The sequence below is a fragment of the Pelodiscus sinensis genome, chromosome 17 (genome assembly GCF_052426305.1).
Source record: "Pelodiscus sinensis isolate ZL-2025 chromosome 17, ASM5242630v1, whole genome shotgun sequence".
In the NCBI taxonomy this organism is placed as follows: Eukaryota; Metazoa; Chordata; order Testudines; family Trionychidae; genus Pelodiscus; species Pelodiscus sinensis.
In genome coordinates this window covers 15,276,887-15,348,975 of record NC_143068.1, presented here as the reverse complement: position 1 = coordinate 15,348,975, position 72,089 = coordinate 15,276,887, and the positions used below count along the sequence as shown (strand labels likewise).

The following is a 72,089-nucleotide window of genomic DNA, read 5'->3' as shown; positions in this document are numbered from 1 at the left end:
CCAGTACCAGGCCGCAGGAAAAAAGTACCGGGCCTCAGCGTGGTTTCTGGGGTGTTCCGGGCTCCCGGAGTGCCTGTGTGGCACCAGGTCTCCCAAGCCCTTGGCCGGCCTGGGTGGGTCTGCAGCTGGATCTTCCAGCTCCTGGCAGATGCATAGCTCAGGGGGAGGGAGGGGAGAGCTGGCCATCAGAAGCAGCACTGGACGGGGGAATCGGGGCGGGCCAGGGAGATTGGGGGAAGGGCAGCCAGCGGAAGCAGAGCTGGGCAGGGGGCTGGCCAGGGGAGATTGGGAGGAGAAGTTGCGGAGAAGCGGCCACTGGAAGCAGGACTTGCCTGGGGCATCAGCACTGTCTGTGAGAGATTGGGGGGCTGGCGGAAGCGGGGCTACCTGGGGGGCGCGAGATTGGGGGTAGAGAGCTGGCCAGGGAAGATGGAGAGGGGGAGGAAGGAGCGAAGCAGTTGCCGGAAGCAGGGCTGTATGTGGGCAGTGGGACTGGCAAGGGAGATTGGGAGGAGAAACGGGGGAGAACTGGCTGTCCGGGAGGAGATTGGGGAAGTGGGGCTGGCCGGAGGTGCAGTGGGGAGAGCGAATCGGCCAGCGGGGAGTGGGACTGACCCGGCCATATGTGGATCTTGGGGCACTTCCATTCCCCCCCACACCCTGCAAAGCACAAGTGAGTCCGGCCCAGTGATTCTGTTGTGCCCCCCACATCCCCTCGAGTAGTTGCGAACTGGCTGGCTGGTAGACACACTCATGCAGTCTGAGCACATTTACCAGCCAGGCAGTTCGAAACTACAAACTGATACATTTAGTAATAATAAAACTTACCTAATGAGAAAATACCAGACATGTTATATGTCTGGTATTTTCTCAGTCTGTTTTTTATGTGTTTATATTTTTGGGCTGCAAAAAACAGTACAGGAAAAAAAAAAGGGTTCCAACTAAAGTAAAAAGTTTGGGAAACCCTGGTCTAACCAGCTTTCTGTCTTACACTCCATTTATCCAAACCATATTCCTTAACTTGCTGGCAAGAATATTGTGGGTGACCATATCAAAAGCTTTGCTAAAGCTGGCACTGGGGGCTTTGGGAGGGCCAGAAACAACTTATTTGAATATTTGTCATTTGATTAATGAATATTCAAATATGCAAATGAATGTTACCAGCCCTCCAAAAGTTGGTGAATGGATTTACTGGTCCCTGTGTCAAAAAGTTTGGGAACCCCTGATCTATGTTTTGTTAGTCTTTAAGGTGCTACTACACTATTTGTTGTTTGTTTTTCTTGATTAGAGATACTGAATGCAAATGTTTTGTTTGGCCATGGTCTTCAGAGCACTCTGACAGTTATCAAAGTAGAAGAGCCTCTCATGTGCAACTTTGAACATGAGCCAGTATTGCAGGGTAATGATGGAGGATACGCTTTAGTGTTGGTCTGTAGGAGGGGGGTGGAAGTGTTTTTGTGGGTTGAATTTTGTTGTTGCTGGTACCCTGAGCAACTGACATGCATGTTATCCATCAAAATTTATTTTGTTGGCACAGATCTTCTTCGAGTGATGTCCCTGAGGGTACTCCACTGTTGGTGTCGGGCTCATCCCAGCGCCGCAGATCGGAGATTTTTATAAACAGTATCTGAGAGGGTCGCGTGCTGATCATGTGTGTGAGACCCGACTCCCTTCACTTCTTTCGTTGCTTCCTGCAGCTGCAGACAGAGCTCTCACTTCTCATCTTCTCTTCGTTCTCTGTAGATAGAAATTGAGTTGTAGTTAGTTAAATACTAATGTTTTCATTCTAATAGTTCTTCGAGTGGTCCCTGTGGGTGCTCCACTCAAGGTGTCGGGTCCCGACCCGGTGCCGCTAGTCGGAGATATCCAGAGCCGTAGCCGGGCCGGACCGCGCATGCCCGAGAACAGCGCGCGGCGTTCGCGCCTTTGCAACGGTCCGCCCCCCCCTCGTCAGTTCCTCTTAACCGCCTGTGGTTGCTGGCAGAGCGTCGTTTATCTCCTCAGAGAAAAGCCGTTCTTAAAAAAAAAAAAAAAAAAAGAGAGAGAAAAACTTATTATATACAGTGATATTCTAGTATAGTTAGTAGTTCAATTGTTTAAAAAAAAAAAGTAGAAAATTATTAGTTTACTTGTATATAGTTAAGTGGTTAACATCATGCCTGGCTTACTGGGGTTTAAACGATGTGCGCAATGTAAGGAAGCGATGCCGGCATCTGACAAGCATGCGACCTGTGTCAGATGCCTAGGAGAGTCGCACATACCACAGAAATGCGCCCATTGCGCGAAATTGACACCTAGAGCACGCAGGGAGAGAGACATGAGATTGAAACTCCTGCTGTGCAATAAGGCTTTATAGCCCTCTAATGACCAGGTGTCAGAAACCCCCGCAGGGCAGAAAAGGAGATCGCAGTCGCCCGGGGTGATGGGGTCAAAGAGAAAGAGAGTGTCTCAGTCACGCTCTCTTCCAGGCACTTCATTGTCCCGGACCAGTCAGGGACACAAGCCGGGTACGTCTGGAGGCATAGGGCACCAAGAAGTGCCACACCGGGCACTGTCAGTGATGCCCGCACCTCGGAGCCGATCGTCATCGGCACGGGCTCTGAACACCTCCAAGCGTTCGGCTCACCGAGAGCAATCGGCACCGCCAGAGGTGCTTGAACAGAGACTGACTGCGCAGCCGCAATCTACAGCGGCACCGCAAGCGGCGCCGATAGATCATGACAAGCCAGCTCTGCAGTCGGCGCCGGAGGTGGCAATGAGTGACGGGCCCAAAGAGGTGCATGAGCGGGCCCAACAGCAGGGCGTCCCGCAGCGCACAGAGTCGGCACCGGGAAATCGCTCGCATTTAACAGCCTTGGCAGACAGGGAGCTGCCTGCGGCCCCGCGTGCAAGCCTGGCCCAACAGCATGATAGCACAGGGCACGGGACGGGGGGTCAATCCCCTCCCCTCTCCCCACAAGGGAGGGAGGATGCTCGGGTATCTAAGGTCCCTACAAAGGCTGCTAGAAAGTCAATGCCAAGACACTCCATTTCACCATCGCCAGAATTTTCACCTGAACCTTTGCCTTCACCGTGTCATTCAGCGAGGGTCAGGGATTACCCAACGTCCCATGATCACGCAATACGTTCTCCACGATGGAGATCAAGATCTCGTCACTCTGGCCATTGCGACAGATATCCCTATTATCATCGGGGATCATAATATCGGTCTCGCTCACCTAGCTACTCTCCTCCAAGGTTGTATCATAGGAGGTATGCTAGCAGATACTCCTCGCGACGATCGTCCCCGGAGCACATTAATTACAGGAGCCACCATTCATCCTATGATCACGATAGATCGCAGTCCCGTTCCCATCTGTGCTGTTGTCAAGCTCCTTGTGTATCACAACCATCTCCTCCAGTCCAGGAATGTCGGACTGCGAGACCTCTGACAGAGACCCCCTCGGCCCTAGCTCACCTATCGGAGCCTGAGGAAGGACAAATTTCCGATGCGGATGATCACCCGCAGACTGTATCTCCAGAAGATATTTCGTCATCCTCCCCAGACGATGCTGTGTTTGCGGGAGATTCTTCTCCTCCTGATGACACAAAGGAATTTCAAGATCTTTTCAGGAGAGTGGCCCAGTCTCAGGGCGTCCAGCTATCAGATGTCCAGACGAAACAATTCAAACTCTGGAGAAATTTACATCCTAAACAACAATCTAAGGTTGCTCTCCCTATGGATGAGGCAATACTCCAGTCAGCAGCGGAAATTTGGCATACCCCGGCTTCGACAGCTCCAACTTCGAAACTGGCAGAGAAACGTTATTTTGTGTTATCTAAAGACTCAGAATTCCTTTTTACCCACCCTCAGCCAAACTCCTTGGTTGTTGATGCAGCTCTCCAAAGGGCTAAGAACCCACAGCTGAAAAATGTGGGGGCAGATAAGGAGGCAAAAAAATTGGATATATTTGGCCGTAAAGTATATACATCGGCCACATTGCTCCTTCGCATAGCGAATTACACAGCCCTATTGGCGAACCATAGTTTCGATAGTATCGCGAAGCTTACAGAGCTGGCCCAAAGATCATCGGACGCTGATAAGGAGCTGTTACGGTCGATCCTCAAGGAAGGCTATGCGTGTTCAAAGGCTAATCTCCAGATAGCTATGGATATGGCGGACACAGCGGCTCGAGGAGTGGCAACAGCAGTGTCTATGAGACGCTCATCCTGGCTCGCCACAGCGGCGGTGCCCGAGGAGCTACACTCCAAGGTTGAAGACCTTCCATTTGACAGGGTAAAATTATTTGCAGAAAAGATAGATGAGGTACTTCATACTGGCAAAGATTCAAGAACAACACTCCGTACGCTGGGGATGTATGTACCACCATTCCGCCGTCGTCGTTATTTCCTGTATCAAAGACGGTATGATTACCAGCCTCGGAGACAACAAAATCGCCCGTTCGACCAGTCCCAACCTAGACAGCTTAGAGTCTGTCTGTCTTATGAAAACAGGCTCCTGCCCTTAAAGGGGAGATCCTCTAAAGTATACTGGACCTCAAGAAGTTGTAAGGCCTGAAGTCATGCAGATCGGCACATAGCCACTCCAGTTGAGTGTGTCTTTACTGCACAGTCTGCTGAGTGCAGAGCCGCTTGCAGATCTCCTGACTATATGGTGGCCCTCCTCTGACAGGGTGCCGAACTCTTGTTGGGCGTCATGGGACAACAGATCTTTCTATTTCGAGAGCACTTCCCACAATTTAGATATGCATGTTAACTGAGGATTGCCTGCTAGCTAGTGATTTTCATCTGTAGGGCCCCCTGCTGAATAGACTTTTCTGCCAAATGGGTTGGTCTTTTTATCCTCTTTGGCCTTGGGGATGGGGGCCTGTTGTCTCTCCTTTTTGTTGAATGGCGCTGAGCGATCATAAACCTCAACCTGGATCGGGAGATCAATCTCGGTGCCAAGCACCAGTCATCCGGCACTGCCCTAGGAATCAGGGCTGGTCCTTCTGTTGATGCTGGTGGAGGTGCACACTGCACCGGCAGGGGTAACCCAGCTGAGGATGACCTGTCCCAGTGCTGTTCTGCGGACAATGGTCTATTCAGCATCACCAGCTTCCCCTTTGGATGGTGCGGCCTCAGCAGTGCTGGTGGCTTATTATGCACCCTGGATGCTTCAGTCGCCGAGATCTCAATGAGATCTCGGGCCACCTCATTGGTGTCAGGTGTTGAGGGGGAGTTCTGGGCCTGCACCACACTTATGTCCTTCAGTGACAGACCATGTGCCGGTTCTAGGGCCGGAGTCGATGGCACGTTTTGGGCATCTCATGCTGGAGACTTCCGATGCGTTTGGCCCTTTCTCAGCCAAGACTTGTGAGGGGATTTACCCTCCTGCCATGTGCTGGTGAGGTGGATCTGTGTTGGCGCCGCGGTCTGTGGCGCTAGGAGTCTTTGGGCATGCTCTGTCTTGGCATGTTATCGTGCACTGAGGCCAGAGCACCCTACACTGATCTGGCTCCAGGTGCTGACTTCTCAGCCTGAGGGGTTTTTAGTGCTGTTTCCATAAGCAGCTGCTGCAGTCTGTATTCCCAGTCCTTTCTGGTGTGGGGGCTTAACTTCAACAAGTGTTGCACTGTTCAGTGCGGTGTTCTCCCCCCAAATGAGGAAGGCGCGTGTTTTGTGGGTCACTGTTGGACATAGGGCGCTTACAAACAGCACACAATTTAAAGTCTGAGGTGCTAGGCATCCCCCGGCACCCCAGAAGGGCTACAGTTCTTGGGCGCTTGCCTGTTGCTTCTGCTGATGTTGAAGACTCTGCTACACGTAACAAAGATGACAGTGAAGAGCTATAGCTAGGGACTAGACACTTGCCAAGGCAAGAGCTAGGATGTTCTGACACCATCACAGATGGTAAAAAGGAACTGAGGGAGGGCAGGCTCAGCTGTGGTATATATGCGCCGATATAGTGGTGCCACTCTAGGGCAGCTCTAGGGAAAGGTTTCGGACCCCAGCTGACCCCACGGGGAAAGGTTTCGGACACTCGTGCACCCAGCACACATACATATGATTGGAATTGACATTCTGAACATCCCGTTTGTTGTGGCTTCGTTAACAGCAATCCCATTTCACAGCAGCAGTATAGAATCATTGGGTTGGGGAGCTATTTTTCCATTCTAATTTAACAAAGGTTTGTATCTATTATGGAAAATTTCTAGGGACCAGTATGATAGTGAAGCGGTAAATAGTGTTAATTTCCAGGTAAAGTGAGTGAGGACTGCATCTCAGAAAACACGAAGAGGAGACTTTGGCATGTTCAACTGATACAAGTGCATAATTATGCAATAAAATAAGTGCACAGTGAGAAATGCATCTCAATTTGCCATCATGCTGTGTTAACTGGGTGACAGCAAATCCTTGATATTTTTTTAATTTTAAATTGGCCCTTTTTAAGATAGGAGCTTTTATTTTGTTGCAGAAGTATCATTATTAAGTGCCTCTATTATAATTTTGTGTAGGAGTCCAGCACTGAATTTGGAAGCTGTTGTAGCTGACTGTGCAAATAACATAATTATATGTGCTTCTCTAAAAATGTAATTTATTCATTAGAAAATGTTCATAGAAACCCATCAGTCACTTCATAAAACAAGCGACTTTCACAACATGCTATGATTGATTGTTCATAGAGCTTGAAACATAGCCATGCTAAAGATTGACTTGATTAAAAGGTGACAGTGGAATACAACACTAGCATAAATAATCTCCTGCTGCTAAAAAGGTGGCTTTAGTGTTAAAGCAGGAGACCTAGATCCTTTGACTGTGTGCAATTTAAGATTGCTTTGTATTATACCCAGATTGATGTATATTTAATGACTTGTTTTAAGGGATGTTGGTATGGAAGTGACACTGCTCAAAATACAGTTACTGACTTGTGTTTTGATTAGCTGTAAAGAACAAAATAATTGTGGGCTTCAGACACTCAGAGTAGCTGAATCATGAAATTTCCATTTTATGAAAAGGCTTATATTACTGGGTGAAGCTGGAGACTCTAGTAAAGTAACAGCCACCCAAGACACTGTCGATTACAAACCATTTCACTATTATTGAAGTCATTCGTTTGCCAACTAACAGCAATTATTGTGCATACAGGGCCAGATTAAGGGGGGGAGTGGGAGGCTAGCCGGGCAGCTGCCCAGGGTGCCAACCTATGGGGGGTGCCTGATGGCAGCTGAAAGGGGCGCCACACGGCATCCCTTAGAGCTGCCATCAGGCGCCGTGCACCCGATTGCAGCTGTAAGGTGCACAGCGCACCAGGGATGGGGCCACACACGCGCTGAGCGCCCAGGGGTAGAGCCACGCATGCGTCACATGCCCACTACCCAGGGCGCAGGAATGGCTCGAGCCGGCCCTGTGTGCATACATTAATAATGTGCATACTTTATTAACGCCAACATTTACTGTGACTTATTTCCTATTTAAACTATCTGCAAATGTTCATTTGACAAAGTAAGTTTTGATGTTAGATCTGTTGTACCCCCCTCGGCCTCCATCCTGACCAAAACTTACTTTTGATCTGAGGAAGTGGGTCTGGCCCATGAAAGCTCATCACCTAATAAATCATCTTGTTAGTCTTTAAAGTGCTACATAGTCCTGGTTTTTGTTTCAGCTACACCAGACTAACACGGCTACATTTCTATCACTATTCTGAATCCACTGTTTTGCGATAAACTTATCAAATGTAATCCTAGAAATGCAGACCGGCTGTTCTTTCCTTCAAACAAATCATACTTTTTCATCTTGTATCATCCATTGCCGTAAAACTCTCCCTAGCCCTCAGACAGGAAAGTGAAGGAAGTTAAAAGGAAATAATTTTTTTAAACAAATTACAGCTACATACCAGGAGCAGATATTGTGCATCTGGTGTCTCTGTTTACACTGTAAGTCACACAATATTCCGTTCTTCTTTGTGGAATTGAATTTTTTGGCTTTGTGGTCCTCTGACTTTGATCCTTGACTTTGAAAATTCGAGGAATGAACTACTTATTGTGTAGACTTCACTTTCAAATTGAAGGCTATCCAGAAAACTACACTAAAAGAGCATTGGAGTGACCGACTTTGCAAATTTAAATGTAGAAAATGCCAGAATTTTGATTCCCAGGCAAAATGAGAGCCACTCTGTGTAAAAACATTTTAATGAGAGAGAGAGTCGCTGGTCCGAAAAGCATGTAGCCTAAACAATCAACAGAGTGACAAGTAATGAGAAGAGTAACAGACAGAAGTGGTTGTACAGCATGAGGGAGTCAATAGTAAAAGCTGAAGTCAGAGTTGCAGAATCAATGTTTTTTCAACCCAGTTGTTTGTTTTTTTGTTTTCTGAATATGCATTTTGGGGGTGCAGAGCTATTTGTCAATACAGTTCAGATTGAACTACAAGTTGAACCTTTCTAGTCCAGCACTCTCTGGTCCAGCAACATCCATGGTCCAGCATGATTTTAATTAGCCAAATGTCCACTTATCGTGGGTGTGGCCAAGTTTCAAATGGTCCCATGAAGTTTGCTTACAGCCACCCGTCCTGCTCTGTGTTCTGTGCTGTTTAGTGCTAATTTGCCCCTAAATGTCTTCTAAAAACCCAGTAAGCAATGGAAGTGTTGGTAATGCTTTTAGACAATATTGACCTCCTATGGTCCGGCAAATTCTCTGGTTCAGCACTGGTCAGGTCCACGGGGTGCCAGACTAGAGAGGCTCAACCCATTATATGTTTCGTTTGGGGGTGGGGGAAGGGATGAAGGATGTTTAATTTTCACCAATTTGAGATTTTATTTTTATTTTAAATCTGGCCATTTTTAAACACACGTACAAAGGTGAAAAGCACCCAAAATGTTCAAATGAAAAATGATTGTGGATCACCTGAAACATTTTGGTCCACTCAAAAAAAATTCAAATGTGGGTCAACCCTGGTGTTTTGCCCAATTTGAAGTGAATTTTTGTTTTTCAGTTTGATGGAAAAAATTGTTTTGATTTCAAATTCAACTGGAATTTTTTATGAGCTCCTGAACTAATCTCCTCTAACCAAGCTGGTGTGTATTTTCCTTTCTGAAAACTAACTATTGAAAGCTGACGATGCTAAGTCAGGATGAGCTTTTCTTACACATTGTGGTTGAAATGCTGCCTCTGCTCATGTCAATGAGCTTCCCCATTGTCTTCACTGGAGTGAGAATGTCATTCTAGATTATCTAACAAACTGAGTAATTATCATATGACTACCTGAGTCGTTGTGAAGGTGAATATTAGTAAAATGTTTCAAAGATGCAAGACACAGAACCAATTTCCATTTGTAAAAAGAAACATGGGCATTTACGAATCTTTCTTATTGAAAGTCAATTGGATTGAGACCATTAAGAACCTGAGGCTCTCTTGAAAATGGGAATGAAGGTCATAGGTTACATAAGCACTTTTGAAAAATGTTCTTTGTAATCATCTCCACCTTGAGACATAATATACCCATTTTACAGTTTCATTCCAACAACTTGTTCTGTAATGTTCTAGGGAAAGCTGCACAAACTTTTGTATCTCTCACTATTTATAGCATGTCTATAGTCAATGTAAATTGTGTTTTAAAATAGAAGTGCCATGTGAATGGTAGTGAGATTTGTTCACTGTGATCCAAGTTTATCCTAGAATGCCCAGGTTTGTGTAATCTTTTATCTGGGGGAGAGGGCTGATTTTTATTTGGGAATTGTGGGGGAGTGCCAAAACTGTTTTTTTGTTTTTTTTAAGTGCATCCCAAAGCAACTTACAAATGGAAGGCATAAAGGTAGCTAGTTGACAGGAAATTATTTGTTTTCAGTTGGACTGGTGACGAAGAAACATGAATCCCAGTTTAAGAATTTGTCATCTGACTCTTTCCACCTAGGTTGAGTGTTTTCACATATGACTAGAGAAACAGGAATTTAGAAAAGCAACTTTAATAAATATCTGATTGTTACAATAAAAAAAAAGTCATTTTTATACTAACAGATGTTAATACAAAAAGCAGTAATGCAGGAGGAATAAAAATGCATTTATACTTTTAAAAAAAGCTGAGATGTACAAAATTTAAACACATGAAAAGATTTTAAAAGGAGCTGATTTTTCAATAACACAGGTGTCCACTGCTGTGGATTTTCATTCTGTGCCTAAATGCCCTTTGAATATCCTGACTCTCCCAAACAATTGCTTTTTTCTTCAATAACTGTTTTTTTTTAAACAAAAGAAAACAATTAAAAGCAGCTTTTTAAGAGGCAAGGAATCCAGTAGTCAGATGCCATTGTTCTTTTCTATGCAAGACTGCTTTTTCTAAAATTCACTGAAATTATTGTACTCAGTGTGGGGGAGTTCTGTTTTGGATTTCATTATGACAGCTAGAGGTACTGATTAGCAAGAGCTGAAAAAATTGTGTTCAAGAGTCCTAAATGTTGGTTTAAGGAGATAACTGGTTTGTTGGTTTTCAATACATTTTGGAATAGAAGGAATATTCCAAAAGTCTGGAAGGAGGGATATGGTTGGGCCAATATTCAAGAAAGGCAGGCAGGAGGACATAAGTAATTCTAGATGTGTTAGTCTGACGTCTGACTTGGGCAAAATAATGGGAAAGCTGATACAGGATTCTGTTAATAAGGAATTAAATGATAGGAATATAAATTAATGCCAGCCGACAATGGTTTACGGAAAATAAGTCTTATCAAACAGCAGATTTAGCTCTTTGATGAGGTTACAAACTTAATAGATAAATGTAGATGTAATACAAATAGATTTGTGTAAGGTGTTTGACTTAATACTGCACGATGTTCCGATTTTTAAAAAATAAGCATAAAGTATCAATAAAGCATCTGTTAAATAGCTAATTCAAAGAGCTCACGGTAGTAGTTGGCAATGGAGAATTCTCATGGGTGGGAGTTGAGTGGTGTTCAACAGGGATAAGTACTAGATCCAAAGCTAGTCAACATCTTCATCTTGACACAAAGTTTGGCAGATTGGTAAATGAGGATGAGGACAGGGAAGACATACTGGATTGCTTGGTAATCTGGGCCCATTCCAATAAAACATAATACCGCCATACCTACCACATGGGCAAATGTTTTCTGGAAGGCAGAAGCTCTGAAAAAGAGGTGGGGTTGTAGTGATCAAGATGCTGCATATAAGCTTCCAGTATAACGCAGTAGCACAAAGGTTTAACGCCATCCTTGGATGTAGAAACAAGGAAGTAGTGCATAGGAGTATGGAAATGATTTTACCTCGGTATAGAGCATTGGTGAGGTGGATGCTGAATTTTCGGGTACAGTTCTGTCCACATTTTAAAAGGGGATTTTGAAAAATGAGAGTGGGTGTAGAAGAGTCACAAATCTGAGGACTGGAGAAAATGCCTTCAAGTTAACAATTTAAAAAGCTCTCTCCATTTAGTTCATCTAAAAGAAGAGTGCATACAGTCAGGAGGAACTACTGGGGTGAGGGAAGGGGTAGAGGTCTCTGTTGACAATTAAAGGCATAAGAATCAATGGCTGAAAGCTGAAGCCAGACACATTCCAACTAGAATGTAAGTATGTCGTTTTACCAGTGTGGGTGATTAAGCCTTGCAACAAACTGCCAAAGGAAGTGGTGGGTTATCTCTTTGTCTTCAAATCAAGACCAGGTGTCTTTCTGAAGGGTTATACTCTAGTGACATACAACTCACTAGGCTCAGTGCAGTGTTGAAATTTAATTGGCCTGTGAATCTACAGGAGGTCACATGAGATAATCCATTACACTACTGTTTCATTCAAACTCGTGGTTGGATGCCGCAAGGCTCTCCTCAACAGTGGCTGTTGATTCCCAGACTCAGGATTGCAGAATAGTCTGAGACTGGCTTTCCAAAAACTCTCTTGTCCACAAGTGTTTTCCCTTGATGCAGAAATCGCTGTGGCTGTACTTCTCCTCCCTTCGTTGCAAGGTTCTTCAGGAAAAAAGAAAAATCTTGGTTTTTATAGGGAAATGCTTAAACAGCCAAAAAACCTCATCACTCCGGCAAGTATTGGCAGGTGGATCTGGATGTACTCTCCACAGGAATGCTGCTGAACTTTGGCAATGATTCTCTGGAGGGAGAGGTGGATAAGCCTGCGGGAACAGAGTTGTAAATCCTCCTAGCATAAATATCTCACTGATTTCTTTGTGTGCCAGACTCTCTTTATGCAATGGCAACATGTTTATTGTGTAGCTTTGTCATATAATTGCAGTCTTCCCACCATGCCTGAGACTGGGTGTCCAGTTTTTTATACCACACTCATTACTTAGGCTCTGAACACATGGTCAAATCTAATCAAAAGTGTACACAGCAGTATACAGAGCTGGAATTCACATGCAAACTTGACACCATTAGGCCACGTCTATACTCACGCACTTGAGATCAACCTTCTTGCATTTGATTTAGCAGGCCTAGTTAATAAGACCTGCTAAATTGAATTCTGAGGGTGACTCCAGTTGATGCTGGCAGTCACGAGGAGTAAGGGAAGCCAACAGGAGTGCTTGCTCCTATTGGCCTACTACTGTGAAGATGGCACCATGCTTGGCTTAAGGCAACTTCAGCTACATTATTTGCGTAGCTGGAGTTGCATACCTTAAACTGACCTTCTGGGTCTAGTGTAGACCTGGCCTTAGAATGGGTCTTAATAGACTGGGAGTGGAGAGCTCACTATAAAATAATTTTCCCTCTTTTTTTGGTATTCACCTCATGTCACTGCTGGGAATGAGCCACATCCACCTTGACTGAACTGACCTCATTAGTACTGGTCATCGGCATAGTAATGTAACACGCCCATCTATGCATGTGTATACATATCTGCCAATCTGAACTTTCCACTTCATGCATCTGGAAGTGGGTTCCAGCCCACAGAAGCTTCTGTCCAGATAAACTTGTTAGTCTTTAAGGTGGTAGAGGACTTCTAGTTCATAGCGATAGAATTAGTACAAGGTGCATTATGTAAATACTAGGGGACTGTGCCCCCTGCTTGTTAGGCTCACCAATCCCCCTTCATCCCTGGAGGGCTGGGATTGAGGAGTGGGGAGCTGGAGCCACTTCCTGTGGGGGTCCGGAGCACAGCCCCCTGACCCACCTGCAGAGCAGCCAAGGGGGCCACGTCTCCTTCTGATTCTGCCAAGGCTGGTGGGGAGGGCAGGGTGACACAGAGTGATGTGATGTCACTCTGTCATCCCCCAAGAAATTTTTTATATCTATAGAGATATGTGCCTGCAACTGGAGATAATTGCATTGATGACTCTGATGACTTGGGGCCTGAAATTAGAACTATTCTGAATAGCTCAGGTTATGACTCCATCAGATCTCACCAGCAAAGAAATCTCTGGTTGCTGCAGAAGTGTGGCAGTTGTGGTGAGGAAAGTAGCAGCCCTCTTTCCTTTAAGCCAGTGGTGGGCAACCTGTGACCCATCGGGGTTCTGTCTGTGGCCTGTGAGACATTTTGTTTACTGTTGCCCATGTGCAGGGTGCCAGATGACACTGGTTTCCATCCACCTAGTTTTTTACTACAGGTATTACTAAAGTGACATGCAGTTAAAGCAAGGGCACTCGAAGCAGAGTGTGTGCTGATTGCACACAACATTGCCTGAGAGAGCCCGTGCACTCCCTCTGTATCCAGTCAGTGTTGCTTTGGTTTAGTTGACACCCTACGCAAATTCTAGGTACACAAACGCAGTTAGCAAAACTACCCTATCCCAGGAGCCCATTGGGGTTACAACAATCTTGCAGCTCACCAAGATGGAGGGCCACTCTTGTGGCCCATGCACTAGTCTAGTTTGCCTATCGCTGCTCTAAGCCATCAATGCATGGGCATTATGCTAGCAGATGCTGTTCTGTTCAAGGTGCCAGCAAACAACTTGGCTACGTCTAGACTGGCATGATTTTCCGCAAATGCTTTTAACGGAAAAGTTTTCCATTAAAAACATTTGCAGAAAAGATCATCTAGATGGGCACAGACACTTTTCTGCAAAAGCACTTTTTGCGGAAAAGTGTCCGTGCCAATCTAGACGCGGTTTTGCACAAGAAAACCCCGATCGCCATTTTCACATTCAGGGCTTTTTTGTGCAAAACAATACCGCATTGCCTACACTGGCCCTCTTGCGCAAAAGCATTTTTGCAAGAGGGCTTTTGCCCAAACGGGAGCAGCATAGCATTTCTGCAAGAAGCACTGATTTCAGACAGTAGGAAGTCAGTGTTCTTATAAGAACGGCCGTACTGGGTCAGACCAAAGGTCCATCTAGCCCAGTATCTTGTCTACCGACAGTGGCCAGCACCAGGTGCCCCAGAGAGGGTGGACTGAAGACAGTGATCAAGCGATTTGTCTCCTGCCATCCCTCTCCAGCCTCTGACACAGAGGCCAAGGACACCATTTTATCCCCTGGCTAATAGCCTTTTATGGACCTAACCTCCATGAATTTATCCAGCTTCTCTTTAAACTCTATTATAGTCCTAGCCTTCACAGCCTCCTCTGGCAAGGAGTTCCACAGGTTGACAACATGCTGTGTGAAGAAGAACTTCCTTTTATTAGTTTTAAACCTGCTACCCATTAATTTCATTTGGTGTCCTCTAGTTCTTCTATTATGGGAACTAATAAATAACTTTTCTTTATCAGCCCTCTCCACACCACTCATGATTTTATAGACCTCTATCATATCCCCCCTCAGTCTCCTCTTTTCTAAACTGAAAAGTCCCAGTCTCTTTAGCCTCTCCTCATATGGGACCCGTTCCAAACCCCTAATCATTTTAGTTGCCCTTTTCTGAACCCTTTCCAAGGCCAAAATATCTTTTTTGAGGTGAGGAGACCACATCTGTACACAGTATTCAAGATGTGCCGTACCATAGTTTTATACAGGGGCAGTAAGAGATTCTGAGTCTTATTTTCTATCCCTTTCCTAATAATTCCTAGCATCCTATTTGCCTTTTTGACCGCTGCTGCACTCTGAGTGGAAGTTTTCAGAGAACTGTCCACGATAACGCCAAGATCTCTTTCCTGATTTGTCGTAGCCAAATTAGCCCCCATCATACTGTACGTATAGTTGGGGTTTTTTCCCAATGTGCATTACTTTACACTTATCCACATTGCATTTCATTTGCCATTTTGTTGCCCAATCACTCAGTTTGGTGAGATCTTCTTGGAGTCCCTCACAGTCTGCTTCTGTCTTGACTATCCTAAACAGTTTGGTATCATCTGCAAACTTTACTACCTCACTGCTTACCCCTTTCTCCAGATCATTTATGAATAAGTTGAAAAGGATTGGTCCCAGGATTGACCTTTGGGGTACACCACTAGTTACCCCTCTCCAATCTGAAAATTTACCATTTATTCCTACCCTTTGTTTCCTGTCTTTTAACCAGTTCTCAATCCAAGAAAGGACCTTCCCTCTTATCCCATGGCCATGTAATTTACACAAGAGCCTTTGGTGAGGGACCTTGTCAAAGGCTTTCTGAAAATCCAAGTATACTATATCTACTGGATCCCCCTTGTCCGCATGTTTGTTAACCCCTTCAAAGAACTCTAATAGATTAGTAAGACAGGATTTCCCTTTACAGAAGCCATGTTGACTTTTGTCCAACAAATTATGTTCTTCTACATGCTTCACAATTTTATTCTTTACTATTGTTTCGACTAATTTGCCTGGTACTGAAGTTAGACTTACCGGTCTGTAATTGCCAGGATCGCCTCTAGAGCCCTTTTTAAATATTGGTGTCACGTTGGCTATCTTCCAGTCATTAGGTACGGAAGCCGATTTAAAGGATAGGTTACAAACCACAGATAATAGCTCAGCAATTTCCCATTTAAGTTCTTTTAGAACCCTTGGATGAATGCCATCCGGTCCCGGAGATTTGTTAACATTAAGTTTTTCTATTTGTTCCAAAACCTCCTCTAATGACACTTCAATCCGGGACAGTTCCTCAGATTCATCACCCACAAAGGATGGTGCAGATTCGGGAATCTCCCCAACATCCTCAGCCATGAAGACTGAAGCAAAGAAATCATTTAGTTTCTCCGCAATGGCTTTATCGTCCTTGATTGCTCCTTTTATAGCTCGATCATCTAGGGGACCCCACAGGCTTTTTAGCAGGCTTCCTGCTTCTAATGTACTTAAAAAACATTTTGTTATTTCTTTTCGAGTTTTTGGCTAGCTGTTCCTCAAAATCTTTTTTTGCTTTTCTTATTACATTTTTACACTTGATTTGACAGTGTTTATGTTCCTTTCTATTTATCTCACTAGGATTGGACTTCCACTTCTTAAAAGATACCTTTTTGTCCCTCACTGCTTCTTTTACATGGTGGTTAAGCCACGGTGACTCTTTTTTAGGTCTCTTGCTATGTTTTTTAATTTGGGGTATACATTTAAGTTGGGCCTCTATTAAGGTGTCTTTAAAAAGTTTCCATGCAGCTTTCAGGGATTTGGCTCTAGTCACTGTGCCTTTTAATTTCTGTTTAACTAACCTCCTCATTTTTGCGTAATTCCCCTTTTTGAAATTAAATACCAGGGTACTGGACTGCTGAGGTGTTCTTCCCACCACAGGAATGTTGAATGTTATTATATTATGGTCACTATTCCCAAGCGGTCCTGTAACGGTTATATCCTGGACCTGATCCTGCACTCCACTCAGGACTAAATCGAGAATTGCCTCTCCCCTTGTGGGTTCCTGCACTAGCTGCTCCAAGAAGCAGTCATTTAAGCCATTGAGAAATTTTATCTCCACTTCTCTTCCTGAGGTGACATGTATCCAGTCAATATGGGGGTAATTAAAATCCCCCATTATTATAGAGTTCTCTATTTTGGTAGCCTCTCTAATCTCCCTCAGCATTTCTATGTCAGTATCGCTGTCCTGGTCAGGTGGTCGGTAATATATCCCTACTGCTAATTTCTTATTATTGGAGCATGGAATTACTATCCATCGCGATTCTATGGAACATGTTGATTCACTTAATGAGGAATCAAATGAAATAAAAATATTATCTTTCACATACAGTGCCACTCCGCCACCCACCCGGCCTGCTCTATCCTTTCTATATATTTTATATCCCGGTATGATTGTGTCCCACAGATTTTCCTCATTCCACCAGGTTTCAGTGATGCCTATTATGTCTATCTCCTCATTTAATATGAGGTACTCTAGTTCACCCATCTTATTAGTCAGACTCCTAGCATTTGTGTACAAGCACTTTAAAAATTTGCCACTGCTTATTTTCTGCCCTTCCCTGATGCATTGGATTCCTTTGTATGTGGTTGTTTGTCAGCTCTGGCCAATGGTTTGCCCTCTCCCCTCCTCTCTTTCCGACTACAGCTTAGAGAATCTCTATCAACGGATTCTCCTCTAAGAGAAGTCTCTCTCCGATTTACATGCATCTCCGCACCAATCGGCTTTCCCCCATCTCTTAGTTTAAAAACTGCTCTACGGCCTTTTTAATGTTTAGTGCCAGCAGTCTGGTTCCACCCTGGTTTAGGTGGAGCCCATCCTTCCTGTATAGGCTCCCCCTCTCCCAAAAGTGTCCCCAGTTCCTAATAAATCTAAACCCCTCTTCCCTACACCATAGTCTCATCCACGCATTGAGACTCTGAAGCTCTGCCTGCCTACCTGGCCCTGCGCGTGGAACTGGAAGCATTTCCGAGAATGCCACCATAGAGGTCCTGGATTTCAGTCTCTTTCCTAGCAGCCTAAATTTGGCCTCCAGGACATCTCTCCTACTCTTCCCTACGTCATTGGTACCTACATGTACCACGACCACCGGCTCCTCCCCAGCACTACACATAAGTCTATCTAGATGCCACGAGAGATCCGCAACCTTTGCACCAGGCAGGCAAGTTCTCCCGGTCATCACAAACCCAACTATCTGTTTCTAACGATTGAATCACCCACTACTAACACTTGCCTTTTCCTAGCTGGCATTCCCTCCCCATCAGAGGTATCCTCAGTGCAAGAGGATACCGCAACATCCTCTGGGAGGAGGGTCCCAACTACGGGATGGTTTCCCTCTGCTCCTGTTAAATGCTCTGTTCCCTTGAGACTTTCATCCTCCTTAAGAACACTGGGGCTCTCAGACTGGAGGTGGGACAGTACTACAGTGTCCCGGAAAGTCTCATCAACATAGCTCCCTAACTCCCTTAGCTCCTCCAGTTCAGCCACCCTGTCCTCCAAAGCCCAAACTCGGTCTCTGAGGGTCAGGAGCTCCTTGCAACGGGTGCACACATATGCCACCTGCCCACAGGGCAAGTAATCATACATGTTACACTCGACGCAATAAACAGGATAGCCCCCACTCTGCTGCTGGGCTTCTGTCTCCATGTTTGTAATGAATAAGTTTAAGTACAAACTGGGATTCTTTTTAAACTTCGGGAGTATAGATTATTCTAAGTTAGGTTTTAAAGAAGGACACAAGTCACTAGTGCCCTCTAAACTCCCTCTCCAAACTCTCCTGTTACCTGTTCCTGGTCGCGCTCTCCCTGGTCGCTGAGTCACAGGCTTATATAGCTCTGGTAGCCCCTCCCCCTGACTGAGGCTCAGCCAATTAACAGAGGCTTCTAGATTTCAAACCTTTTAGAAGCTCCTTCAAACCAACCAACCAGACAAACACAAGCTCAGCACACTGCAAATAACTCCCCCACACACAAACACACACTCCAGACAGCCACTTACCACACGGGTCCCATTTGTACTCCTTTTACCTGGAGAATTCCCTCTCCAAACTCTCCTGTTTTTTGTGGAAAAACTTGCCAGTCTAGACGCAGCCCTTATGTATCTAAGTGTTAGCTACATAGTCCTGGGCCTCCTGGATCAGTTTCTTGAGTTGAAAATTTAATAATGTTGCTGAAAAAAGGGATTCATATACTGAGACAAACCTAAAAAGTCTAATCCTTTAAACCACAAGAAAAAAAAGCGCACTCATTTTGGGGGGATATCAAAATGATCCTTTCTCTTTTGATATGCCAACAGCTTGAGCAAACCGCAAAGTTCCTGTTGCACCTATAAGAAAAGTACCGGAAATTTGATTTACGGTAATTGCACTATCACTCACCTGGGTCCTTTTTAAACGCATGCATTTGATCTTGGATACTTGTACATAGCAAGCATCAAAACACAACCATCCTTAAACAGAGAAAGCATTTTGGAAGATGTACAGCTATTTATGTAAAAGATTTTATGGGGTGGGCATGTAGTAACATGCTGAAAATCATTTGTACCACTATCAAATGAGAAGATTTAGATACATTTAAAAAGTAACTGTTAATATACACAGCCCCCAAAATGTTGTTGTAGACTTACAAACCCATAAATTGTCTCAGGGCTTGTCCACTAGAAGCCAGACAGAAAATATTTGAAGATGTTTAATTTTAAATGGATTAGTTCAGTGGTATTAAATTCTTGTATGGATGCTGTTGTTCAGAATTAAAGTGGCTTTACAATGTGGTATATCTTAATCCATTTTGAAACTGATTTAAATTAAACACTAAAGCCACTTTAATTCTGAATACGGATGTTCACAATCAGGTTTAACTAATCCACTTCATATACACCTTTAGTTAATTAAGATTAATCTTCCTATATGGTCTTTGTAAACAAGCCTTACATACAGTGGCAGTTTCGCATATGCAATATTAGAAATGTAGTATTGCATAATTGGTTAAAATCCTTTTTGGATAAAATATATAGGTAAGGTGGAAAGGATTTAGCTATCAAATGTCTTCAAGCTAGGTGTCCTCTTAGCTGCAGTAGGCTAGGAAACATAATTCCATACCTTGCTTTCCTTGTAGACAGAAATTAGCCAGGAGTTGACTCTGGTGTCTGATTATAGTCTCTCTTCTGCACCCCTAACATTAATTTACCTGAGCCATGTTTGTCAGCTGTTATCTTTGCACTTGTGTGGCATTTTTATGTTGAAGATCTAATCCAGGGTTGGATTTATGATTCTTCTTAAGGGGATGTGCCAGCAAATGCACAAGGGGTTGTACTAAAGTGGGAACAGAAGTAACACAGGATCTGTATAGTATGTGGATGCCTCACTAACACCCTGTGAGTGGTACGGTCATAAATCAGCTGGTCACATCTCAGAATATTTGGGCTATGTAAGCACACAGAGAGGTGGTACAGAGTGAACCTAACCCCTATGCGGTCTGTATAATGGGGCAGGGACAAGGTAGTAACAAAAAGGTGGGCCGAGGCAGGGTTCTTGTCTCTCACTGGTTCTTAGCTGTGGGACCATTGCAGCCCAGAGCCTAAGAGAACTACCATACATCCACCAATCACAGCTTGGGAATTATAGGTTGCAAGGATGGCATCAGTCTGCCACCGAGAGCCCTTCCTGAACTATTGACAGCTTGTATCTCTGAGCACAGGTAGGTAGTGTGTGTATGCACATGCTAGCTGACGTAGTTTAGATCACTGCAAACTGACAAGACATGCGTGTCTGTGGCTGATCCAGAACGCCTGCCAAAGCCAACTCCATGAGCTTACAGGAGCAGTAAGGCGGGGGAAAGCCAATTGCAGAGAGAATGAGTAGTCAGAACTTTAGAAATCTGACTTGTGTGTGAACCGAGACCTCAATTATACCCTAGCAATGCTGACAGCTGGACTCAGCAGTTACAATTCAACTTTCTAGTATTGCTAAATTACCTGACAATTTGCAACACACCCAAGAAGCTACATTAGGCTTATGCTCACAGATAGCTTAATCAGACATATTATATGGGGAAAACCTCTTGCTTTGTCCATTTTGTGTTTTTAATGTGCACAGCAACGAAGCAAAGCTGATTCCAGATGTGCTTATCTAAAGAGGATTGTCTTAGCACCCGGAGTGTCTGAATTCTGTGCTGCACCTGAGCAAGCAGCCGGCGGCATCTAGTCCCATTTTAAAAACTGCATGGCCACAAGTGACAATAAAAAGGCCACAGACAAAGATTTTAGTGTTTCGTTCCTATTATTAACCACTTTCCCCAGGTATCTTGGACTGCTGTGTTTAGAAAAGATCCCCGTAGCTCCGGCACACTGAATAAGAGGTGCCTGGTAGGAGGTGGGCCGCTTCTCAGGCCTGTCAGGGCTAGATCCATCCGTGGGCCTTTCGCCGATGAACAGCAAACTACGATCTTTTGTGTCTTGCTCCATTCTGAAGAGTTCGTACTCTGTGTGGGGCAACTTGAGGCCCAAAGCCAGACACCCACCGGTCAGCGTTATATCCTGCTCCATTCCGGCACTCCAGGAGCCACTCTCCCCGCAGGTCCCTGGCTCTGAGGAGTTTAGCATTGTCACGGTTACTTGATCCATTGCTGTAACCCGAGCATAGGTCACTTTAAAGGCCAGCTCTGTGCCCCCTCTCACTTTGGAGGATGGGACGCCCTTAGTGTAGTGCCCAGACGCGTAGATGGTGAAAGTAGGCTGTTTGCAGAGTGGGTCCGAGTAGTGATAATAGTACCCTTCCCAGGTGCGATTGGTGCCATGAAATATGAAATACCTGGTAAGGAAAAGCACAGCTGGTCGGACTTCACAATGGGCGCTCACCCACCTGCCACTCAACTGCATAGGTAGCTCGGCCTTAGCTGGTAATATAGGTGGATGGTGTTCATCAGATCTGAATACAATCCCACAAGCAGGGCAAGGATGCACGTGATGCTGTTGGAGGCAAACAAATAAAAAGTAAAGGAAAACTCTTGCATGCAAGCCCCCATTTGAAGCATTTAAACAACAGGCCAATCTCCATCCCTGGCGCAACTTCACTGAAGTCCAGGAGGCTGCATCAGGGATAAATTTGGCCCAATGTGTCCAACCAGTTAAGTAAGGCCCAGGTCACCTGCTATTCTAGGGAAAACCAGAAAGGTCCAAATTCTGTCTTTGGAGATGAGCACTGTGCTCATCTTGAAAAGAGCCGTGTGTGTGCACCATAGGATTGACACACAGATACCTTCCCACCAACAGCACAAGAAGAACTCCACATGGACTCCTTCTGAGGGCCGAAATGACAGTCTGGACCTCTACATAGAATGCTTCCGCTGACGTGCACAGGCAGAAATAGTGGAAAAACAGCTTCACTTGCCTGGTAAGCTCAGTCATGCAGAACGCAATGCCATCCACAGCCTCCCGAACAACTCTGACATTATAATCAAAGAGGCTGACAAAGGAGGTGCTGTTGTCATCATGAACAGGCCTGACTACCTAAAGGAGGCTGCCAGACAACTCTCTAATACCAAATTCTACAGGCCTCTTTCCTCAGATCCCACTAAGGGATACACTAAGAAACTGCACCATCTGCTCAGGACACTCCCTACACAAGCACAGGAACAAATCGACACATCCTTAGAGCCCCGACCAGGGTTGTTCTATCTATTACCCAAGATCCACAAACCTGGAAATCCCGGACGCCCCATCATCTCAGGCATTGGCACTCTCACTGAAGGACTGTCTGGCTATGTGGACTCTCTACTCAGACCCTACGCCACAAGCACTCCCAGTTACCTCCGTGACACTATGGATTTCCTGAGAAAACTACAATGCATTGGTGATCTTCCAGAAAACACCATCCTAGCCACCATAGATGTAGAGGCTCTCTACACAAACATCCCACATGCAGATGGAGTACAAGCTGTCAGGAACAGTATCCCTGATGATGCCACAGCACAACTGGTGGCTGAACTCTGAATTTATCCTCACACACAACTATTTCAGATTTGGTGACAACATATACCTCCAGACCAGTGGCACTGCTATGGGCACCCGCATGGCCCCAAAATATACCAACATTTTTATGGATGACCTGGAACAACGCTTCCTCAGCTCTCGTCCACTTACACCCCTTCTCTACCTATGCTATATCGATGACATCTTCATCATCTGGACCCATGGGAAGGAGACTCTGGAAGAATTTCATCACGATTTCAACAGCTTCCACCCCACCATCAACCTCAGCACGGACCAGTCTACACGGGAGGTCCATTTCCTGGACACCACGGTGCAAATAAGTGACGGTCACATCAACACCACCCTATACCGAAAACCTACCGACCGCTATACTTACCTGCATGCCTCCAGCTTCCATCCCAGACATACCACACGATCCATTGTTTACAGCCAAGCACTGAGGTACAACCGCATATGCTCCAATCCCTCAGACAGAGACCTACACCTACAAGATCTTCAACAAGCATTCTGTAAACTACGATACCCACACGAGGAAGTGAGGAGACAGATTGACAGAGCCAGACATGTACCCAAAAGCCTCCTGCTATGGGACAAGCCCAAGAAAGAAACCAACAGAACACCACTGGCCATCACCTACAGTCCTCAGCTAAAACCTCTCCAACGCATCATTAGTGATCTACAACCCATCCTGGACAATGATCCCTCGCTTTCACAGGCCTTGAGAGGCAGGCTAGTCCTTGCCCACAGACAACCCACCAACCTGAAGCAAATTCTCACCAGCAACTACACACCGCACCATAATAACTCTAACTCAGGAACCAATCCATGCAACAAACCTCAGTGCCAACTCTGCCCACATATATACACCAGCAACACCATCACAGGACCTAACCAGATCAGCCATACTGTCACTGGTTCATTCTCCTGCACATCTACTAATGTAATATATGCCATTATGTGCCAACAATGCCCCACTGCTATATACATCGGCCAAACTGGACAGTCCCTACGTAAAAGAATCAATGGACACAAATCAGATATTAGGAATAGCAACATACAAAAACCTGTAGGGGAACACTTCAATCTCCCTGGACAATTGCAGATTTAAAGGTCGCCATCCTGCAGCAAAAATACTTCAGGACCAGACTTCAAAGAGAAACTGCTGAGCTACAGTTCATCTTCAAGTTTGACACAATCAACTCAGGATTAAACAAGGATTGTGAATGGCTTGCTAACTACAAAAGCAGCTTCTCCTCTCTTGGAATTCACACCACCAGATCAGCTACTAGAAGTGGGCCTCATCCTCCTTGATTGGATCCACCTCGTCATCTCCAGCCTGATCCTGGCCTGCATATTTATACCTGCCTCTGGAAATTTCCACTACATGCAACTGACGAAGTGGGTCTTTGCCCATGAAAGCTTATGCTCCAACACTTCAGTTAGTCTATAAGGTGCCACCTCGCCAACGTAGGACAGTGGTTGGTCCAAGAGGACTGCTGCTAGCAGGACAAGAGCTGCACTTTTGGTAGCCTCTGTGAAAAGAAAGCAGAGCATATGTCTACGCTGCAGGCTTCTTGCGCAAGAGATCTTCTGTAAAAACTTCTTGCGCAAGAGAGCGTCCAGACTGCATGGACATGCTCTTGAAAGTAAGCTCTGATTGCTATGCAAAGAATGGCCACCAGGGCACCGGTTTCCTCTTTCCGTGCAAAAAAACCCCTCTTCCTCTTTTGCAAAAAGGCATTCTTCCTCGTAGAATGAGGAATACCTACACCGGAAAAACCCCTATGTTCTTTCGATATTTTTTTTTTTTTTGGCACAAAAACGCACTTGAGGTAAGGACACTCCATGCCGTTTTTCTGAAAAAGCTCTGTGGTGTAGACGTAGCCAGAGTTTTCACAGCAAGATTTCTGTGACTATTCGAGAGGCTAGGATTTGGGCACAAAGGTTGAGGCTTTGCTATCATAACTTTCCCCCTCCTTCCCATTACCATGTATCTGGCACAAAAGGCCTGAAGAAAATGCTGTCAATTAGGGTTATTCAGGCAGCCTCTGGTAATGCTGGGAACTGTCAAATAGACTGGCAGATTTTTATATCCAGTCACATATAGCCATAAAAACCAACCCACTGCTGAGCCTCTCAGGCAAAGGACTAAGAAACAGTGCTGCCCGCTCCTAGAAAAGTCCATGAAACCTAGTATAAAAACACCTTTTAGCACAAAACGCTATGAAAAACATGGACCCAGCCAGCAGGCATTTAATTTTTAAGGGGCCCCATGATGTCTGAGCATTGCCCAAAGCTCTCTGTCAAACCAATCCTATATCCAATCTAAGTCTGTAAGAGCTTTGGGCAAACTTGAAACCTTTCCCAAATGAAATATAGGGAAAGTGTCACCACATGGTGACTTTTCCAAGAGTTAAGTATTCTGACCTTTGATCATTTTCTAAAATTCTAGCTAATCTTTCCTGAACTGTTTGCATGGAACAACACTGAATAACTCAGTAGTTAACAGTAGGGTGGGTAATTTACATGCATGCTGATTGGAGTCTACTGCAATTTAGTCATTTTCAGCTTGCTTTACTGCTACTGTCACGCTAATGAGTGCTGACAGTACACAGTACGTTATTGCTAAATAATCCCAGAAGTTGGCAAATTATATATATATTCTCTGTAGACAGGAAATTCTTTGATAATGGGAGGTAATTTGGGAAGGGGGGGGGGGTTCTTTAAAACAGTTATAGATTTAAGGAAGTAAAAGTAGTATTTCCTCCAGCAGCTTAAAAAATGGCTCCTAGCTGTCAGGACCAGGAGGTAGGTAGCCATATCTACTCGTTAGTGTAAGCCAGGGTTCAGAACTAGGAGTTCAGATGATAAACCAAGAATCGGAGACCAGAAACCAGGAGTGCAGGTCAAGCCAAAGGTTTGGAATCTCGGCTTGACAAAGCCCTGGCCGGGTTGATTTAGTTGGGATTGGTCCTGCCTAGAGCAGGGGGCTGGACTTGACGACCTTCTGAGGTCTCTTCCAGTTCTGTGATTCTATGATTAATCCCAAGTCAGGAAACCAGGTGGTCAGGAACTGAAGCTAGGAGTAAAGTACCGAGTGAGCACTTCAAATCAAGCTCTACCCCACTTGTACAGATTTCCTGCTCCTTCCTCTGTCTTAAATAGCAGGGAACAAGCCAATCAGGTCACCAATCGGGGCTTAAGGAAGTGACTTCCAGCTGAATAAAGCTTTGAGGAGTCCTGATTCTAGTGGGTAGTAGTAAAGTGTCAGGTATAGGATTGGCACATGATGAGCACCCACCTAAGGCATCTCCTGGACCTGGTTTGACAGCTGTAGGTCGACATCAGTGAAGGTGAGTAAATTATTAGTGATGGCTAATGTTGCACATTAGTTCATTAGAAGAGAAGGCTGTGTCCAACAAAATTAATATTGCGAAACCAACACTTACTTGTTTCAGCCACATGAAGTTATTTCTAATGTATGGCAGCTTCTAATTATCCTCAAGTGATGATACCATCTGCTGGGGAGCTTTACAGGGCTGTTTGTTGATTAATTACAGCACTATATTTATAGAGTGAAAGTCAGTATCTTCGGGTTGGGTTTAAGTTAATGTTTAAAGATATTTGTTTACCAGCTGGTTTAGCTCATGTGCATGGCTTTGGCCCAAAATAATACCCAGCTTTAGACCAATGCAAGCATGTTACTTGGAGGTTTGCCATTTTGTGTTTTACTTTTTCTCTCTTACTACATCTACACTGTAGCATTCTTCCACAAAAGCTTATGCAAATGAAGTGTGGAGTGGAATATCACCATGCTTCATTTGCATAATTAATTATCAGCCGCTTTTGCGCAAGAGGCTTTTGCACAAAAAGGAGCTGTGTAGATGGCTCCTCTTTGCGCAAAAACCCCCTCTTGCGCAAGAGCCGTTCTTCCTCAAGGAGCCTTCTACACAGCTCCTTTTTGCATAAAAGCCTCTTGCGCAAAAGCAGGTACTAATTAATTATGCAAATGAAGCATGGTGATATTCTACTCCACGCTTCATTTGCATAAGCTACAGTGTAGACGTAGCCTTAAATTCCAGTTGTTGTAATATCACAAGGGTAGAAAACTTCCAGTAAATGAAGCATTTCATGAGTTAATCCTGTTCTAGCTTGTAATGTTCATAAGAGACTTTTCTGGCCTGCCTTGCTGCTCAATCACATTTTGGACTTGATTAGCTATGATTTAGATAAATAATACATTTTTTTTCTGGGAATAAACCAGCCTACTGGCAAAAAATAAAAATAAATCACATCTGCTGTATAATATTATTTATGTTGAAGTAAAGTGATTTCTGTAGGATAACACAATTGTATTCAGGGCAATTTCCCCTTCTAATGGCATTATATTGTGAATAATGATTTAATGGCACATGGTTGTTTCCTCATTCCTCTTTCAACCTGAAGGACAGGGCAGAGAAATAAGATGAGGGACTCAAGACAAATAACAGTGCAGCGTTTATAATGATGTGGGACTTAACCTCAGTACAGGATCTGAGTCTGCATTTCTAGTGAAAACACAGCAGCTAAAGAAAATCTATTAGCTCTGTGTCCCCTGCCAGTGAAGGACCATTCCCTATATTATGTTTCTTTTACTGCTTAGTCCAGGATAGCTTCAAGGCCACATGCTCAGTAAGGGGAAGAGCCAGATGCACGGAGCACCTAGATTTGTAGCTGGTTCTCCAACCAGCACCTTGCACAAGATGCAATTTTGCCCACCAACTCTATATTGTTACAATACTGAGGTGATTACAGTAGGTGGGATAAATAATTTAAGACCCTCTCTTTAGACAGGCTGCAGACAGAGGGGCATTGAAAAACAGGGGGCACAAGGGAGCTGGGTTTCCATTTTTAATGTGGCCCAGGAGTAAGTGATGTTCTTACCAGAGCATTCTGCAACGGGCGTTGATACCCTGTCGGTCGATAATGGAGCCTCTCCGACCACTTGGTGTGAATGTCTCCTAGATACAGCTCCTCCACTGCCCTACGGCCACTCGACTGAGTTTCCAGGAGGGGCTCATAATACGTCTCCACCCGCACCAGGCTGAGTTCATGCATAGCAAAGCCCAGGGCTGCAGTGCAATCTCGCCCCTCCTTGGCACTCAGCACCTCATAGAGGACTCCAGGAGCCCAGGACCGTCCAGGTGGAAAGAATCCACTGCAGCTCCCTCCTGATGACTGATTGATCCGGGCAGAGATCTCCTGCATGGCCCTCTGGCTGTGGAAAACAATGCCCACTTTGTGCAGGTGGTAGTCTGCCTCTGTGGCCCCTCGGGTGATCCAGGAGGCCTGGCGCAGTCTGAGCTTGCCTTTGATCACCAGGGAGTGGGAGGGATCGCGGCAGGAGGGGTCCCAGTAGTAGAACTGATAGGCCTTGAACAGGCGGTTGGAGTAAAACAGATAGGATCTGGTGAGGAACTCCGGTCCTGGGCGTACCTCACATCTAAGAGCCAAGAGGAGACAAGAAGAAGAGTCCTTAGTCACGTACTGAGTGGAAGAGCTGGGGATTGAATTCTAGCCTGAGTCTGTACAGAGAAATTAACGGGGCATTTGCCTCTTTTGTCCCCATGATGAGAGAGGCCTCACTGTTGCTCTGCTCCCTTCCCCATTGACAGCGAGGGCCTTCCCCCGTCTCACCTCACCAGGCCTGTCGACAGGGGGAGGCAAAAGTGACAGTTGCCTTGTGTCCCAGGGCTCTCAGCTAATCTGGCAGCAGCCCCAGGCCCTTTGAATCACCACTGAAGTGCCACGCTATGCGCTCCAGAGCCCCACATGGTGTGCTCCAGGCCGCTCACAGAGGGTGCCCCAGATCTGCCCCTTCTGCCTGAGGCTTCACCCCCAGCATTGCCCATGGGCCTAGCAATCCTGTCGGCCCCCCGGCATTCCAAGGACACAATTATTCCTGCAGTGGTGATTTCATTTCACTGCATCCGCAGCAAAGAGGCACCGTGTTAAAACAATACACCCACAAACCAACAGAGCAGAGTTTCTTTGCGCAGAAGAACCCCATAATCCCCTGGGCACAGCTGCCAAAAGACGAAAGGGTGGGGAGAATCTTAATTACCCTCACTCAAGTGGCATTGAACAAATGGCTTGTCAAACGATCAAGTTGCGTTTCCTCTGCTAGGTGGCACAGAGAAATGGGGCAATGGAGTATCATGGTGAATGGCAGAGACTTGCCAATGAGTGAACACAGTGGGTCTCCCTAACACCCATCACCATAAGGTCCTGTGAGGGAGCAGTCCACCACAGCAACAGTGGAGGTTCAGTGGGGAGATTTGTGAATAGGGTTGTCTATTCACATAGGCTGCCTGTATGAAAGTTCCTTTCTGAGTCCCATCTAAAGATAGGAACGTCCACTGGGGTCAGCCTTTCATGATGTTACCAGGACATCTGGGGTTATTCTTCCAGCCCCTGGCTCTCATCATCATGTGACTGCATAAGACCCGCCCCCCCCCTTTCAAGTGTCCAGCTGAGAGGCACCATTTCAGATTTTGGTTGAGGGGGGCAACCTGTGCATATCATGATGGAGGGGGAAAGTGAGACCATGGAGGGGGGAGGGCAGACAGCAGCTTCAGCAGTGTTACTGGGCAGACTCAGTACAAGTCAAGTAGCAAATAGGGGGGAGAGATCCCATTCCACCTCCCTCACACACACATACCACCTCTTTCTAGGGCTACTAAATAGGGTTGCCAGATGGTTTCAACAAAAATACTGGACACACTTGACATTACATCACAATCTACATTACATCTTATTTAGAAAATACTGGACATGTCTATTTTCTCATATTTTTGCAATTTGTTTCCAAAGAGAAAGCTCAAATACTGGACTGTCCAGTTCAAACTGGACACTTGGCAACCCTACTACTAAGGCACTAGAAAACACTAGTCTTTTGGCAGATAACTTAGCAGTTAGCTGACAAGAGCACTGTATCTAATTCCCATATGAAAGAAAATGAAATAAATATTAGAGCTGCTCAGCTCTAATATTAACACGTTCTGTTATCTTTTGGCAAGTCACTGAAGGGACACTAACCTTAAGGCTATGTCTATATTACGCATTCTTGTGCAAGAAGATATGCAAATGAGGTATGGCGATGAATATTGCTGTGCCTCATTTGCATAATTAATTATCAGCCGCTTTTGCGCAAGGGGCTTTTGCACAAGAAGGAGCAGTCTATACTGCTCCTTCTTGCGCAAAACCCCCCTCTTGTGCAAGAGCCGTTCTGCTGCTTATTTTCAGGCAGAATAGTTCTTGTGCAAAACGGTGGCTCATTAGGTATGCAAATGAGGCACGGCAATATTCATTGCCACATCTTATTTGCATATCTTCTTGCACAAGAATGCGCAATGTAGACGTAGCCTAACATTTTAATGTCTATTCTTACTTTGTTACTAACTTTGCAAGGGGAGAGATTGACACTATTAGGACTCTTGGGCTCTATCTCAGCTCTGGAAGTGGAGTGAGGTCTAGTAGGTTACAGCAGGGGCAGGTACATTTGGGCTCTATATAAGATCAGAATGGCCAGACTGGATCAGACCAGTGGTCTATCTAGCCCAGTATCCTGTCTTCCAACAGTGGCCAATGCCAGGTGCTTCAGAAGGCATGAAGCAAAGAGGCAATCATCAAATGATCCATCTCCTGTTGCCCATTCCCAGTTTCTGGCAAACTGAGGCTAGGGACACCATCCCTTCCCATTCTGGCTAGTAGCCATTGATATTGGACCTATCTTCCTTGAACTTTTTTTGATCATATTGGAACCCTGATATGATTAGGGCCTTTCCACCATCTCCTGGCAACGAGTTCCACAGGTAGACTGTGAAGAAATTATTTTTGTTTTAAATCTATTGCCCATAAATGTATTTGTGTGAACTTCTTGTGTTATGTTAATGAAGGCCTAAATAACATTTCCTTATTCTATTTTTCTACGCCAATTATTTTCCAAGCTAAAAAGTCCCAGTCTTGTTAACCTCTCCTCATGTGGAAGCTGTTCCTTACCCCTAATTATTCTGTTGCCCTTTCTGTACCTTTTCCAAATCCAATATATCTTTTTTTAGATGGGGTGACCAGACCTGCATGCAGTATTCAAAATGTGGGCATATAATGACTTTATATAAAGGCAATATGGTATCTTCTGTCTTATCTATTCCTTTCCTAATGATTCCCAATATTTTGTTAGCTTTTTAATTTTTAGACTGCTACTGCACATTGAACAGATGTTTTCAGGCAACTATCCACAAGGATTCCAAGACCTCTTTCTTGAGTGGTATCAGAGATTTTAGCCCCCATCATTTTTGTATGTATAGTTGGGATTACATTTTTCCATGTGCATTACTTTGCATTTATCAGTACCGAATCCCATCTGCCCTTGTGTTGCCCAATCACCCAGTTTTGTGAGATTCCTTTGTAACTCTCTGCAATCAGCTTTGGTTTTGGCTAATCGTCAGCCCACTCCACCTGTTCCCTGGTCTGAGTAATTTTGTAGTATCTTCAAATTTTGCTACCTCACTGTTTACCCCTTTCCAAGAACATTTATGAGACGTTTAACAGCAGTGGTCCAAATACAGATCTTTTATTCCTATCTTTTCAGTGGAGTGCCTGGCAATGTTTTCATGATGCTCTAAGAATTCTTGAATACTTGAATTCTTCGATTACTTGCATAACAAAGCCTTTTGTTCTTCTTAATCACCCGCCTTCCTCTTTTTATAACAATCTCTCTGCCCCAAAGGTAAAGCTGCAAGCAGTTCAAACTCTGTTACATTTAAAACCTGCCTCTGGAGCCAGGGCAGGCAGCTTTAAGCAGACCGCAAGTATGAAATCTAGAGGTTCAAACTTTAGTGGGGGCTGCTGGCCCTAGCTCCCCCTAAGTGGCACCCTTGGTCTATGGCTGCTGAGAAAAGGTTGAAAACACGACACTTAAAGGCTTAAATATCAAAAGGCATATAAAAGAAAGCCTTTGGTATGATTGAGACTCTTATGCTTGGTTGGAACGTGACTCCTGCTTTTTGAACACTTGGGCTACGTCTAGACTGGCATGATTTTCCGCAAATGCTTTTAACGGAAAACTTTTCCGTTAAAAGCATTTGCGGAAAAGAGTGTCTAGATTGGCACAGACGCTTTTCCACAAAAGCACCTTTTGCAGAAAAGCGTCCGTGCCAATCTAGACGCGCTTTTCCGCAAAAAAGCCCCAATCGCCATTTTTGCGATCGGGGCTTTTTTGTGCAAAACAAACGTGAGCTGTCTACACTGGCCCTTTTGTGCAAAAGCTTTGTGCAAAAGGACTTTTTCCCGAACGGGAGCAGCATAGTATTTCCACAAGAAGCACTGATTTCCACAAGAAGCACAGACAGTAGGAAGTCAGTGTTCTTGCGGAAATTCAAGCGGCCAGTGTAGACAGCTGGTAAGTTTTTCCTTGTGGAATAACTTGCCAGTCTAGACGCAGCCTTGGGGTTGGCGATACTGAGAACACTACAGCCAGCTGGAGGGACGGATGCTTCTCCTTTTCATTGCCCTTGTTAGAAAAACAGAGACATTTTGGCCTTTTGACTTTGGGGTAGTATGCAGGAAGAGGATGAGGATTACTGCTGCCTGTGAGACTCCGTTTAGGGACATATGGAGGGGACTGATTAGCCAAAACCAATCAGTGTGGGGCTAAAAGACTCTAGAGTTGGTGTCTCAGGCTATGACTCTTACTCCAATTTAGGAGCTCACTCCATTTACAAGCCTGTTCTAGGTGTAAGAAGTTTGGGTTGGGGTTATCATCTAGTTCAGTTACTTACTTTAGGCTGGATGTGGAAATTTGCTGCAGCTCACCTGCTTGTTCTGGCCTGGGAGATTAATTTAATTCATGAGTTTATGCTAATCCCCAGAACTCAGCCCTCAGACACTTAATTTAGAAATTTGGCATAGGCTAGGATTTAGGAGTGGTAATATCAGTTAGAAGTCCCTTTGCCCTGAAAGTGGGTGTTTATTTTTCATGAAGTGGTTGCTAGTGGAATTTTTGTGAGGTAAAACTAACATGCTTCCTGAGAGAACTTAAATTGAAAATCCCTTATTTTCCTTCCTTTTTACTCCCCCTGTGAGTTTATCAGTCATGAATTTCTCTGTTCATCTCCTGCTCATCATGAGAGGTATACTGGTGTCTGTTTCCTTGTGTACAATAGAAGGTGTCAATGAGCAATAGCTCCTCACAAGTAATCAGAGCCGTGACTTTGCCCAAGTCTGTTCACATAAAGAAATTGTAAAACGATGTGTAAGCAACAGGATGCTTTAAAGCAGTGCTTCAGTGTTTTCAAACCTAGTTCTGTGTAATGGTGTGTTCTCTCAGCCCTTAGGGCATTGAAAGGGGGCAACATCTGCAGCTGGGGTATGGCAGACATGGCAAACTATGAGAGGGAAGGAGGAAGTTCTAGAGAGAGTATTTGGATCTGGCTTTTAGAGCACACTCCAAACTGATCATAGTTTTGCTATCATGGATTTTGATTCAGCCCTTTGCCAAATTAAAGAGCCAGCTGCAAATGGTACATATTGAATCACCCCAAAATTAAAGGATTATTGCCTCTTTAATTTGGGGCGTTTTTCCAGCCACGAACAATACATGACCTTTTGCCCATAGGAAAACCACCCACAGCACCCGCACTCTACAGCTTAACACAGTGTGTGCCCATCTGTGCACCATCATGATGCTATTTAGTAAGGTGACCTTGCCCCATCAGCAGAGTCTAGCGAGGAGGCAAAACAAATCTGCAAACTCCTCTGAGTTTCAGGGTTCCTTACCCTGTAGAAGTCCAATGACCTTCCAGGCTGGGAGGCAGAAGAGCTGAAATTTGAGCGCTGTCCTGTAGGTGGCGCAGTTGGTACTGGCACTCTGATTCCCAGTGCAGTTTTCCAGGGCTGTGCTCTTGAGCTTCGGATCCAGGTACCTCCCATAGCTGTTTTCCAGACGCATAGGCTTAAAATAAGACAGATGCTTTCAGAACATGGATGCAGTCGCTCCTGCACTTTTCAGTTAAATGTATTCATTTGACTGAAGGGTTTTTTTAAGGCCAAATGGGACTTGCCTGTTTTAGGAATTTCTTGTCAATAAGCTTTTCTGGTTCACTATTTTAGTCCTTTTGCTAAGTTTCAGATCAGGGGACTTCAGTCTTGTCACTCTGCCAGAAAGGGATTGTTTCTCCTGTCCAAGAACTGCAGATAGAGCCACTTGTTTCAAGTGTAGTGATTCTCCTTACAGAGACTACTTGAGAAGCCCTGGGAGTATCCAGCTTTTCACGGCTATTTCATGATCCCCAACATTACCCGCGCATGCATTTATTATTCCCTTGTGAGTTCAGATGAAACAGTGAGAAAGCTGCTGTAGTAAAAAAAAAAAGCTCATTTCTTTATGGCTCTTGATCAGATAAATTCGGAGAACAAAGCAATCTCTGTACTCTGAAGTCTCAAAAGCCCAACAAGCAACAGTATTATTTTGAGATGGGAGCAACACAAGTTCTTTAAAAATGCCCACAAGTTGGCTCAGACTCTGCCCGTTGCATGACTGACTTTAGAGTTCATTAAAATGTACTTACCCATGCCGCTAATAATGACACAATATTCTCTCTCTAAGATACATAGCGCATTGCCAAAGAACTTTGCACAGCTGTGTTTAAACTGTGAAGTGTTATAAGGGACATTTTACTGCATGTTTTTGTTGTACTTTTGTATTTTTTTCTCAGTTTAGGACTAATTTTAACCTGCTCGTCCCAGGAAGCTAAATCCTTACATCTTTCTTGTGAATTTAATTCTTTCAGGATGGCACATTTTAGTTAAAGTAACAATATGGAGGAAATTACAAATACAGATGAATAACAGGAATGACAAATTTTAAGGCAGTGTCTTTCACTTCAAAGGATCCTAATGTGCCACTTAGGGAATGTCTAGACTGCAGAGTTTTTCCGGGATAGAGGTATCCCGAAAAAACTCTGCCGCGTCCAGGGAACAGTCTGCTTTTCTGGAACAGTTTCTGAAAAAATGGGCATGTTCTTTCGGAATCTCTGTATTCCTCATTTCATGAGGAATAAGGGATCTTACAAAAAAGGAGGTTTTTCCCACATTTGGCCCCGTGTAGATGGGCCAAATGTCAGAAAAGCCTCTTCCAAAAAAACAAGAGAAAAAAGGTACGCAAATTGTGGTTTGCAATTTGCCTATCTTTTTCTGGAAAAAAACCCCACAGTGTAGACATAGCCTCCTACAGCAATTGCTTTCATCACAACTGAAATGTAGCCAGTTCCGGGCCATTGCTTCCATTACGCAACAGATTTAGTCATTTTGCCTGACAGATGTTGGTGCACAACTTAAGTGTTCCCTGTACCCATCACTCATTCACTGCATCCTGATTAGGTTAGACAGCAGCAGGCTTGCTGAATGCATCAACAGCACAGAGAAGAGACGATTTACAAATCATGATCATCTTAAAAGCACATTGCATTGCTGCATCTTAGCGTGCCTTTGTGCACAATACTGTGGGTTGCTCCGGCGCTCAGTCCGGAAGCTGGCTTTAGGAGAGTGTGAAACCCGGTTGTTCCCACCCGTCTGGACGGAGCCTCTGTTCTGATCCAGGATGATCACTGCAGGCCCAATAAACTGGCATACCTCTCAGCTCAACTGCTGCATGTGCAGATCAGCTGGAGATCCCTCTCAACCCAGTCAGCTCCCAGATGAAATCTTCCACTCTGTCTGAGAGCTCTTTGTCCTCCCTGGTTTTAATCTATTGTTGGGGCAGCCGCTGGAGCAGGGAATTACAACATGGGAAAGTGAGCCTCTCCTGTCGCCTGCCATAAGGACAGTAACTCTGTCACTTACCTCATTTCCCATAACCACGGATGTTACTGGCTTAGGGAATGTGTGAACACTCAGCTAAATCCTAAAGACTTTCTCTGGATGTTTATTCACTCTTTACTCAGGCAAAACTCTGGCTGGAGCCCCTGGCAGTTTGCCTGAGTAAGACCTATGAATCGCCAGGATTTGGCCCACTATGAATAAACGATATGCCTTCTAATGAAAACACCTGAAACCCTAGCTTACATAGATCCATCTAACTGGCTAGGTGCTGGGCTGCATTCATTTTATAGGCCTCCTGCGGGGCTGGCTGACTCTTGCTCTGTTCTATAATTCACCTAGAGCCTGCTGGAAGATTTCATTCAACGACTGGGGCAGACAACAGAGGTTGCTCTTTAGTCTGGCTAGGGAAGAAGCTGAGGAGACAGTTTAATATATAGTTCTATCTGCTGCATCTACAGAACAAGAATTGCCAGAGTTTGGCCAGCACCAAAGCCTTTTTGAATGGGCTTTACTGCGATTTAAGCATCAGGCTTTTCCTTCCTAAAAGCTGTGAGGATTCTCTTCTGTAGATTACCTCATCACCACCTCACAGGAGCAGGGTTTGCTCCACTCCCATCTCCCATGGAAAAAAAGCAACCTCCTCCCCAAAGATCATAGAAGCCAGGGTCATCCTGGTAAGGAGTCTGTGCCCCTGCTCTGGAAGTGACCTTTGGTGGCTTACCCCATCTATCCCTTGCGGGGACTTAAGACGTCTGGGATAGGACTCTGAAAGGAGAAAATGTGAAACTGCAATCTTCCTGCTGTGTGGAGGAGGGACGTTATGCAGGAATAACACTCCAACCCAGAAGCAGAGCTACAGGGCAAAAAAACTGACCCACCGCATGTCTGTCTCACACAAAAAACAGTTGTTCCACTTTTTGGGCAACAAGATGTCACTGATTTGTATATATATATATAAATTATATTATAAATGTAGTGGTGCTTTGCTACCAAAAAGTGGAACAATCGTGTATTGTGTCCATATGTGTATAGGGTTGCCAGGTGTCTGGTTTTCACCCGGACTGTCCATTATTTGGGTCCCCCATCCAGTAAAAAAAACAGAAAATGCCAGACATGTGAACTGTCCGGTATTTCCTGTTTCCCTTGGATGGAAGCCTGGCAGGGACAATTTTCCCCTGCCGTGTTTGGCGGGGGTGGGGGAGTGAAGGGCCATTTAAAGGCACAGTGCCTTTCTTTTTTTTTTTTTTGCTCAACAACTCTGGTCTCCCCCCTTAGTTTTTCTCCTCAGATTTTTTTTGGGGGGTGGGGGGAGTGGAATGTTCAGTATTTTTTGTTAAACCATCTGGCAACCCTATACGTATGTATCAGTGGAGCCGACAGCTTCTCCAAGCCCCTGGGTAAGGTGGAGGTGGAGGAAGCGCTACACTCTGGGAAGGGGCAGGGCCTTGGTTGGAAGGGGCAGGGTTGGGCATTGCCTTGCCCAGCTGTAAGTGCTGCCTAGAGTGTGCCATGAGGTGCTCCAGCAGTGATTTCAAGGGTCGAGGCTCTGGGCCATTTTGAATTGTTGGGCCTCCAGGGCATAACCCCTTCTTCCCCGCCTGTCAGCGAGATTGGTATATATATTATAACTTTTTCTTTGTCAGCAAAGTGCTACAGATTTGTATATATAAAAATTTCTAGAACATGCAGAACTCCCCACTGACATCATTGGTGAGCTCTGCATAATTTTTTTTTGGGGGGGGGGGGGTGATACAACAGGGCCCTTAATTTGGGAAGAGAAACCAAATCCTCCACCCATATATCACTGACAGACCTACTCAAATGACTAGGGATCTGAGCCTAGCCTGTGGAATGGAATTCGGCTTTAAATCTTCTAATTTGCAAGGTGTTTTTGAACAAAGCCAGTACATGGGATGTTCTGCAAGATTATAAGAGACTGAGCTGTCAGGAAAATTCCACAGCACAGTCACTCGGTGTCAAAAACAAATGTGAACACCATGGGCCAGAGCCTTAGCTCCATTGATTTCAATAGAGCAATGCCAATTTACTCCAGCTGAGGATCTGGCTGTTGGCAGGGCATTAACAGACACCCCCTGCCCCCCCAAAAATGTTAGTCTAATCTAAGGTCTAAATCACTAATAAAACAGCTTCAGTGCTTATTCTTCAGCCCCAAGATTTGTCATTGCCCAATATATGAGCCCTAGATCAGGGCAGGTGGCAATGGGAGCAATTAAACTTGAGTTGAGCATTGCAAAGTCTTCTGAATCACCCCCACCTTCAGAAAGCAGAGAGAGGCTTCCCCTCCTGGGGTCTTTTATTCTGTCTACAAGTGCCAAGTTGTCTTTCTGTAAAACTGTCATTGGCTCTGGCTACGTCTACACTACTGGCTTCTTGCACAAGAAGCTTTTTGCGGAAGAGATCTTCCACAGAAACTTCTTGCACAAAAGAGCGTACACACTGCAAAGGCGCATCAAAAAAGCAATGTGCTTTTGTGCAAGAGAGCGTCCACACTGCATGGATGCTCTCTCGAAAGAAAGCGCTGATAGTTATCCCCAGAATGGCCATCAGGGCACCTGTGCTTTTTCCTTTTTCCTGTTTTTATGCAAAAAACCCCTGTTGCCCATCCACACACATCTTTTTGAGCAAGAACTCTCGAGCAAAAAGGAGTTATTTCTCATAGAAAGATGAATACCTACACTGGAAAAACCCCTCTGTTCTTTCATTTTACTTGTTGAAAAACGAGCTTGAGGTGTGGACGTTCTGTGAGTTTTTGTGCAAAAACTCTGTAGTGTAGGCCTAGCCTCTAGGAAAAGCCGCTCTGATCTTAAACGCCACTGTGATGGAGCCCTTGGAAATGTGCTTGGATGGCTTAGAGAGTGTGGGTGCTGAAAACACCATGAGGGGTCCAACGGGAATAGATTGCAGCTAAACAGGAAAGTCATCAGATTCAGACACCAGCTTGCCGAAAGGCAAGTGGAACAAGGCTGCGGGTTTTCTGTAATTGGTCTGAGTAGCCTCATACTGAGAATAGCTGGAAAGCCATTTAAGAGCACTTTCTTGCAGCAAACTCATATGCTGTTTTCCTAATTTTAAGCCCTTTTTGTTCAGCAAGGGGGTTGATACATCCCCACTCTGTGGCTTGCACTAGTAGCATTTCCTGTAGGGTTGCCAATTTTGGTTGGATTTATTCCTGCATCTTTCATCACATGACATAATCTTTAATTAGAGATTAATCTTTAATTCCTGGAAACTCCAGGACAATCCTCAAGGGTTGGCAACCCTAATTTCCTGTCTCTGATCTGGTACATGTACAATTTCTTTAACAAAACAGGGACAGGTTTGAACAGCAAAACTGGGCTGCGACAGTGTAACATGGGGCAGGCCAACAGCAGGGGTGGGGTCACAGCAGCCCAGAAGGGGAGCCGGAGCCAGCAGCAGGCAGCCTGGCTGGAACTGTCAGGAAGGAGGGTGACCAGCTGAGGCCAGCAGCAGTCTGGGGAGTAGCTGGCAGGGAACCTCCCGTGGTCCAGCAAATCCCTCATTTGTGACTGGTCAGGTCCCAAGGGTGCTGGACCAGGGAGGTCTAACCTATATCAACGAATGAAGGGGCATATCCTGAGTCTTTAGGCAAGCTAACTTCCAGTTAAAATTAAGAGGAAGTTTTCAGATTTGGACCTTCAAACTAGAACTCATCCCATAAGAGGTTATTCTGCACATATCCTTCCAGAATGACTGATCCACTACATAGGTTCAGATCCACTTCTCAGCTTTTAAATGAATACTAATAATGAAAAAACAGTAGAGAAATATCCTTTTTGGAGGCAAGTTTTGTTTGTGTTCTACCAAGCAAATTGATTTTGGAAGAAAACTTGAGTTCAGATACATATCTTTGTTTCTTTATCAATAAAGAGAGAAGAAATTGCCCACATTACAGACTGCAACAAAACTAGGCACTGTAGGTCAACTCTTCTCCAGGGCTAGATTACTACACGCTGTTGCTTCCTATGGCCAAAGTTGTTATTTCCATTTATAAGTGTAATGTTTCAGTAAGTCACTCTTTGCATGAATAAGATCAGAGCCTGCAGTCACGGGGAATTACATAGCTCTTTAAGAATGACCCTAAACCTTTGATATTTTGCAAGGAGTGTTCAGACTGGAACATAACTATGGATAAGAAACATACAAATGTATTTTGCATAAGTGAATTACACTTATCCACCCAGGCGTTATTAACAAAGCATTCCTCAGCATTCTTCTGCCCTGAGAAAGCATGCAAAATGGATTTGGGGTTAGCTGCTAAAAGAATGACCATTCTTCTAAATGTGAGGAAAATAGTCATAGTTTACTAACTCCATTTCTCTTGCATTTATGCTGAGATTAAATTAGTGGTCTTTTTAATATGCTCAAAATAATCTCTCAAGAACACAGTTTTGTGGGGGGAGACCTATATTATAAATTCTATTAACTTAGAACAATTAACTATAAGGCACTATTTTTCATTTTTCACATCTGCAGAGGTTACAGCCTCACCAAAAGCTTTAAGCAAAATAGGCAGAAAGTTAAGCAGGAAGGTCCAATCATGGATCAGTAATTGGTTAAATTATAGGAAACAAATAGTAGGAATAAATGGTCAATTTTCACAGTGGAGAGAGGTAGTGAGGTTCCAAAGGATCTGTACTGGAACCAGTGCTGTTCAACATATTCAGAAATGATCTAGAAAAAGGAGTAAACAGTGAAGTAGCAAACTTTGCAGCTGATACAAAATTACTGAAGCTAGAAGCATAGGGATCTGTGAAGAATTACAAAGAGATCTCACAGAACTGGGTGACTGGGCAAGAACATGGCAGATGGTGTTCAATGCTGATAAGTGCAAAATAATGGGTGCTGGAAAACATAACCTGAACTATAGATACCAAATAATGGGATCTAAACTAGCTGTTTCCACTCAAGAAAGAGATTTTCATCATCATGGATAGTTCTCTGAAAACAGCTGCTCAGTGTGTAGCAGTAATCAAAACAATTGAACAATATTAGGAATTAGGAAAGGGATAGAAAATATCATAATGCTACTTTATAGATCCTTGATTACTGTGTGCAGTCCTAGTTGCCCATCTTAAAAAATCAGAACTGGAAACAAGTACAGAGAAGGGTAACAAGAATGTTTAGGGATATGGAACAGCTTCCCCGTGAAGAGAGATTATAAAGACGGGTACAGCTAAATTTAGAAAAGAGACTACAGTTGGACCTACCTGGTCCGGCACCCTTGGGACCTGACTGGTCCCAGATGAGGGACTTTTCTTGAGCTGGGGAGGTCATTTCTGGCCCCCCAGCTGCCGTCCCCGCTGTCCCCACCATTGGCCTTCCTGGCTCCCCCCGCAGCCCAGCTGAGCTGTGTGCCAGCTCCTGGCCCTCCCACTCTGCAGCCCAGCTGAGTTGCACACTGCCTCCCCACACCCCTGCATAGTGCCAGGCTTCCAGTCTCCTTCTCCTACAGTGCACTAGACTCTCTGATCCTGGAACATCCGTGGTCCTTCCAGACCACAGATGTTGCCGGACCAGAGTTCCAATTTATAGAGGTATAACCTATACAAAGAGTGGATATGATACAGTTCTATGGAATCATAAAAGGTGTGAAGAAAGTAAATAAGGGAGTGTTATTTACGCCATCACATACCACAAGAAACAGGGGTGACCCAATGATATAAATGGCCAGACAACTTAAACCCAAGGAAGTATTTCTTCACATAACACACAATCAACCTGTGGAACTCCCTTTCTAGGAGATGAAAAGGCCAAAAGTATAATTGGGTTTCAAAAAATAATTAGATAGCTCAATCAATGGCTTTTAGCCAAGATGGTGAGGGAAGAAAGCTCATTCTCTGGGTGCCCCAAAATCTCTGAATGCCTAAAGCTGGAACTGGATGACAGGGGGTGGATCACTTGTTTTGCTCACTTTACGCTATGCAAATTGAGTATTTTATTTCGATTCTAATTTCTAATTTGGCGCATCTACACACTGCCAAATTGCAAAATAACGCAATATTTCAAGACATCCCTTAAATCTCGTGGAACGAGGGTTACAGAAATGCTTAAATAATGTGCCCATTATTTCAAAAAATATTTAGAAATAATGGGCAGCTTGTTAAGACATGGGGTAGCTATTTTGGCATACCTCCGGGCAGTGTAGATGTACCCTAAGTGATCAAACAAATGAAATATCCCTAAAGAGGAGATAAGGCCTGTTGTATTTGTAATATTTCAGTCAACAGTTTCTTCTATTTAAATACCAATCTTACATTAATTTATTTTGTCAAAAGTTTATAAAAAAAAGTTTGAATACAACAATGGGCCCAATTCTACCCTCCTTCTCTCCCTAGACACCATGTTGACTTCAATCTGGGTACAAGTGAAGACAGAGTTTGGTCTCAATTCTCTGGTAACTTTGTTTCCTTTAGATTAATACACTGATGAGCTGGCTCATTTCTGACTCCAGAGATGCTGGAGTTACCGCATGGCATTTCCTTCTAAAATATGCCAGCCCTTCCTGAGTCAAGATAAACCACCTAGAAGTCAGCCCATTCATAGACAGACCGTCTCATTTTCTATTCCGGTGTACCTCATTGCTCAGGTCAGACATGACAGGTGATATATGAATGAGAGAGGATGGAAGTGAAGGAGACACTCTCACCTGCTCCCAGCTCCTGTCTCAGCACCCCAGCCAGGCTCCTCCTCCAGCCTTCATCCTGCTTCCTGGGCAAAAGGTGTCACCTGGTTGCACCCCTTCCCAGGCTCAGATTACAAAGGGCATTGGCCATTGTGTACATGTAGGAGGTTGTTATACCGAAATTGCCATCTAGGTATTAATACAGTGCCCAGAGAAACTGAGGGACACACATGGTTACTGCAGGACAGTAGAAATCATAAACAACATAACAAGCTGGCTAAAATCCTCATTTCATCACAACTTGGCAAGTAACTTATTTTCCTAATTGGCCCATGTAGAATTGCTCTACTAATAGTTTTCTTAAACTATTACATGGAGCCAGAAACTGAAGACAATCTTCCGTAGCCAGCTGGTCAAAGGCAAAAAATCAACTCAAGGGAACCTGTGAGCAATACTATCTGGGAACCAGGTTTAGAAACTGTGGTTAGGTCAATGGTAACATGTATTTAGCTAACAGCGTTAGGCCCTAGCTGAGTTCACACTGGCTGGCATAGCTCAGGTGTGTCCAATAAGAGACAAGTGTGCTTGAAAGGGTTTGTCCTTCTGTGGGCTGAGAGCATGTATTCAGAACTCCCCTGGTGTTAATGCCTGATAATTACATGCACCTGCAAAACAGAATAGGGAGGGAGGGGGGTTAATTATGAGAGGTAAAAATACATGAGAGAACTGGTTTGCTCTCTGTGTTTAGTTTCAGCAAGCTCTGAAAAGCTATGTCCAACTCTGGCTTAGCTTGCTGTAAAAGTTTGGCACTGATAAATGAGAAACACCAAACACAAGGAAATAACTAGGAAACTCAGAGATTTTTTTCCATAGAACTGCAGTGATGGTGCAAATTTGCTTTTAGTTATGTAGGTTGCGTTAATAAAACTCCTCCAGTCTCCTGCATACATAGAGGGTGGAATTTAGGTAACAACATTCTACTTCACACTCACACACAGCCTAAGACAGGTGCTGCAATTGTGACTAGATAAAACAGACACTCTCATTGGAATCCGTATTTTTTTTAACCAAGGGAAAAATCACATCTCTCTTCCTTCACTCAGATGGAAACTCAAAAGAAAACAAAACACACATTTTTTAAATTAAAGGCACTCCATCACTTCAAGCTTATAGAATGCCTCTGCTGCTTTGGCAGATCCATATAACCTCTCCACGAGACACTTTATTAGTGGCCATCCTGGCCCTATTTAATAGTGATGCCTAAGCATATTTATTTGCCAGAAAGCTTTGAAGAGAGGAACTGGTAATCAGACGACAGCTTAGCCAACCTCATTTCAAATGTCTAAATCACTTATGCGGATCTTGAGCACAAAGGAGACCACCTACCTTAGAATATTAACATAAATATAGAATTTGCTCAGTGCAAAAGGGCACTGGCAGGAGCTGCGAGCAGAGCAACAAAAACAATTAGGCGATGGGAGGGATTGAGTTACGAGGAGGGTGAAGAGAACTCTGACCATGTAGCCTGGCTCAGTGACAGCTGTGAGAGATGGACATGATGACAGTCTATAAATATTCAGAGGCTGTAACCACCCAGGAAAGGATGAGTGAATAAAGAAGTTCTGCTGGGAGGACATTAAGAAAGGAAAAATGTAGCCTAAACATTGGAATAAACTTCCTGACATTGAAACCTATAAAGCTGTCACAGCCCATTCCCTTGGCATGTTTTAGCAAACTGCACAAAGCATTGCTGAGTTTACAGTAGAGAGTAACTCTCCCTTGACAGGGAGAAGGCTTGAGTCTAACAGACCTTTGCATCTTGGACTGCTATGGGCCTTGCTCCCAGGGGTTAACAATCTGAGTAACCCTGTTGTCTTCCAGGGAACTGCCTGTGTAAATAATGGCTCATTAGCAAGATCAAGCGACTCACAGCCTGGCTCTATGAAACCAGAATCATAGGAATTGGGGATCAGATTCTGAAAAGAATGTTGATGCCTAAAGATGTAGATGGGCACCTAATAGGGATCCAATGCTTAAATTGTTTAGGTGCTCTTGAAAATCCCATTTGCCACCTAAATACCTTGGAAAATCAGACAACAGGCACTTAGATTATGATTTCGGGGGGGCAGGGACCATTTTTTGGTTCTATGTGTGTACCACACCTATCTCAATGGGGCCCTAGCCCGTGACTGGAACTCCCAGGCATTACAATAATAGAGAGCGTAATAATAGGAACAAATAGAATTACAGTATACAGAAAGGCCATCGGCCTCTCCTTCTTGGCTCCATGAATGAGGCCTGCAGGGTGGAGAACAACGAAAAGCTGGAGACTGTTGCTAAAGAAAAATGTGAGCCACCCAGTTTCAGAACTTTAGCTGACATGATGATGGAAGTTGTCTCAAAAAAAATCCCACAGAAAGGTATTAAACTGATACATGCCTTCAGACCAGCAATGCATTCTGAAACAAAGTCATGAGGGAACATATTTGACTCAGTCACATGTAGCCTCAGAAAATGGTTGCCTGTTCAGTTAAAGCATAGAATTAGAGTTGTTTTAACATGTGTTTTTCAGGGGGCTGGGTGTGGTTTCTAGATAGCTTGAAATTTCAGTCTACTGTTGGGCCTGTCAACATCAGCCAACTTTTGATGCATTCCAGTTCTCTTAAATGCTGCCAGCAGATGCTGAAATTAAGGCTGACGTTCAACCTACATCACGTAAAATCTAATAATAGGACTTGCACTACTTGAAATTAAAATTAAATAAAAAAGTTTAGGACTCTCTTGCCATAAATTTCTGCTGTCACCTGTATTTTCATTGGCCTTTCCAGGTGGCCTAATTGAAAAATTATTTGACTAACACGGAAAACAAAGTATCGTGTTTTGTTTCAAAAGGGGAAAGAAAAACTCTTTTAAAGTCATAACCAGCCAGTAATCTGCACTTCAAATCTCATGGACTTCAGTGTGAGATCTGAGGTGAATTCCACTGACACCAGTGGGAGTTCTGGGTGTGAACTGACCCCAAGATACAGGATGAAATCCTGTACATTTTGCCTTTCACTTCAGTGAGGCCAAGAGTTCAGTGCTTAAAGCTATTTTTGTGGGAGTTGTGAGTGAATCTTCAGTGGCTGTTTGGGGAATTGACTGATGATAGAGTATGACTTCTACTGGCAGTGTGTAAAGTGACTTCACTGGATGTTTTGCATGTTTCCATGGCAGGATATGGCTTTATTACCAATACTAAAAGTGAGCAAAAATACACTAGAGCTAAGTCTCTGCAAATGTTTTCTAACAGAATCTGTATGACCTAGCATATCTGATAGCGTAAAACATTTTCATGCTGATAAAATCAAAAGGTTGGTCAAGTGCGTTAAAAATACATATGAAAGAAGTTAAAAGGAAAAGTTAATCAGGGAACCAACTGGACCTGTTCTGCAAAGCTTACTGTTCCAGAGCTCTGCAGTGTCCCTCAATTTACTGGTGTCACTTGAGTCAAAAAATCACCTATTCACTTTTACTCTTGAACACTGTTTACAGCAGAAATAAAGGATCATAAAGCTAGGCCTATGAAAAAAAGTTATTTTCATCAAAAGAATGAATTCAGCGGCATTTTAAGTTTTGTGCAAGAACACTTTTAGTGTCCCTCATTTAGAATCGTTGTGACATGTTGCATCCCACATTCGGGGCTTGTCAGGTTGAGATATGCCTTCTTCCTTAGTATACCCTTACTTCCCCCACTTCAGGCATTTTATTATGAATGCTGCTTGATTAAATCCTTGTACAATTTCTCATAGTTTACTCTAAATGAGGTTCCAATCTTGTTCCCATTGATATCAGTGACAAAACTTCTACTGACTTCTAAAAGAGCAGAAATAAACCCTTAAAATACACAGGCAGACAATTCAAGCCAGACCCTTAAACCAATTAAAGTCAGTGGAAGGTCTCCCATTGACTTCAATGGGGCCCAGAGCTGGCTCTCTCTTGTCTAATGGTGGAGGGAATGAGGGGACCCAGGAAATACTAAATGCTGTATTAACAGCAATCATTCTCCTTTCTTTGCGTTAAGTAACTCACTCCAATTTTGGATCCTCCTTCACCAAAGAGCCGCTCATTTCTGGAAACACAAGACCACAAGAGGCTTGCTCAATTTCTATCTAAACTTTCGTTGAAGGTTTTACATTCCAATACACCACACCAATATTTTCCATGGGCAGCTTCTCTTAGTTTAGAACCTAGTCAGCTTTTAAAATAAAAGGACTTCTTGACTTTCAGTGTTTATTTTTAAGTTTGGAAATTATGGGGTCAAGCCTAAGATAAGATCAACAGTTGAATTCAATTATATGATTAGAAAGCAAATCCCATATAAAGATAATACCAAGTTTATACATATTTTACTGACCAAGTAACAATACAGTATTCTGTTTATGTTTAATAGAGACCAAGCTTGCTTACTAATTTGTTGTCTGCTTGCTGGATTGTTTTGTTTTGTTTTTTATTCTATATTTCAAAGCTACCCAAAATATCAATGAATAATGGGCGATGATCCTATGATTTGACTCTCTTTGTTCTTTCCATAATGATAGCTTAGCCATATTGCGAAGTATATGGATACAGATAAAGACAAGGCTGAGATATAAAAAGAAAAAAAATCACAAGTGAAAAAATAGATTGTGGTTTCTATATTTTCCCCACAAGCACAAATTGTTGAGTAAGGACATTTTCAAAAGCCAGAAATTGCTATGGAGAAAACCAAAGTTGAAATCCAGTCCTAGAAGAGACTGCATCTGGCAGAACCAAATTTGGAAAGAGATTTTACTTTAAATGGGTTCCTATATTTGCCCACTACATAACACATGTTACTTATACAAACAAAGTTTTAATGGATGATAGACAACCCTTGTGAAAATCAACCTCAATATTAGAAAGCACCTAAGCAAGACTGTTCAAAAGTCTTTTGGTTTCCTTACCTCTCTGCCCAAAATAAAATATTAATTGTAAAAAAGCTCTAGCTTCCTAAGTCTAAGATGATATATTGCAAAAGTAATAACACTAAGAAATCAACAGCTAAACACTGCAGTATAACCTATTTTATCCAAGCAAACAGGGCAGTCAGACATTGCAAATATGATGAAGCATACAGCAGGTCCCTGCATACCAGTTTATATTCAGTGAGATATAGTTATGTACAATGGATCCTTTTTGGAGCATCATCTTTTAAAGATGCACCATTAACTGATGTTAGTTCCTATGCACTAGCGGCAAAATGCTGCCATCAATTTTAAACACTTGAAATACAGATTATAAACTGATAAGGAAGGAGCTCTGCGACCCTGAAGTTCAGCTGAGATGACACAGCTGGGTGGACAATTGATCAATCCAGGGTTAGCTTTAATCTTGTTTACATATTCAGATCTGATGATGCGTTCCTTTAAACATCACCACCAGAAGCTGAGACGGATGGGACACAAAACCAGATCGACTCACCGCTAAGTGTTTAAAAGCCTTAGCTGAGTCCTTGCTCACTGCATTTAGTGCTTTAAATGCTTTGAACTTACATACTGCCTTTTACCCACGGGTCTCAAACCGCTTTACGGGCGTTAATGAACAGAGCCACCAAACGCCCTTAAGAGGTAGGTCATATTTTTTCAGAGGAAAAAACTAAAGAGGAAGTCTGTGACAGGTCTCTAGATCTCCAGCCTAGCACCTTAACCTCAAGATCACCCCTTCTCCTTTCAATGCTCTATTTTACTTTTTTTTCTGTTCAGTTCACACAGGACATGGACGCTTTCAGCTCAGAGTCTCCTGGTGTTTTCTAGAGAAACATGCTGTCCAAGGAGAGGTTCCCTCCCACTGGCTCCCTCCTTTCTAACAGGGAATCAATTATGCCGCTGCTTTTCTTCCCCAGCACGGTTACCTAGCTTCTCTAGCACTGAGCATTCACAGAGATCTCTTGCTGCAGCTCCTTGACAGCTGTGGTCAGATGTCAACCTTGCCAGCTGTAAAGGTGGGGCGCAAGGATTCTGGGTGTCTGGAGCAATCCCTGGGGCTCAGTGGGGAACTCGACGTGTCTCCTGTTGGAGAGGTGAGATCCCTCTGATGTATTTCACCGCCGAGGAAGGTGCTACTTCCTGGGAAATGGTCCCAAGAAGAGCCTCCCAGCCCTTCCTAGAGTTACCCCGGGGCTCAATTCCCTATCTTGTGTCATTGACTGGCACAGAAAAGAAAGAGAATTAGAGGAAAGTTTGCAAAAGCTTCCAGGGAGGAGGTCGGCGGGGTACTGGTCAGCAGCAGGCAGGGAGCTTTGGGTGGGAGCCAGAGGCTGCCTCTCTTCTCTCTATGAGCCTAACGTGAGCTTTGATGAAAAACTCCTCTCAAAGTCAGCTCCCCCTGAACAGATCACTACCAGATCCCGGGCCGCCTAGGCACTTCCAGCCCCAACTGCCGAATTCACGCTGGAAACAGCTCTAGGGAGTATCGGAAGTCACTTCGAATCAAAGGGCAGAAACCCTCCAGTCCTGGGTCATTCCGTGAGACAAGCCTGACTATCAAGGGAGGGCCCGGGGAGCTCTGAGATCAGGGATCAGGGTGGGGGAGCCCCCCCCCCCAAAGCCACGAGTCTTCTCTCCCATCACCGGCTACTTCAGGGAGTGGGACGGTGCTTGGCTCTTCCTCGTTATTAACGCGGCTCTTTTGCGGACTGTCCCGTGGGCGGGAGCTGGCTTCTGGCCGGGGCAAGCCGCTGCCCGCCTGGGGACACGGGTCCGAGGCGCTGCGGGCGCCACTTTCCTTGTGCAGCCAAAGTCTCCGCGCTCTGCCTGGCGGATCCGGAGTCCGGGGAGCGCGCCCCGCGGGAGGCAAAAGTCCCCGCCCTGCAATGCGCGGAAACAAGGCAGAGGGATGCGCCGCGTCAGGGTGGCCCCTGCGGCCGGGGGTGCCAGGGTTGGGGGCCAACTCGCAGCTCAGGCGGCAGGAAAGAGAAACGCGCCTTCCCCGAGGTGCAGCCGGCCGCAGGGAGAGAGCCGGGGGGGGGTGTATTTTCAGCCCCCCCCCCCGGGCTGCTGGAAGACCCGGTCTGGAGCATCCCGAGCCATCTCTAAGAGGGGGGCAGGACACCCCAGCGCCACTCTGCATCCCCCACCCGCCAGTGCAAAGCGCTCCCGTGTCACCTACCTAGGAGCAGCCCAAAGAGGCACCAGCACCGGCCCATGGTATCCACGCGGCTTCCTTGCCACCTGCCCGCCGAGAAGGGACGGAGCCGCCGGGCCGTGCGGGGCAGAGTCTCAGAGCCGCTGCGGCGGCGCCATGTGGGGCGAGGAGGGGCCTCGAGACGCGCCTCGGCCCGGCCCTGGGTGTGTGTGGGGAGGGCGGGGGGGTGTCAGGCGGCTCCGGCGCTGCGCTGGGATTGCGCCTCGGGGCGGAGGGCGGGGCGAGTGTGGGGGCTCCCGAACCCCCTTGTGTCTCGCGGCGGGACTGGGCTCGGGCTCGGCCAGCGCTTTGCTGGGACCGCCTGCGCCCCCCCCCCCCCCCCCGCGCTGCGGGGAGCGTGAATGGGGCTTGGCAGCTACAGATTCCAGTTGCCAGAAGAGGTGGAGACTCCCTCGCCTTCCCCCCCACCCCCGCTCATTGCAATGTCCCCCCCCCCCCCGCTCATTGCAATGTCCCCCCCCCCCACCTCCGGCCACGCACCGAGCTCCGGCCAGCGGGCAGCAGCGGGGGCGGTCCCGTGCGTGGGCGCCGCTGGAAACAGGCCCCCAGCCAGTCCCCCCCCCCCCCCACACACACACACTTTCTGCAGCGCGCGGGGAGGCGCCGGGCAGAGACAGGTTTCTGTTTCCACCCGGAGGGGCAGCGGGTTTGCTCTGCTGCCTGGGCCCGGCCCGCGCCGTCTTTTTGCCCCGGGGCTGCAGCGGAGGCTCGCGCGGGAAGCGGGCGCCGCCGGAGGGGGGGTCACCATCACCAGAGGGGGCTCGAGAGGGAAGGAGAGCGGAGGAGCAGCAGCCGCCCGCGGTGGAAGGCGATGGGCTGTCAGTCCCCTGCCCCGCCCGCCCCCCTCCGGCTGGGAGCGGGGCACCCTGAGCTGGCCAGGCACAGCCAGGCTAACCAACTTCCCCCCTTCAGACTCTCCGGGTCGGTGCCGCTCTCAGTAGGGGAAGCGTCTTGGACTAGCGATCCGGCCCCTCCCTAGCTGGGCTGTGACCCGCTCTGCCTGGACATTAAACTGGGTTGCAGCGCGTCCTGGAGATACTTCCACTCCCAAAGGGCCAGGGACACCAAAGATTGAGGGACGGTGCAGGAAAGCTGCTTGGAGGCATTTTCTACCACGCTTCAGCGACCGTGCAACAAGTGGGCAGCGTGTCCCACGACTCTGATCGTGTAATAATCGTTTCAACGCCCCGCACCAAAGGCTGAGGTTTAGCCGTGCGCCTTTCCAGACGGAGACATAAGCAGACATAGGTGTTGGGAAACAGACACCCAAGCATGGTCCTTCAGGCTTAAAACAAACTACTCATCTGTCTGAGCAGGATCGTTTCAGCTGCAAACTCTGCTCTCCTTAAAGAAGTGGCTACCTCCTCCCCTCTGCTGGAAAAAGTTTAGGGCTAGATCCTGAGCTTCCCAGACTCACAATAGTTATCCCAGACTATTTGCCTGAGTAAGGAGAGCAAAACCTAGAGCCTAGTCCAGCCATCCCTTCCTTGCTCACCTGTGCCTGCTTCACTGACTTCAGGACTGTAGTGAGCTTTCATATTGCTAAAGGTTTCAGTACCTTGACAAAAAGTATCACACAGTTCCTTTACTATGAAGTACTATTCTGAAGTACAACCTTAAGTCATTAAAACTACATTACACTTGTCAAAATAAATTAACAAAGTCCATTCAGCAGTGCAGGCACTTTTTGTTTATTTTATTATATTTGTTTCACAAATGCACAAAATCCAGTAACTAATGCTTCTGCCAGTCATTAGTCCAAATCACCACACTCACAACAATGCTGTAATCTTTTATCTAACACATTGGCAGGAGGGAAAAACCCAAATCCAAAACAGTTAACCATGATGTTAAAGAAAATGGAACAATTTTGCAAGGAGCAGCTTTGAAATGAGGTACATGCCACTGTTGGGATCCATTCAACTAAAACCAAACATATCACTTTGAAAAATTATGGTACAAATAGCTTTATAACAGCTGTCTCACTTTTAAATTGTGCATCTGATCTCATATTTATAATATTTTCAATGTGTTCTCTAAGATAAGCTGATTCTAATATGGACTTACTACAGTCAGAGATCTTTTGGGATATTTTGGCAGTAATTCTTTTCAAAAACAAATCTATTAAAAAAAACACTTCTTTCACCAGTGTTTGAAAATCATCACCATCACGTGTAATAGCTATAAAACAGAGTTATAATAATAAAAGGTTCCATTTATGTGGCTCTTTTTATCCCCAATGCCCCTGAAGGACTTTGCAAACATAGCAAAATAATATAAACATGTAGTCTAAAAGGATCACTTCTGCAACCATTGATAAGCAGCCGTGACTGTCTAGAGCAGGGGTTGTCCACAGACGTTGGTAAGTAACCACAGGCTGCACATTTCTACTATATCAATAGAGGAGGTGCGGGGTCTGTGAGGGAGTCTGGGTGCAAAAGGGAGTTCTGACCTGGTGCAGAGAATTGGGATGTAGGAGGGGGTGTGAAGTGTAGGCTCTGGCCAGGAGTCGGGACACACTTACCACAGGCTGCTCCTGGCCTGCAGTGCAGCAGGGCACTCAGGCAGGCTGCCTGCTTGCTATGGCTGTCTGCCATGGCCCCACGCCACTCCCAGAAGCAGCCAGCTGCTGCTGGCATGTTTCTGCATGCCCTTTGGCAGGAGGGAGGCTGTTGCCCATGCTCATAAGCACCACAATGGAAGCTATGAGGACGGTGTGGGGTGGGGGGGGGGAGGACAGGGGCAGCACACAGAGACACACTGCCCCACCCCAGCCAGGGGCGCACAGAGACATGGCGGCAGCAGCCGGAAGCTTCTGGGAGCAGCATGGAGCCACGGCTGTTTCCTCTGCACCCCACTCCACTTCCAGCTGGACAAAAATGTTAGATGGGCTGGATCCGGCCTGCAAGCCATATTTTGCCCACTCCAGGGCTAGAGTATGGTGACTATTCCACAGCACACAATAACATTAGGATGAGAAGGACACTATATCCAAATAAAACTGCCAGGACATCAAGCTGAAGAATATTTATTTACTGCAGATGGCCAGGACTTCAGTTTCATTTCTTATCTGACAGACATAAATGTGGCTATTTTTTGATGCTCATATAAGTCTGGACCATGTGTGCTGTTGTTCTAGATTTATAAAGCCAGAAGAGACCACTGCGATCATCTAGTCTGACCTGATGTATCATAGTCCATAAGCTTTTCCTCAGCTAATTCCTGTTTGAACTAGCAACACATGCCAAGAGAAGCAAATTATTGCAATGACCCCATAGTCCCAATGGGACCCTGGAGTCAGATTCTGCATTGTCCCTTACTCCAGTGTAACATTGGTGCAAGCCATCACCATTCTGATTTAGTAGCATTTTACACACTCGCTGTACCAATGTCAATGTCAATACAAGGTGCAGGGCATTGGAGAATCAAGCCTTCAGTCTTAGTTTGGTCTGGCCTACACTTAAAATAGCTCTGTCGCTCAAGGGTGTTAACAGTCCACTCCTCTGAATGATATAGCTAAGCTATGCTGACCTAACCCCTAGTGTAGATGCAGCTAGGTCAATGGAGGAATGCTTCTGGAGGACAGGGGCTTGGGGGCAGTGGTGTTCTTACACTACTGCCTCCTACCCTGTGCCATCATGAACATCAGTGCAAAGTGTCTGCATAGAACTGCCATTTTGATTTAGTAACATTTTACACTGTGGTGTAAATGGCAGCCCCAGGTGAATGTCCATGGAGCATCTGGTGTGAGAAGTCCAAGTGTTCTCACCTCTCCCTCCAGATCAGAAAGGTTGTAGTGTGGGTGAGGGCCCTGAGCTAAGGAGGCCTCACAGAAAGATCTTCACTTTTGGCAGCCCAGAGATTTTGTTGCAGGGTTCCCTTAGCCCAGAGTCATGGACTTCAGCCCCTAATGCCCCTTTCTTAATCCAGCCGTGGATGGGTACAAGGGCTAGCATAGAAAAGTAGAAGAAATCCAGGCATCTGGAGATATCCAGGCCTTCAGCTTGAAAAATTCTGCTCAGCTGAATGGAAGAACTCCTTCACCACGCACTTTTCATGCCCAGACAGCCCTGACAATGAGCAGCAGCAACTCTGTCCTTGACATTTGGGCCCCAAAGAAATAACAATTCACTATAGCAAAACAATATTGAACGTGCACAGTTAAAATAATCTTCCTTGCCTCTTCCTTCATGCCAGTAAAGTTGACTTCTGTGGATGGGTCACTTGTGAAATGTCCTCCTTGTGGCTGGAGAAGGAGCTTAAAGACAACACTGTGATCTTTCCCAATGACTGTAAAATGGCCAGCCCCAGTCTGAGACTTCCTCTATCTAGGTTCAATCAATAATACATGTTTGTAACTGACATAAACTCCATATAAGTAGGTATCTGTGGTAACAACATTAGGAAACCCTTATGACTGCAATTGCAGTGAATCTCATTGAGAAACTTTGGAAGCTGTGTACATTCAGCACTCCTTGGCTGGTGATTTGCCATGATGCAGGGTGGGGAGTTGGGGACAAAAAAGGAGATGAAAAATAAAGAGAAAACGGGGGTAAGGGGAATTCTTGGGTACCAGAGATTCACTGTGCAGAAAGCAAATAGAAGATGCAGATTCTATTTCTTTCAATCTGTGATAAAAATGCTTAGCATGTACAGAGCCCCTTTTATCTTCAAAACAAAGCAGAGCACATTTGCTGGTGAGTTCTCATAACTTCTTTAAGGCAGTTCATGTTTTCTCCATTCGGCCGTTAGAGTAGAGATGACTCAGCATCACTCCCAACTGGAACACAAGGTTATAAGTGCCTCAGTTTTATTAAGTTTCACCACAAGATAACACCCATTCCTCCTGCCCCTTCTCCTGTATGGTGCTGTAAAAGTACATGACACTATGCAGTGGACTAGTGATGACGTAAGATTCTCTTTGATGATCCCACATCCAGCAGGTGAATTTCTCATGGCTTCCTCCTGAGTGGAGAGAGAATATTTTGATCTCTGGAGAGAGAATAACTGTCTAGGCAGCTCATGGTGAAGTGGAGAACTCCCTAAAAGAAGTGGCACAATACTTCATTCTGTTAGTCTGAGCTTTTCAATAAGAAGTAGCTTTTAAAAAATAATACCCACTAAAGTCCCACTGTACATAGTTCATACACTTTATAAGATAACAATAGAGAAATGTGAATAGGCCTTTTAGGGCAGCTCAGTGTATGTGTTTATATGATAGAAAGCACCAGAGTATTATTTATATGCTTAGCTGGGGTTTATCCTTTTTAGACAAGTCTGGACTGCTACCTGTTATACTTGGCTCATGATGGTTTAAATAAGAATTTATAGACCCTAAGCCATCTGCAATATGTCCCAGTTCTTCAAGGCCAATGTAAATGCAATGAGGAGGGGGAAAAACCACACAATGAAAAGGTTAATACATTTCCCCCTCCCCTTGGCACATTTTATAATTGACTTTCTAGTGTCTGAAAGTAAAGGATTTTAAGCAGATCAAGCTCACTTGCTCTCTTACCCCCTCACACAATCACAGCAGTTTGCATAGCACATACACCAGGAGTGACTTTTTCAGTCTAATTTCATTTTAACTTGCTGAGAATCAGTATGCTTCAGGACACTGCAGAGCACTGGCTTTGTATGTCAATGTGAAAGTAGGTTGGTGTGATTTATATCACTGCCTTTATCAGGCACGCACATTAATTCAAGGTTCCATTTCTGAGAAAGAAAGAAAGAAAGAAAGAAAGAAAGAAAGAAAGAAAGAAAGAAAGAAAGAAAGAAAGAAAGAAAGAAAGAAAGAAAGAAAGAAAGAAAGAAAGAAAGAAAGAAAGCTTCCCATTTTGTGCAAGGTGCTTCTGTTTTCCAAAGGGCAAGAGAATTTATAAGCATGCCATTTGTTTTAACAGACACTTTGGAAGCAAGGAGAGGCGCTATCCCCCTACTGTGAGAGTCATAGACTTAGCCTTCTCCTGCCCCTCAGATCCTAGCCATATTAAAGAAAGAAATTTGAAATTAAAATATATCTAGAAACTCTAGCCTACATTTTTGCATGAATGACAGATCCTTCCTGCCCTCAGCTCACCACATTTCTCCAAGCTTGAAAACTGAAGCTTCTGTCTTAACAGCAAAGAAGTGGGAAAGACATTTGCGGTCTGGTGGTTACAGTGAAGGGATGGGAGGAGGGCTGTTGGTTCAAATCTGGGCCAGATTTTTCATTTGTTGTGGGCTCTATCCAGCTAGGGACCGAGTCCCCAAGAATCCTGTTCACTTTGCAACCCCATACCTTTATGTAATAAGAGGGGAGCCCAGCTTCTTGTTCCTCAGCAAACCTGGGTAAAGGAAAGATGCTGAATCTCAGTTGGAGATACCTGGCAACATCACAGAGGTTACATTAAGCCAGTCAAATCTCCTTCCTCCATGTTCTCTGGAATCCCATGTTTATTTTCATTGCCACAATAACCTCTGCTTGATGGTGGAGGAGCTGAGATGCTCAGTCATACTCTGTAGCACGTGACACTGCCAAAATGCCCCTGATTCCTCATTAGAATTTAGAAAGCACTTCTCATTTTACTCCAATCTGGGTCTTGGATTTTTGAGGTCAGTGGCAACTCCAGGGAGGGGAATAACAATCTTGAAAGAAAAGCTTCAGGGGGTAGCCAAGTTAGTCTGTAACTGGAAAAACTTAAAAAACAATGAATAGTTTTGCAGCACCTTAAAGACTAACAAAACATGTAGATGAGGCTGTTTTAATCCCCGGCAAGATCCAAAGCACCACTAGCAATGAGTGGGGAGAGGAGAGATTATCTCTAGCTTCCAAGTAACATTTCTCAGAAGTGGTATAAAAGTAGCCTGTACAACCCACGATAACATCATGCCAACATGTGGCTTGCTGCTGAGTGACAAATGTCCATACAATGTACCCAGTCTATTTCCTGGGCTAATAATGTTCTCATTATTAATGAGCATCCTCTTCTGAACGTAGAAACCTAGGTAATGGGTACCTTATAAATAAACTGGATAGCTAGATTACAAAGGTGCATTCAGTTTAATATACTCTTCTATATCATCACACAGCTCTTGTTCCTTTCCAGCCTTTAGCACAAACTTAAGCAGAACAAGTTGCACTACTGACAACAAAAAATTGTGAGAGTGACTGAGTGGCACAGTGGCTCCAAGCACAGCCACTGCCAGGCTGGCCAGAGGGAGGAAATAATATGAAGCCCGGGCCATCAATAAAGGAAGGTAAAATAACCTTCATGTTTGCTCAGTGGCTGGAGTAACCATAAACCAGCTGTTAAAACACCTCTAAGCATTCAAAAAATCCAAACTTTACTGTGGTCCTGGGTCCAAGGCCATTATAATAAGGGTTGTTTTTTGCTCCTTGAACTGATGGAATTTTTTTTATTTTATTTTTATTTTTTATAGATTCGGAAAGAAAAATGTTCTCAGGGCACATAACGCTATTGGTGAAGATAAATTACAAAGGCCACCAGCCAAATTCAAGCTACTGTGGGGAAAGCATCATAAATTGCCCCAACAGGCATGTCTAGTCTAAAAACTGTGTTAATATGCACCTGTTCATTGGTTGGCACTGAACTGTTCCAGGCATTATTCTGCTAGGAATAAGAACAGTCCTTATGAAGATCAATTTATATTGACCATCGTGCACTCATGCCCCAATTCAGCAAAGCACTTCATCACATGCTTAACTTCCATTTCTGTTCAACAAAGTACATAAGCTCATGTTTCACTTTAATGGGAGTCTTTTATGTGCAGAGTCCTTATCCATCCAGAGTTTTGTTCCATTGTGCCATTCAGTGGTGATAATATTTGCAGCGTGGTCTCTCTCCAGCTTTTCTGAGGAGAGTGATCCCAAGGTGACTGGCTTATACTGGGCATTTCTATTGCTTCCTTTCTGGTGTGTGTGAGTGCACATCACCAGCCACTCTGAACCAAACATTGCATTTTCAAATCATATTTCAAAAGGAAAAACATACTGGGAGACGAGGGCTGTGTTTTGAAGGCAGGGGTTGATAGATTATTTTGACACATTGATTCCTGGGCATGCATTAGTCATTGGTATAGTGTGTCTTTCCTTGCTGAGTGGTAACAACTAGCAACTGCCCCAAACAACTGACTGATTAGCCAAACAAACTCAGCTAAATACTGCCATCTGTAAGCGGGCCACTATTTTTGTAATTGCTAAAAGTATGTCTTTCCTGCACTGAATGTTGTCTATTAGAGATTGTTACCATCTGGATTATTGGTACAATAGATTCTTTGGACTTAATAGAACATTGTTCAGGCTAAACAGCAAATCTGGCTTTAGGTATTTTTTTAAATCCTTACCTGTGTTATGTTTAGTCCTTAGATTAGCACATCTAAAAAGGACTAAGTCAGAGGCAGCATGGTCCAATAGAGAAGGGACAGAAAAGAGAGTCAGGAGCTGGGGGTCCTATTCTTGGCATGGTGTGTGACCTCCCTTGGGGTATGTCTACACTGCCACCCTAGTTCGAACTAGGGTGGCTAATGTAGGCATTCGAACTTGCAAATAAAGCCCGGGATATTTAAATCCCGGGCTTCATTTGCAAGTTTGAATGCCTACATTAGCCACCCTAGTTCGAACTAGGGTGGCAGTGTAGACATACCCTTGGATACCTCAATTTACCCCTCTGAGTGTGTCTACATTGCAATGAAGTTGACAGACTGAGTCTGAGACCAAATCAATTCACTTGGGCTTGCAGGACTCAGACTGAGGGGCTAAAAATTGTAGTGTAGGGGTTTGGGCTCTGAGTCCCATCTTCCACATGAGGTTTCAGAGCTGGGGCGTTAGCTCTAGTACAAGGCCAGACAACTATGTTGCAATTTTTAGCTCAATAACTTGAGTCCCCATGAGCTAGGTCAACTGGTTGTGGCCATGCCACAGACCTTTTATTGTAGCGTAGATGTACCCTCCATGTCTCCATCTTGACATCTGTAAAACAGGGATTCGGATACTTAACCTCCATTGTGAAGTGTTTCATGATCAATGGAGGAAAAACCCTACACTCAGTAAGTTCTGCCATTGACTTGGGAGGGGGGGCAGGACTTTGCCCTAAATGCTAAATAGTTTTAAAATGTCACTCAAAACAGACCACAGGTTCGACCTCTATGGTCCGGACTTCCATAGGTCAGCAACATCTGAGGTCCAGCATCCCCGGAGTGCTCCTGGGCTCAAATGCTCATGGAGAAAAACCGGGGCCCATGCTCAGCAACTCTTCTCCTTGCCCTCCCAAAGCTTCTGGTGTGCCACAAATAGCTCCTTTGCAGTGCTCAAGCTCAGGGAGGAAGGCAGAGAGCGGGGATGGGGAGGCTTGGGGGAAGAGGCAAGGTGGCCAAATAGCCCAGCCCCATGGTTGGGGGCCATGAGTGCAGTTCCACGGGTGGCAGCAGTGTCTAAGAGCACAGACCAATGGCTGTGGGGTTTGGTGCACTCCCAGAGGGCTATCCTCCTGGCCCCCCGTCACAGGGCTCCACAGCCACCTTGCCTCTTTCCTGAAGGGCCCCCTAGTTTCTGCTAGGTCAATGCCAGCCCCTCTGCTGCTACTAGAGTGGAGCCCTTCAGCTGGCAGCAGCAGAGGAGCTGACATTGACCTCTGCTGGTCTGGCAGATTCCCTGGTTTGGTACCACTCAGGTCCCAAGGGTGCCAAACCAAGGAGATGTAACCTATAGTCAGTTTCACATCAGATAGCCCTTTTTATGAACCAGCCCAATGCCCCAGTGTTTGGACTGAAAACGCTGAATGGGAATGTTCAAAGGGAGTTGCAATTGAAAGTATGTAGATGGGCACATACCTCGATCTTAGATTTTTTAAAACGTGGTTTTTACAAAAGCCTAAATTTCAGCCTTACATTAAGCTGAGTTTCCCATTGATAATGGAGTCGATACAGCCCATCCTATCAACAACAGTTTTGATATTTCAGAATAAGACGGCGCTATAAATCTCTGCACCCTACTGGGCATGTGGAGGAAATTTGCATACTCAACACCCTTAAGAAAAAGCAGAGATGCTCTGCATATGTAAAAGGCACAATGTCAACCTTATTATCTAAGACAGTTTAATTTTATGCAGGAAACAATGGAACTATCTGGTTCATAAATCAAGACTGGCCACAGAGGAGAGCACAGTCTTTCTCTGCGACTGGCCTTTGAATGTGGAATTTGTTACAAGCAGAGATTGAAATGACCACCAGCCACAGCTCCTTCAAGCCTGAATGCCAAACCTATTCTTTGTCCTGGCTGGGTTATTATAACACCAACACCACCATCAATAGCAGTAAAAGGAGAGTCTAAGCCCTGCTCACTGAAGAGAAGGAGATGTAGGATCTGAGTGGCTGCAGACCCATCCTTACCCATACGCAGAATAATTACCTGAAAACTGTGTGCACCGATGGGTCTTAATATCCACTCACCCACCTCTTCCTATCCCTGTTTTGTGGCTCTGCTCCCTCCAGACGGGAAGTTAACTTGAAAATGAAAAAGCCTGCCAGAAATATTACCAGAACATCAAACCTCTCACGGAGCCATTCAAGTGAATGAAGTAAATAAAGCCATTTAAAAAGCGTTTCCCAATCCCAGGTATATACTGTCAGTTTCTGGATTTAGTGTGTTAGTCTACAGGACCTTGGTTTAAAATTTTCTTTAAAACTATTTCATTAGTATGTTGCTGAAGATTATAAAATCACATCTCTAAAAAATCGTCACTCCCTTCCACTGCCATCAGACATAGGGGCACCAGTTTAATTGTTCTACGTAAGGTTCATAAACCCTAAGGATGTCCCTGGGTGGGCGGGCCCTGCAGAGCCCCAGTCACCTGCTCAGAGTGCAGTTGCAGAATTGGGGACTATTTGTGGGAACGTCACAATTTTTGAGGTCCTCAGAGCATGGTAATATGTGCTGTATGAGTAGCTAGATGCTTATCCTTTGTGTCTCCTTCTAACTCATTTTCTTCCATAACTCCCAAGCAATCTCCCTTTCCTCCTTCATGTTCGTTTTCCATGAAGACTGTCAGTGAGGACTCCTAGCAACTGCCTTGTTGTTGCAGGGTCACATTACACAGGAGAATGGTTGCATTATCATCAATGCATGCTCAGATACCACAGAGGTGAGCTGGGTATAAATGCCTAGACAAGCAGAGAGTGTTAGTGGTTGCTAAGTCGGTCCCAGGATATTAGAGAGACAAGACCCATCTTGACTCTATAGGCAAGCAGACAGCATGGCTTTGAAGGACTGAGCCCCAGACCTGGAGCAGCACCGAGGTTCATGAGGCATGGCACCAAGATACCAGTTCTATGAGACTGAAATTTAGAGGGGGACCTTTGATCTTCTGAAGACAAAATACGGAATTGATTCTTTTCAGTTGGAGGCATGACTAGTGTTACATTTCCTAAGCTGGATAAGGGTGGTCCAGATGTCCACAACAGATTTTTGCAAGGCCACTTTACATTTTTTTTCCCCTCGCTGTTCAGTTTTCCCCTCTTGTAGAAAGACTTTCCACAAACAGTTGCTGCTCTTTGAATCGCTGACTAGAAAAAAAGTATATGCATAAGTAAAACATCAAACTTTCTTCTTTTTTCATTCAGTGGAGCTCCACTGTCTATTCAGTTGCATGGTTTAGTCGAGCAGAAATTAACAGATGGTTAAGGGATGACAGTTTATTTTGTTTTACGAAAGTAAACATAATTGCTACAAATTGGACAGCCAAAAAACCCCAGTCTGTTTATATTCTACTCTTGACCAATAAAAAATATGAAGGTTTTGTTGTGTCAAAAAAGTAGACAGAGTACGAGACTTAAACAAAACAATTATTTTTTGTTTTAGGTGAAAATCTGATAAAATTAACATTGGCCCAATCTTAAAGTCCCACTCAGCTTTTACTTCCATGGAAATGTCTGAGTCTAACTTCCATTTCCAAAAGTGGTTTAAGGACTTAGGGATGGGGTTTTCAAGACTGCCAAGTGAGTTAGGCACTTAACTTTCACTAAAAGTTAATTGCAGTTAGGCACTTTGGAAAATGGGACATTAGGCACCTTTGAAAACTTTACCCAAAAGAAAAATAAAGTACAGATTCCAGGATTTGATCCAATGTGTATATTTCACAATTGCACTGAGTCATAACAGTTTGGAGACTCCTGCTCGCTCCTTTGCAGTGCTAGTTCTAAAAGCTGTCAAATAATAAATAAATTGTTCAAAACACAGAGAAATAAATGGAAAGACTGTTGCTTGCAGCTGTAATTAGATATTGAATGCTAACCTTTATAACCTATTGTAACTTTTTTATGCAGACAAAGAAGGAGCTAGCTAATTCTTTTTCTAATAGCTTTCCTCAGTCTATGGGTACAACATGTTGGGTGAATATGGAGTGATCAAAATTTGGATTAAAAATAGAAATATAAAAACATACACATAGGCCTCAGTACAAGCATGGAATATGTCTCTGATGTCATTTATTTCCATCTTGGCTCCAGCAAGGTTGGGAGTTGGTATGATACTTGCTGGCATCCTTTATAGCAGTTTAAGCTTTCTTGGGGAGAAGCTGTGGCCACTTCACATAAACACACAAAGCCTGTTTTGAGCTGACTATCTTAACAGCAAGCAGGAAGAACAGTGCACCAGAGCTCCTTGGAACTTGCTATAAATATAGAAATGCCATGTGGAAGAACTCTATTGTCATTCTCCTATTCCTAGGCCTGAGATATTGGTGTGGCTCCCTGTTGACCAGCACCCATATACAGAACATGGTATGGGAAAGACACAGAACAGAGTGTAAGAAAATAATATTGTTGTAGGACAATAAGCTGATAGGCTCAAAACACTGGACCATATTTTCAAGCAGGTGAGGAGTACAATTCCATGCCTCAAATATGTCATATTTGCAAACTTAATTATGGCAACTGTTCCATAAATGAGATAATTGCATATGCAAACTAGGTAGTCAATTGCATGTGGATTTTGGAAAAAAAATAGCGAGTTCCCAGTATATGGGCCAGATCCCCAGGGTCTACACTTAACTTTTACTCAGCTCTTATGCAAACAATTTCCACTGACTAAAAAGCTGTATGAAAACTTCAGGATCTGGACCTGCAGTTTTACTGTGATGATTGTGGTTGCATTCAAACTAGCAACCATTCTGTGCGTGCAGCTCCCAATTCCATGTGCTATGCCTGACGCTGGGATAGAAACAGCATAATTAAGAGGCATAGCTCTAGATTTGTGTAGTAGTGGCAGCCAGATCTAAAATGTATGTCCTCTCTAAGAAAGAGGGATGAGACAGATGGTGGAAGTTCTTTATCTCGAACAGATGGTAAAATTGTCCTTCTCTAAGTGCATGTCCTGCTATTGAACATTGGTCAATCATGGCATCAGGTAGGGCTTCATTTGATCAAAATTACATCCAGCTGCAGGTGCTGTTGCACATGTAACTCACCCACCTAGTGGGTGTGGTTCACTGTCCCATGTAGTGGCACTTAGACCACCTACAGCAAGGAAGAATGAGTGTGCTCTATGGTCTTAGCTGAGCGCCAGATAGCTTTTTGCTCAAGCACTAAGCTCCAGGTTTGGTTCTGCCTGTTGGAATTACACAAATACTTTCTGTCAGTTGATCCCAGCTTCTGGAAACGAACCCAGAGCCAGCCCGTCCATAGGATGGTTCAGGACAGCTGCCTCAGGCCCTATGCTTTTGGCAGCCCTCTGGTGATTTCCCCCAACCATCCTATGGATGGGAGGGACCCAGAGGCTTATGGGGGCCTGAGACAGGGAGTGAGGCAGCAGCAAGGGTCACCCCTTCCCTGCACACTCACCATGACGACGGGAGCTGGAGTGGCCTGGCAGCCTGCTCCGCCCCACCACACTGCCTTCCTGGTCCACAGTGGTGGAAAGCAGAGCATCCTGGCTCCTGCCATCTGCATGGTGAGTGTGGGAAAGGACCCTTGTTGTCACCACACAAGGCCCCCATAATGCCCCAGGCTGCTTTGCTCAGGGGAGGGGGTAAGGGGGCAGAGCAGAGGTGGGCTTGAGAAAGGAGTGGAGCAGGGATGGAGTAGGGCCTAACGCGAGGGTTGCTCCGGGCCCTGCATCTGAGGTATTGTGGAGGTGGGGGGTTGCCCTGGCCCTGGCCCTGTGCCCCCTTGGGACAGCCCTGCCAGAACCCATGGGTGTAACTGTCACTGAAACTGGCAAAGCATTTCTGACTTTCTGCTCTGTCAGTTGAATGATCCGTTCATTTTGAGGATGATGGCTTCAGTTTTTAAACACAAAAGGGCTCCGTTCTACAAGCATCCCACTGACATCAGTTTGTGATCCAAACATGGGTCACTTATAGGACTGGACCCAAATCCCCTTCCATGTGGAAAGATGCTCCTTTCCAGCCAAATACTTACATATTTATCTAGGCAATCTCTTGAACTACTAAAGAAAGCGAGTGATATATTCTAAAAGCCCTTTGCCAATATCCATTCAAGTGTTAAAATTAATTGACTGCAGCCATGCCATGTCTCTTGGCATTTGCTTTCTTCTAATGTTCAGTTAAGTATATTTACTCCCACAACTATACAAGGAGGGTGTAATTTACTGCAGTGCACAAAGCCAGCACAAACATCTATGCACCATGGAAATGCTATTTAAACTCTGAGGATTTGGGTAGAATTTACATGGGGTCACAGACCTTGATGCTGGCTCTCTACAGAGAGGTGAATTTTGCACTTAGATTTCATTTCCCCGCTCATTTTAATTAAAAGTGCACGTTATTGGGGACACAGGAATGCTGTTTTTTAAAAGAATATGATTTTAATGTTTATCATTTGTATTTTCATAGTGCCTAGGATCCCCAGTCACAGACTAGGGCCCACCTGGGTTAGACGCTGTGCCAACACACAACAGAAAGACAGTTCATAGACTCATAGACTTTAAGGTCAGAAGGGACCATTATGATCATCTAGTCTGACCCCCTGCACAGTGCAGGCCACAGAATCTCACCCACCCACTCCTAGAATAATCCTCTCACCTATATCTCAGATATTGAAGCCTTCAAATACTTTAAAGACTCCAAGATGCAGAGAATCCTCCAGCTGTGATCTGTACCCCATGCTACAGAGGAAGGCAAAAAACCTCCAGGGACTCTGCCAATCTACCCTGGAGGAAAATTCCTTCCTGACCCCAAATATGGCGATCAGCTGAACCCAGGGTTTAGTTCTGGCCCATTATAAGGTGACTGGCTTGTTTATTCCCCTGAGTCTGTCCACAATTGGCTTCTGACAGTCCAGCTGTCGGTAATTGACTGCCCACATGGCTTCTCAATGGTTAATTGCTAAATGATACTATGAACCTAGTTAATAGGTTACCTGAGCTTAGTTAGGGTGGGTACTTTCAGGGAGAAGTTGCTTCTGGAGAGAAGACATGTGCCTATGGACAAGCTGCTTGCAGGAGACCTCACTGTGGACAGAAACATAGCGGCTACGTCTACACTGGCATGAATTTCCGAAAATGCTTTTAACGGAAAAGTTTTCCGTTAAAAGCATTTTCGGAAAAGCACGTCTAGATTGGCAGGATGCTTTTCCGCAAAAGCACTTTTTGCGGAAAAGCGTCCATGGCCAATATAGACGCAGTTTTCCGCAAAAAAGCCCCGATCGCCATTTTCGCGATCGGGACTTTTTTGCGGAAAACAATACTATGCTGTCTACACTGGCCCTTCCGCACAAAAGTCTTTCGGAAAAAGACTTTTGCCCAAACGGGAGCAGCATAGTATTTCCGGAAAAGCACTGATGATTTTACATGAGATCGTCAGTGCTTTTCCGGAAATTCAAGCGGCCAGTGTAGACAGCTGGCAAGTTTTTCCGCAAAATCAAATGATTTTGCGGAAAAACTTGCCAGTCTAGACACAGCCAGCATGTATGCCCCTAAGACAGGAGATCCTTCAGGGAGAACTATGCTACCAGGAAGGCCTGGTCCCACTGAAGGGATTGCGCAAACAGGAACAGGAACCCCAGCAGTCAGGAGCAATGGACTGTCCTTGAGAAGAGCTGCTGTTGGCCAGTGGATCCCTGTCTCCAGACAAGTATTCTCCCCAGCTAGTGGAAAATATTAGATCCCAAAAAAGGGACTTGAGTGAGGACAACCCTGTTGGTAAAGGGTCTGGACAGAGGCTAGCATTAGGTGCAGGAAGACACAATAAAGAAATGATTTTGTCTCCCAGCTAAGACACAGGGGTGAAGGTTTGGGAGTCTTATTTGATACCTGCTTGTACTTTTTTATTTTACTGGGTTTAAGGGAAATCAAGATAGGGCTCAGCTGTGCTGTCACTCCTGACCAGGCCTGCTGACAAGGGGGGGACAAATGGGGCAGTTGCCTGGGGGCCTGGTGATTCAAAACGGCCCAGTGTTCCTGGCCACCATCGCTACCACTGCAGCGGGGGCAGCCAGAGTCCTGGGCCCTTTAAATTGCTGCCAGGGTACCATACAGCACACTCTGCGTGGCTCCAAGGGCTGGCAGGGAGGGCAACAGAGCATGGTGCACCCACATGACACTGAGGGATGCCTGCCCCAAGCCCTGACCCTTCTGCCTGAGGCCCCACCCCTTCCCCTGCCCCACCGTGCTCAGGGGCCAGGCAATTCTATCAGCCCCCCTGCACCTGATTGCAATGGATGTGCCAGGACAGCCTGCACCTATGACACTGCCCCAAAGAGCTTACAATCTAAATATACGACAAGAAACAATTGTTGGACACAGGCAAGCAGAAGCGGAGGAAGAGGGAATACAAGGAAACATTGACAGTGGCCCCTCAGCTATTACATGATCAGAGCCAACAGTAGTATGTTTCTTGCATGAATTCATGTAGGATTGTTTCTTATTATCCCTGTGTGTAAATCCTTTAACTAAAGAATAATGAAGTTCAGATGTCACCCTGCTCAAGGCATGAAATAAAGGGTTTTGCAATATAATGGGAAAATATGGAAACATTTAGCTTTTCTAGCAACATCCATCCAAGGATGTCCACAGTCACACACAAATGAATATCTGATGAGGGTCATAACAACAGATGATGATGATGCAGTGAAGGAGGGCCATCAAATTAATACTTGTGGCAGCATGTGGGCCTTGCAGGGTCTGTCAATTTGTATCCTTTTCTTGGTCTCTGAGAGTCATATCCAATTACATATAAGAAACACTAGGGCTACGTCTAGACTGGCACAATTTTCCGCAAATGATTTTAATGGAAAAGTTTTCCGTTAAAAGCATTTGCGGAAAAGAGCATCTGGATTGGCACTTTTTGCGGAAAAGCGTCCATGCCAATCTAGACGCGCTTTTGCGCAAAAAAGGCCCGATTGCCATTTTCGTGATCGGGGCTTTTTTGTGCAAAACAAATCTGAGCTGTCTACACTGGCCCTTTTGCGCAAAAGCTTTGCGCAAAAGGGACTTTTGCCCGAACAGGAGCAGCATAGTATTTCCGCAAGAAGCACTGATTTCAGACAGTAGGAAGTCAGTGTTCTTGTGGAAATTCAAGCAGCCAGTCTAGACACAGCCTAGGGCTCTGTCTACTCTCACGGCTTCTTGCGCAAGAACATTTTGCGCAAGGGTTCTTGTGCAAGAAGTCTTGCACGAGAAAACGTCCACACTGCCATGTGTGAGCTGTGCTTTCGTGCAAGAGTGCCCATGGCAGTGTGGATGCTCTCTTGCGCAAGAAAGCTCTGATGGCCATTTTAGCCATAGGGCTTTCTTGCGCAAGAAATCCTTGCTGAGCGTCCACACTGCCCTCTTGCGCAAGAGCTCCTGCACAAGAGGACCTTACACCTGTTAAAAAAGAGCATAGCTCTTGCACGAGAAGACCTCTCTTACCACGCTGTACTGTAAATTTCATTGCACAAGAGCGGACGGGCATTGTGGACGCTCTGCAGATTCTTGCGCAAGAACAGCCATACTTGCGCAAGAAGCCGTGAGTGTAGACATAGCCAAAATATTATGTGCCAGAGCAATTGTTCTGCTCTCTGGTGCTCCTGGATAGAAGCCTGATCCAAAGTCCACTGAAATCATTGGAAAGATACCCACTTGGTTCAGTAAGCTTTGGATCAAGCCCTACATCCGTGGTTTTCAAACTATGGGTTGCAACCCAGTACTGGGTCTCATTGCTGCAGGGGGATCAGGTGACCAGTGGGGGTGCTAAGGCATCCTGGCACCACAGACTGCACTGCACCCCAGAAGTGGCCATCAACAAGCCTGGCTCCTGGAGAGGGGGAGCAGGAGGGCACAGGACTCTGTGCACTGCCTCTGCCCTGATCACTAGCTCTGCAATCCTATTGGCTGGGAACCTGCTGCTGGCTGCTTTTCTGGGGTACCGCATGGTCTGTGGTTTCAGGAGAGGCAGGAAACTGCCTTAGCACCCCTACTGCACCACTGACTGACAGCTGCTGAAAGTAAGCCCCTCCTGCTCCAGCCCTGACCCCCCCCCCAGCCAGAGCCCCCTCCTACTCCCAGAGCTCTCATTCTCAGCCCCACACTCTAGTCTCATTATGCTGAGTTGTGGGCATCAACAATTTTCTTCAACTGGGTCATGAGAAAAAAAAGTTTGAAAACCAACTACCCTACAATGCTCTCACACTAACACACTGTTTTATTTTGTTAATTGCGGAAAAAAATTAAATTGAAACAGCTGTAATGCCACATATGTGGGTCTGGAACATCAAACACAGGTTTTCATTCTCATATTACTTGATTAGTCTGTTGACCATGGCTTTCTGGTCACTTCTACACTTTAATCAAGGAGCAATTATGTAAGAGCTGAGCATTCTCATTTGCTGTGTATTGTCATAGGAGAGTAAATGTAATTGCTACTAGGTGAATTAGTCTAAAACAATTCATTTCAATTCCTGTCACAAGCAATGAGAATATGAAAATAATTGTGTGGCATTTCCTATTGAAATTTAGAAACAAGGCTTTTCAAACACTATTTTTATATAATATGTTTGTCAAGGTTATTAATGTTGATACTGCAGCTGTACATGTGACGGTCTGTTGCCTTCATATATATAACTAAGAGGACGGCAGCAATTGTTGGGAAAATATTACTCTCCTGCTCTGGGGTGGCTTTTTGAGAACTATGACTTTGTTTAAGAAGATATTTAAAAGAAATAAAAACCCACCATTGTTACAATGGGCCACCACAGCATTCGGCAAGCATGCAGCCATTTTGTACTTGTGACAGTCACACTGGGATAGTAAATGGAGCAGGCTGGCACCTTTGAAGACAGGTATAAAATTTGGAGGAGGCCTGGGCCCTACAGACTGTATAAAAATTCTATTGCAAACCTGCAGGCAAGTTTTCAAAAGGGACCATTGATTTTGAGTGTCTCCATTTGACGTGCCCAGTCTGATCTTCCAACATGCTAAGCACCCACTTTTGACAATGGGGTCTTTAAGGATAGGTGTGCACTGCAGCTGGGGCTGTGCCTCCCAACCCAGGGGCGACAGACACGTATTAACTCTGCTTGAGTCAACATACTAAAAATGGCAGTGTGCATGTTGCAGTAGCAGCACAAAGGCTCAGGGGGGCTGGTACCCACGTGACTAGTCCATGCTACCATCAGTGACACGATGTCCACACTCAGGGCCACCAATGGGGGACAAAGAGGACAGTTGCTGTGGGGCCAGGTGATTTTTAAAAGGGTCTATGGCTCTAGGCACTTTAAATCACCGCTGGAGCCTTGTTCGGAGCAGTCTGGGCGTGCTGAGGGCTGGCTGTGGGAGGTGCAGTGTAGTCCAGGAAGTGCTGAGAGCTGCCTTCTGCCCAAGGACCCACCCTTTCTGGGGGCCTGGAACCGAGCCCCGCCCCCCAACACATTGCCTAGGGTCCAGCGAAATCTATGTTAGCATGCTAGCACAAGTATGTTCCCCAGGTTGGGAGACTCGCTGTGAGCTGCATACATACCCTAAAGCTGTGGCAAGTTGGGCACCTGGAAGTTGAGAAACCCCAAATCAGTAGCTAGCTTTGAAAATGTTGGTCTTGGCTCCTCATTTTGCAATAGGGCTAGTCATCTGAGTAAGAAATGTAGGATCAGTCTCCTAGAGGTACGAATATACTGCATCTGAAAACTCATGGCTGACTTCATACCAGCTGATGGGGCCTGAGCTAAGGGACTGTTTAATTGCAAGACAGATGTTTGAGTTCAGGCTGGGACCTTGGCTCTAGAGCCCTGTGAAGTAGGAGGGACCCATGGCTCTGGCTGCAGCCCAAGCCCAAATAGCTGCACTTCAAATAAACAGCCCCTTAGCCCGAGTTCCTTAGCCCAAATCAGTGAGCACAGGCCAGCCACGAATCTTTAACTACAGTGTAGACATACTCTGAGAGTTTATGAGTAATAATTGCAGAACCTGTTCTGTTATGTAACTTCTATACAGTGTTTCAACTAGGGATGTAATAGTGTAGTCAATTAACCGGTTAAGCTTATAGGTTAATGCTATTGACTACACACATTTCCCTCTCCCCCTCTCACTGCCAATACATTTTTTAGCAGGCTGGCCAGCAGCCTGGCTCAGTCCTGGCTTGCGATGGGTCTGGGATGTACCTTAGCTGCGGCTCTGGATTTACAGTGTATTAGGAACTGAGCGGGCACGCAGCCTGGCTGAGTCTTAACACATGCTGGATCCGGGACCTACCCCCATTTCAGCTCTGCATTTCAAGTGTATTAAGAGCCAGGTGGGCAGGCAGCCCAGCTCAGTTCTGGTTTGTGCTGGGTCTGGGAGCTCAGACTACCCTAGACAGGGGTTGCTGCCACTCTGTGCTGCTGCCTCTGTTGCAGAAGCAGCAGCACTGGGCGCCAGGCAGCTGGTCCGCAAGGGGAGCTGGTTTTTAAACTGGCTCCCCTAGCGGACCAGCTCCCACCCATGCTGCTGCCTCTGATATAGTGGCTGCCTCTCCCACCCCGGGGACTGTAGACTAGTCGACTAACCGATACAATGTCATGATGTTACTCAACTATTCAATCAACCGATATTTAACATCCCTCGTTTCAACAACCCAAGAGTAAATTAAAAACTTGAACTTTGTAAATTACAGGCAAAATATTACACTTCAATCCCTTCACTTAATAGTTTTAATCAGCAAGACAACATACATGGCTGTGAAGCCCACAATATTTTTGTGTGATGTTTCCAACAGTATGATCATAAAAGTCCATTGGTTTTTTGAACAAGCTGCTACAATAAAAAAGGAAAATGTCTCCATTATATAAACTCCCATTAACAGGTGGAAAAAGCGTAGCACAAGTTAGCTTTTGACAGAATCATCATCCCCAGAGCCAAGCAAATTCATTGGTGGTGTGTAGTCTGACATGTGACCAGTGCTCAGTCCGTAATGGGAATCCAGTGGATAATTGGGGGGAGAATGTCAAATTCAAACCTGAAAAGGAGATAAAAGGGCAGAGATTTAGGGTTCAATCCCACTGATAGCAAAAGGAGTTTTGCCTTAGTTTTGTAATCAATAGGCACTGAGGAGTTGACAGATTCACCAGGCCCCTGCACAAAGTGGGGGGTTGGCGCTGCACTCCCGGAAGGGGCGGGGCCTCAGATGGAAGGGACAAGGCAGGGCAGCTTGCCCTCATGGCCACACAGATTGTGTCATATCACACTCTGCCCCCCAGCCCTCAGCACTCCGTAGGGTTGCCAGGTGTCCAGTTTTCACTCAGACAGTCCGTTTTTTGCAGGCTCCATCCAGTTAAAAAACAGAAAATACCGGACACGTGCATGTCTGGTATTTCCTGTTTTTCTGGGACAGAAGCCTGGTCAGGACAATTTTCCTCTGGCTGGGACAAGGGAGTGCAGCAGAGTCACAGTGAAGGGGGGCAACAGGGGGTACTTGCCGGGCACCGTGCTATAGAGGCGCAGGGCTGGGTTGGGAGCAGAGTGTGCGCTGCTCTGGCCCACGTGACCAGTCCCCTACAAGCTGTGATCTGAGGCAGCCTGGCCGGGCGGCAGGAGCAGCCACTTTAAAAGTCAGATTAACTTACCCGGCCTTCCCATTCATCCAGTGCCTGGCTCTGCGGAGGGGCGGGGGGAAATTTGATTGGGGTGGGGGCTCCTGATGCTGGGGATGCCTGGCTCAGGGGGAGGGAGGAGTGCACTGGGATGGGGGGGCACTAGGGGGAACTGGGTGTGAGGCAGGGATGAGTGCATTGGGATGGGGGGCACTAGGGGGGACTGGGTGTGAGGCAGGGATGAGTGCATTGGGATGGGGGATGCTGCGGGAGGCCTGGCTCAGGGGAGGGGTGGGTACATTTTGGGTTAGTGTGCGGTCCCAAATTGGAGGGTATGGTGTACCTTTTACTTAATAACTTTGGCTCCCCTCCCCTTTTTTTTTTTTGCTTAACAACTTTGGTCTCCCCCCTTTTTTTCCCCCTCAACAGAATTTTTTCCCAGGGTTTTTTTTTGGGGGGGGGGAGGGGTGTTCGGTATTTTTTGTTTAACCATCTGGCAGCCCTACTACCCAGCGCTCTGGAGCACACCACCCAGGGCTCTGACAATGATTTAAAGGGCCTGGCGGTGGCAGCCAGGATGGGGGCTATGTCTACAGTGGCGGCTTCTTGCGCAAGAACATCTTGTGCAAGGATTTTTCTGCAAGAACTCTTGCACAAGACCCCGTCCACACTGCCATGTGCTTTTGCGCAAGAGCATCCATGG

The 72,089-nt window shown here is 45.2% G+C and overlaps 1 protein-coding gene across 1 annotated transcript; it reads right to left on the bottom strand.

Annotated features, from left to right (window-relative positions):
• Positions 1 to 19,151: 19,151 nt before the first annotated feature.
• APCDD1L (APC down-regulated 1 like) lies at positions 19,152 to 49,666 on the bottom strand. The gene is made up of 4 exons (XM_075901135.2): positions 49,355 to 49,666; positions 33,481 to 33,655; positions 27,586 to 28,144; positions 19,152 to 21,639 (listed from the first exon to the last, which is right to left on the bottom strand). The coding sequence occupies exons 1-4, from the start codon at positions 49,389 to 49,391 to the stop codon at positions 20,872 to 20,874; spliced, it is 1,539 nt and encodes a 512-aa protein (XP_075757250.1). The 5' UTR covers positions 49,392 to 49,666; the 3' UTR covers positions 19,152 to 20,871.
• Between the last annotated feature and the right edge of the window lie 22,423 nt (positions 49,667 to 72,089).

Excerpts from the sequence above, each read along its gene's own strand:
- APCDD1L (XM_075901135.2), bottom strand. The coding sequence starts at position 49,391 with ATGGGCCGGTGCTGGTGCCTCTTTGGGCTGCTCCTAG. Across the intron at positions 33,656-49,354 it reads CCTCTTTGGGCTGCTCCTAG|CCTATGCGTCTGGAAAACAG; the intron begins GTAGGTGACACG and ends TCTTATTTTAAG. Across the intron at positions 21,640-27,585 it reads GCCCGTTGCAGAATGCTCTG|CATCACGTGCATCCTTGCCC; the intron begins GTAAGAACATCA and ends TGCCTCCAACAG.